Source organism: Gymnodraco acuticeps, unplaced genomic scaffold (assembly GCF_902827175.1).
Source record: "Gymnodraco acuticeps unplaced genomic scaffold, fGymAcu1.1, whole genome shotgun sequence".
Lineage (NCBI taxonomy): Eukaryota > Metazoa > Chordata > Actinopteri > Perciformes > Bathydraconidae > Gymnodraco > Gymnodraco acuticeps.
This window is the reverse complement of record NW_022991509.1, coordinates 164,840-225,992: the sequence shown is the minus strand read 5'-3', so window position 1 is coordinate 225,992 and position 61,153 is coordinate 164,840. Positions and strand designations below refer to the sequence as shown.

The following is a 61,153-nucleotide window of genomic DNA, read 5'->3' as shown; positions in this document are numbered from 1 at the left end:
AGACAGAGAGACAGACAGACAGAGAGACAGACAGAGAGAGACAGAGAGACAGAGACAGACAGAGAGACAGACAGACAGAGAGACAGAGAGACAGACAGACAGAGAGACAGACAGACAGAGAGAGACAGAGAGACAGACAGACAGAGAGACAGACAGAGAGGCAGACAGAGAGACAGACAGACAGACATAGAGACAGAGAGACAGAGAGACAGACAGACAGACAGACAGAGAGAGAGACAGACAGACTGTGTTACAGCAGCAGTGTGTTCAGGCATTAAATGATAAACATTCCTGTTTGTCATCTTGCAATCTACTAATTTATAGAAATAAACCGTATTTAATTTGTCTTAATTTATATAATTTAATTTAATATTCTGTTTTTGTACATATCATATTCTATTTACATTTATTGCACTACTTTTATTTTGTGATGTTGTATGTTATGAAATATGTTGCATAGTTGGAGGAGCTCATGTTGGAGGAGCTCATGTTGGAGGAGCTCATGCTGGAGGAGCTCAGGTTGGAGGAGCTCATGCTGGAGGAGCTCATGCTGGAGGAGCTCATGCTGGAGGAGCTCATGCTGGAGGAGCTCAGGTTGGAGGAGCTCATGCTGGAGGAGCTCATGTTGGAGGAGCTCATGTTGGAGGAGCTCATGCTGGAGGAGCTCATGTTGGAGGAGCTCATGCTGGAGGAGCTCATGTCTCAGGTCAGAAGAGCCATTTCCGCCCTGTCGCTGCTGAGCGTGGCGAAAACACCTTTGCCTTTGAATGATTGTTGTGTCTTACCGTCGCAGGTGAAGGTGAGCGGCTCTCTGAAGTGTCTGCTGTTCACCGTGACCCTGACGCTGACCCCCAGCGCCTGCTGTAGCTCCTCCCCCTCCACTGACCCCGCCCACACAAAGCCCCGATTCCTGATGCGCCCAGAGTGAGGGTCCGCCGAGCGCAGCCTGTATACACAGTACACAGAGTACACACTCAGTACACACTCAGTACTATTACACAGAGTACACAGAGTACATAGAGTACATAGAGTACAGAGTCATTACACAGAGTAATTACACAGAGTACAGTCAGTACACAGAGTACACACTCAGTACAGTCAGTACTATTACACAGAGTACACAAAGTACAGAGTCATTACACAGAGTACAGTCAGTATGCAGAGTACACAGTCAGTACATAGTCAGAGTGTGTGTGTGTGTGCGTGTCTCTGTGTGTGTGTGTGTGTGCGTGCGCATGTGTGCGCATGTGTGTGTGTGTCTGTGTGTGTCTGTGTGTGTGTGTCTGTGTGTGTGTGTGTTACTCACACGTCCAGCATGTGGCAGAAAGCAGCCACCTCCTCGTCTCTCTCCTCACTCACTTGGAAGAGTTCATATCCAAACCCATTGGTCCTGGAGCCCAGAGACACCTGTCAATCACACAGAGCCGGCCAATCAGAAAAGAGATCTCCACTAACCCACCAATCAGAGGAGAGGGGGACAACATGATGGATTGAAAAAAAGCTCAGAGTGCACATTACTTTGAACACAGAGGAGGATGATGAGATCAGAAAAACTGTTTGTTATTTATATTCAAATATTCAGTAGCTGCACTAGGATGGGTTGAATACAGCGGTTACCCTCGTGTGTGCGCTACACTGTGTCCATGACGATAATATAATACGATAATGTGTAGCTTGATGTAAACTAACTGTAAATATAATTACATATTTGGTAGTAAGATCAGGACGGAAGCTGGATGAATGTAATGTAAATAACATTATTATTCATAATAATAAAGTCATATAAATGTGTACCGGGTCTGCAGACACCCGGCGCTGCCCCCTGTTGCTCGGGGCGACGGGGACGTAGGTCCGGGGCGGGACTTGAGGGGGGAGCGTCTTACTCCGGGCCACGGGCTTCCCTGATTGGTCCCCGTTGGTCTTGCGGCCCCGCGACCCCTGTCGGCCCCCGTTGAGTCGGGACAGCGAGTCGTTGATGTTGTCGTAGTTCAGCCCCAATTTGGGAGGGTCCACTTTGGAAGGGCCCACTTTGGAAGGGCCCACTTTGGGAGGGTCCACTTCGGGGGTGAACAGGTTGACATCTCGGGGCCTGGGGGGGCCTCGGGGGGGCAGGAGGGGGAGAGGGGGGAGGGGGTTTCTTGGTGGGAGCGCAGGGGGGATGTCGTCTTTAGGAACAGGCTTCGTGCGGGGGCTGTCCCTCAGCTTGGGAACCCCCGGGCGGTCCAGGATGTACAGAGGGGCTCCCTGGGGGGTCTGGGAGCCTCCGGGCTGGGTGAGGGAGGAGTCGGATCCAGAGAGGCCCCTCAGCAGGCCTCCTCCTGGGGGGGGCCGCGGCGGGGCTGGGGTCTCGGAGCCACTCTGGTCCTGCTTGAGTCTGGAAAGAGCGTCGTACTCCATCTGAAGAGCCTCGGCCACAACCAGCTCCTTCGGGCTGAGGCCCAGAGCCTCCAGGCCCCACGCCGGGTCCCCGTCAGGGGGGGGGGGCCGCAGACATGGTGGGGCTACTGGGAGGGGGGGGCACACATGGAGCTGCAGGGGACACAAACACTGTTTTATTATGTGGAAAACAGAAACAGTCCTAAACCCTGACTCAGCACTTCCTCTCTTCCTTGTTTCTTTCTTTAACGAGTCGCTCACAACAAGAGACGTTTGTGAACGTCTTTGGAAACTGCAAGTGGATCATTTCATGGAACTAAAGTGACAATAGAGTAGGGCTGCTCAATTAATCGTATTTTAATCGCGATTACGATTATGGATGCAACGATTACGAAAACAACGTAGTCGAAATAAAACGATTCTTTTTTTATTATTATTACTTTTTTTTTTTATTACTTTTTTTTCCTCCAATAAATGGATGTTTTCAAAGTCAATTATTAATCGCAATTACAATTATTGACCCAAATAATCGAGATTATGATTTTTGCCATAATCGAGCAGCCCTACTTTAGAGTGGTGCAGGAATGAGTCCTAAAACCCTAACATGACTCAGCCTTTAGTCTTCCTGTCCCCTGGTCTGGAGGTCAATGGTTTTCTGGATGTGTTTTTGGTTGTTATCCTGAAATCAGGGGGGTATACTACGAAGCAGGATTTTCTCTTAGCGGCTAAATTCAGGGAAAACTCCAGCTTTCCGGTCCTACGAAGCTGGTTCTCTTTTTAGCGGGCTAGATCTCCATGGTAACTTATGCTTAGCGGCTAACCTGGTCGGAACCTGGTTAGGTTGCAGGCTAAGAGCTCAACTCAGTGAAAGCACTGCCTGCTGACCGATCAGAGCTCAGTGTGCGGAGTGTAAAGCGATCAAGTCATATTACAGGAGAAAGGAAATACAGAAAAGCTGCCGTCGCAGGAAAGACGGCCGGCAAAAATCACCGACTGTGTGAACGTGAACATGAATAGAATATCACCTCCATCTGTCACATAGGCCTACTGTATGCAGAAGTATTATTTTAAGCAACACATTAAGTTGAGGAAACACTGGAGTCAAATGTAATGAAAGTCAGATGGTGTCTTAGACGGGCAGTGATATCATAAAGCTGTTAATGTACGCATTCAAACACTTGTTCTGTTCCCAGCTGTATTCACCTTGCAGGTGCAGCTCTGTGGCTTTGATCCTGGATCAAGTGTTTGAGTCATGGATGTTTAAAGTTTAACTTCTTCATTTTTGTCTAATATTATAGTTCACTTTTCATTCAGGAAGTATGACGCTGCGCTGTCAGTACGCTTCTCCATGTCTGTGATTGGTCGAATGCTCCAGATACCACCCCTTTCATGTGAACGCGCACCTAACTAGATAGGAAACGGCTGGCTTGAGCGATCCACTTGATAACCAGCGTCGTAGTACCGTTTAGCGAGAGCGCGTATGTTTTGGATTAGGCCAACCGGCTAACTCAAACATATCCAGGTTAGGTTGAACCAGCTTCGTAGTATAGGCCCCAGGTCTGTGGTAAACACAAGCTGAAGAGATGTTTATGACGTCGACGTCAGTAAATACTTACACTACATTAAAGTGATTTGATATCCAGACTTCATGTGTGACTGATGTCTGAAGCAGGCCTGCAGGCGAGTGCGCAGGGGGAAGGGAACCCAGACACAATGAGCAGGAAGGAAGCGGTACGAGCGGGTTATAGATGACAGAAATATATTTATTATGCAACGCCTGTTTTTCAATTTACACTAAATTCAGTCTCTGTCTTCCTCTTTAATAAAAACAAACACATCGCTGCTTCCTTAGAGATCTGGGAGCAGTCAGACCCATATCTAAGACATGTTTTATTAAGGTTATCCTTTTTCCAGCCAGGAACGTCCCATAGATACAACATCTCTGTGTCAGATAATTAAATAACAATTATGCCGTTCATTATAGGAGAACGGGAGGCCAAAATGTCCGAAATATGATAAATAAGATAAGATGTTTGCATTGCAGCAGCATAAAAACAACACAACAAAACAAGGCATTGAACATAAGTAGAAATTAAAGAGTAGAAATAAACAATTTTAGAATTAAAACGTCTCAAAATAGAATTAAAGCAGCATTAAAAAGTAGGAAATATAAATAAAGGTTTGAAAATACAGTGAAGATAAAACAAACTCTCTTCCAGCCAGAGGTGCTTTGCGATACAGAAACACTCATCAAAGTATATAAAACAGAAGCTTCTCCGTCTCTGTTTAAGTGAGCCACTGAGAGGAAGCGTGTTGATCGCACTTTAAAAGACATCTCATGCAGAACGATGCTGTCTGATGGGCTGGTCCAGCGATCAGAGGGATGTACCAGGTCGATATCCACATCACCCTCTGTCTGAAACCAGAGCCCAGTCGGCTCCGATTGGTTAGCTGGTCGGCTCTGTTGTGATTGGTCAAGGTCAAAAGCCTAAAACGTACAATGTGTTGGAGCTGTTAGCCAATAGGAGCGCATGTGTTCCGTAGTGATGTCACTGTGTTCCGGAACATTGGCATTTTAGCCTCTATGGGGGATAGAAACTCCGTCTGGAAGGAGCAAAGGGATTGTTTTGTATTTGACTAATTATTTTGACGTAAGATTTTCTGAGACAATTCATGCTGCTGTCTGATGGTCTGGTTCATCTGTCTGACACACACACACACACACACACACACACACACACACACACACACACACACACACACACACACACACACACACACACACACACACACACACACACACACACACACACACACACACACACACACACACACACACACACACACACACACACACACACACACACACACACACACACACACACACACACACACACACACACACACACACACACACACACACACACACCACACACACACACACACACACACACACACACACACACACACACACACACACACACACACACACACACACACACACACACACACACACACACACACACACACATTTGAATACTTTATTTGGTTCCACAAATTATATTACATAGACAGGGAATCAAATATATCGGGGCTAAGCAGCACAGAACACTTAGGGGAACACATAGCACCTCCTTCTCCACACGGCTAAGCTGCAGCCTTAAGGCAGGGGTGGGGAACCTCCGGCCTCCGGGCCGTATACGGCTCGAGAGACAATTTGGTACGGCCCTCGAGGTAATTTATAAACACACGCAAAAAAGAAAAAATGTAAGAAATCTAGACCGCAAAAAAATTAAACAAGCGAGGGCCTGTTTTTCCTGGCAGGGTCAGGGTCCTTGAACACAACACGAGCCTAACGTGTCATCACGTGGTATATGTCTCGACTGACAGGGGTGCAGTTCTGACGGAGAGCACCAGAACGCCGCTCCAGCACTTCAGAAATTGCAGTACCCATAAGGAGCCGTACACATGACGCAGTTTCTGCGTGTCTGTGTCTTAGTTGAAATCCCAGTGGCGATCTGCTCATCTGTCACACTGATCATACAGTCAATAACTGTGTTGTTATTAGCATCTGGTTAGCTAGCTATGCTAACGAATATAAGAAGCTTTTTCTACAACCAGTGAGGTAAAGGCACATCTTTATATGATCATTAGGCTATAGTTATAAAAAAATAAGAGAATAAAGTAAACAGGTATAAAATACTATATGACAGTAAAATAAGTTGTTATTAATAAAGAAGAATAGAGTTTGAAAGGAGAGTGATTTGTCAAATATTCATAAAGAAATATAAATCTGCTTACAGTTCTGTTTCATCTGGGTGTTGAGAGATGTTTCCATAGATCTCCTCATGTTGCTCTCAAAGTGCACCAGATTGATGCTTTCAACTTCAACATTTAAAAAAAAATCTTCCCGGGGGAGCATGCCCCCCGGACCCCCCTAGAGGAGGTTAGTTCCCCCCCCCCACTTAAATCAAGTTCACATGGATAGGAAACTAAATACATTTGCACACATCTTGTTTCCATATCTTTCTGTTTTGGTGGTCATGCCACACCGTGCACGTGCATGCATGCGCGAGTCATGGTGAGATATCTGGATTAAGAGGTTGCTTTTTCTTTGCACAGAATGAAATGAATGGGCTGTGATTTTAGTTTTTTTAAGCAGAGGTCAATAATTTGTACGGCCCTCTGAGGATATTGTAAAAATTGAAATGGCCCTTGAGAGGAAAAAGGTTCCCAACCCCTGCCTTAAGGGAACACATAGCACCTCCTTCTCCACACGGCTAAGCTGCAGCTTTAAGGGAACACATAGCATCTCCTTCTCCACACGGCTAAGCTGCAGCCTTAAGAGAACACATAGCATCTCCTTCTCCACACGGCTAAGCTGCAGCCTTAAGGGAACACATAGCATCTCCTTCTCCACACGGCTAAGCTGCAGCCTTAAGGGAACACATAGCATCTCCTTCTCCACACGGCTAAGCTGCAGCCTTAAGGGAACACATAGCATCTCCTTCTCCACACGGCTAAGCTGCAGCTTTAAGGGAACACATAGCACCTCCTTCTCCACACGGCTAAGCTGCAGCCTTAAGGGAACACATAGCACCTCCCTCTCCACACGGCTAAGCTGCAGCTTTAAGGGAACACATAGCATCTCCTTCTCCACACGGCTAAGCTGCAGCCTTAAGGGAACACATAGCATCTCCTTCTCCACACGGCTAAGCTGCAGCTTTAAGGGAACACATAGCACCTCCTTCTCCACACGGCTAAGCTGCAGCTTTAAGGGAACACATAGCACCTCCTTCTCCACACGGCTAAGCTGCAGCCTTAAGGGAACACATAGCATCTCCTTCTCCACACGGCTAAGCTGCAGCTTTAAGGGAACACATAGCATCTCCTTCTCCACACGGCTAAGCAGCAGCCTTAAGGGAACACATAGCATCTCCTTCTCCACACGGCTAAGCTGCAGCTTTAAGGGAACACATAGCACCTCCTTCTCCACACGGCTAAGCTGCAGCCTTAAGGGAACACATAGCATCTCCTTCTCCACACGGCTAAGCTGCAGCTTTAAGGGAACACATAGCATCTCCTTCTCCACACGGCTAAGCAGCAGCCTTAAGGGAACACATAGCATCTCCTTCTCCACACGGCTAAGCAGCCAATAGCAGCTGAGACAGAGCAATATTTGGCTTTTCTCTTTGACATTCCAGCAACTCTCAGACCAATCACGGGTGCTTTTATATACATGGCTAAGACTTCCGAATATAAGTATGCTATATCTACACTTGTACCCAAAGCTGGTTATCACATCGAGCAGTGGTTGGTATTTGATATACTTGTCCTGGAAAGCCTGGTCCATGCACAGGTCAAAGGCACAGCCTACTTCTAATATTAGCACCTCCCTGTGGAGTCAACAGAAACCACATCAGGTGTATTTGGATGTCAGCAAAGACATCATTGGTGAAGCCAAACCGTTCTGGAGGCACTCTAGCGTGCTTGTACATTGCTGCGCTAGATGGTAAGATGTTTCGTACCGCATCAGACACAATGTCCACAGTACGGTCATGACGGCTATGTACCGGCGTCTGTATGCATTACATCCATCTGTTATGTGTGCAATGGATTCTAGGCGTTGTTGTGAATCCTGATGGTCTAAACAGAATGGAGTGTGAATGCGAGGGTACCAGGTGGACAGGTTGTACTCAGTGGGTAATACCTGCAGTCTTGCTTTGATGGTAAATGTCAGAACATCCTCACCAACAGCGGCGTTCTTAAACACTGAGTGTGAGACTGAGTGGTCAGCAAACCCCAAACAGGCCTGTAGTCTGAGTCCACACCAGTGCTGCCTGATCTCAGACTGCTTCGTGCTGAGCAGAACCCTCCTTGCAGAGTCTCTGTGCAGTTCCACAGTCTCTTCCTGAGGTGTTGTGATGTCGGCCTTCACAACCACACTGGGGTCTGTGATCAGTTCATCAGAGACTTCAGTCTGTGTGTTGAGTCTTGTCCATTTCAGCTGGACTCCAGTCCGATTGCAGAGGTCATTGAGATCTGGCCAGTCAGACCCCGAAGCCCTTGGCCTGAGAGTCCAGTTTCCCAGAGTCTTTCCTCCTGAAGCCGAGGAAGTTGTTCTGGTCTGCGCTGGCCAGGGGGTCTTCCTTCTGTGTAGATCCAGCAGGAGAGAGGCCCTGGCCATTTCTCTTACGGTGACATCATCATTGTTAAGCATGTGGAACAGGTGGGCTAGCCTGGTGGCTATGTAGGTCCACTCGACATTGGGGACTCCCAGCCCCCCCTCTCCACATGGGAGAAAGATGATGCCCCGTGTGGAGTGTGTGTTGAGGCCCACCCACTTTCTGACCAGCTGGACAGTTTTGTGGCCAAGGTATGGGTAGGTCTCTCAGTGCCTTGAGAGGGATGTGTACGTTGGCAAAGAGATGTTGAATTGTAGCCAAAGCCACCTCTCTCACAGCCTGGAACTTCATGAGGACGGGGAGGGGGGACAAGTCAATCAGGTGGAGACGATGGAGAAACTCTGCAGTGAGCTCCTCGACCTGCTCCCCCCACTCGCCAGCGATGTTAAACCTGTGGCCAAGGTATGGGTAGGTCTCATTACGGGAATACACCTTAATGGGTTGGCCCATTACAAGAAAGGAGGGGGGCTTGTCGTTCTTGGCCTTATACCAGCGGTTGCCTCCACTGCGGCGCTCATGGAGTACGGCACACTTAGCTTGCTTCACCTCCAGCCCTGACCATTGGAGGAACTCATCAGTGCGCGCCAGCATGTTAATGATGACATCCTCTTGTCGTGATGACACCTGCACGTCGTCAGCGTATCCCTGAACAGGATTTGGGGATTTGACATGCAGCGGAGCGCACTGGTAAATCCACTTCATCCATTGGTTGAGTGCTAGGATGAAGTTCACGGCACTCCAGGGACAGCCAGTTTTTATTCCCACCTTCAGTGCAATCGGCTCTGTGAGCTGCTGCCCACAGATAACCTGGAGAAATGAACCTTGGTACACATTGGATACAATATTCACCAAAGGCTGAGGCAGGTGTATTTCCTCTAATGCTTGTAGCATCACCTCATGGGAGAGTGTACCAAACACATCTCTAAAGTCCAAAAACACTGTGTAGAATTTAGATGATCCATGTTTGAAATCATCTATTCCGGTTTTTAAGCAAAACACATGTTCGTTCATTCCCTGTCTGTTGATATATGCTTTCTGATGGGGGGAGAGAATCCCTGTGTCCACCAGCCAGGGTAAGATGCGGGTGAGTAGGCACTTCATAAAGACTTTGTATATAGTGGGCAATAGTGAAATGTCACGCCAAGTGGAAGGATCATCTGGGACATTTTCCTTTTTTGGTATCCTGTGAATGAAGCAGGCACCTTCTCATTGATCAGGCAGGCATTGAAGATGTGTGTGAGTGTCTGTGTTGACGTGGGCCTGGTAGCTCTCAGCGTCTCATAGATGACCCCATCAGATCCACTAGACATCCACCGGGCAGTCGCTGTAAGGTCCACCGGGCAGTCGCTGTAAGGTCCACCGGGCAGTCGCTGTAAGGTCCACCGGGCAGTCGCTGTAAGGTCCACCGGGCAGTCGCTGTAAGGTCCACCGGGCAGTCGCTGTAAGGTCCACCGGGCAGTCGCTGTAAGGTCCACCGGGCAGTTGCTGTAAGGTCCACCGGGCAGTCGCTGTAAGGTCCACCGGCCAGTCGGCAGAAAGAGGGAATTTCTTCAGGATTCTGGCGACAGAAGCTGGAATCCGTAGGGACGCGAGTTTCGTTGCGTCGCGGAGAATATTCCATTAATGAAAAAAGCGCTGGTCAGGATTGTCACCAGCCTGCCCCACTTCTCTGCGCCTCCGAGAGTAACAGCAAAGTTAGATCTTACCTGGAGCAGTTTTGTGTCCAGTGTCCCCCTGCACGCTCTTTCATCTCTCTGGAAAGTAGTCCACTCACAATCCGACAATAATCGCACATATTGCTCGAAGTCTACACGAACATCTCCGGCCGGTGTTGGGCTTGGGTCGCAGACGTTCAGGCGTTGTTTGTAGACCCGCCCGCTGTTCAGGGCTTGTTTAAAGGCCAATCTCAGCGTGGTAACGAGACACATTGTGTACCAAAAGCGTCCAGTGCATCTTATATCCCCACTGCAATAACGATGGCAGTTACAACGGGTGTATGTGAGCTTAGATGTTAAAAAAGGTGAGCGAGTTCCTCTCACCACTCATGCGTGGCCGCCATGACACACACACACACACACACACACACACACACACACACACACACACACACACACACACACACACACACACACACACACACACACACACACACACAACACACACACACACACACACACACACACACACACACACACACACACACACACACACACACACACACACACACCACACACCACACACACACACACACACACACACACACACACACACACACACACACACACAACACACACACACACACACACACACACACACACACACACACACACACACACACACACACACACACACACACACACACACACACACCATTATATTTAAAACAGTGGAAACAAATTCCCAGTGAAATTCCACAATTTCTAGTTAGTTTAAAAATGATTTAAAGAGGCCCTTTCCTGTAGTGTGTTTCATTGCTGCTCCAACACATTGTAAGTGATAGACTAAGGGGCGGGACATCTCTCAGCAGTTGACCAATCACAACATATAGTGTCTCTACAAAGTAGAAACAAAGTAGAGACGCTACATACTTGGTTGTAATTCCTAGAGAAGCAATGCTGTGCAGTGACACCAACTGTAACAATGCGCAGCATGGTAGTGATCTATGTTTTACATATGATCTTATTATTGATGTGTTAAATGCCTCAAGTAGGGGTTTTTACAACAGTAAGAAAAAGGAGCATAGTATAAAACCTGGATGGAATGAACATGTGAGCTGCGCAACAATAGTTGCCATGGTTTCTGGAAAGAGGTCAAAGTCATAAACAGCTGTAAGACTCCCTTACCGTCTTCCATTGAAGGAGTGTGTGGGTCAGGCAGCATCGCAGAACTGTGGCGACAACACTATCAGGAGTTGTTCAACTGAGTTAAGAGTGATGCATTTGTGGTTGAAAAGGTTGACTCCACTGAAAACGTTACAGTTAGATCAGAGGAAGTCTACAACACTATAATGAATCTAGAAAAGAACAAAGCTTGTGGCCCGGATCTCATCTCAGCCGAACACTTCAAACATGCCAGTCTTAAGCTTGCTCCTCTTCTTGCTCTACTGGTTTCCTTAATCATGGTGTCTTACCAGATTCCATGTTATCTGTGCTACTTGTGCCAGTCACCAAGGATGAAGCTGGGAAGATTAATGGCATTGATAATTACAGACCCATTGCTTTAGCTAGCATTCTCTCCAAAGTGCTGGAGAACATTCTGTTGGATAGGCTGGAAAGGTATATTACCACAGCTGACAACCAGTTTGGTTTTAAAAGTAAACACGGCACAGATATGTGTATTTTTGCTTTAAAAGACATTATAGCACAAATATAGAAGCCATAATTCCACCTTGTTTCTGTGTTGTATTGATGCTTCCAGGCATTTGATCGACTGAATCACTTCAAATGATTTGACAACATGTGCCAGAGAGCGGAACCCAAGTACATAATAAGGATCTTAGCCTTCTGGTATGCACATCAGACTATGAGGTGAAGTGGGGCCATACTGTGTCTGAACATGTTGATGTTGGTAATGGGGTCAAGCAAGGTGGGATTTGATCTCCTGTGTTGTTTAATCTGTACCTGGATGATCTGTCGAGGAAACTGAACTTGTGTAAAACTGGCTGTGTCATCGGAGCTACTGTTGTCAACCACCTTATGTACGCAGATGATTTAATCTTCTCCCCATGCAGTGCTGGCTTACAACAGCTTCTGAGGACTTGCTCCCAGTCTGGCATTGATTTGAATATGAAGTATAACGCCAAGAAGAGTAGCATCATGATTGTGCGAAGTAAAGAGGATAAAAAGGCTGTATGTCCTCATTGTATTCTCAGTAGCAACATTCTTCTTGAGTGCAGTGAGATGAAGAACCTCGGTCATTATATCTCTGATGATCTCACAGATGACAAAGACATCCATAGACAGCACTGCAAACTGTATGCCCAGTGCTCTGTAGGTGTCAAGGTATCACTTTTTAAAGCTTTCTGTACACCAGTGATCACCAACTGGCGGCCCGCGGGCCACATCCGGCCCGCCAGACATTCTCATCCGGCCCGCACGACGGGGGTGACTGTGGCGTTGGCGGAGTGGTTACTGCGTTCGCCCCCCACCCATTTCTTTGTTTACAACGTCTCGTGAGTAAGGTGCAGTACCGGAGTCCAACAGAGAGGCAGCAGCTGCAGGACAGTAGACTGCGTACTGCGAAACCTTCCCTCCCTTGAAGAAGAAGTGATCCTTCGTTGTGAAGAGTCTGGTTAATGCGCTCCGCACCACAGCAGCAGCCCCGCTGCGACAGAGTCCAACAGAGAGGCAGGAGCTGCGGGACAGTAGACTGCGTACTGCGAAACCTTCCCTGCCTTGAAGAAGAAGTGATCCTTCGTTGTGAAGAGTCTGGTTAATGCGCTCCGCACCACAGCAGCAGCCCCGCTGCGACAGAGTCCAACAGAGAGGCAGGAGCTGCGGGACAGTAGCCTAGAAGCAGGGTTGGGTTGTAACGGAATACATGTAACGGCGTTACGTAATCAGAATACAAACATCAAGTAGGCTAACTGTATTCAGCTGGCGTTACATTTGAAAAACGAGTAATCTGATTACAGTTACTTTCGTAAACCTGAAGTGAATACATTTTGGAATACTTATTGGAATTATTGGTGGAAAAATTTCCTCACAAAATGTAATATTCATTACCGGCAGAACTGTGTGCACACTGCACGGCGCTGCTGCATGTCTGTGAGCGAGAGAGATGCAGCGTGTCTGTGAGGCCCCGCCCCCGCACGCAGGTGAGAGAGAGATCTCTTTTAAAATATATTGAAAGTAAAATGTGCAAGATAACCTTTATGTAGCATTTCTTTATTGTCGAAATGATGACATTTCATAACAGGATCAAATCAAAGTGAATGGCCTGCTGCTGCTGGATGCATGGGGCAAGTGACTGGAAACAGTTTTAAAAGGTATTACATCGTTTCAGATTATACATAATGATAATTCATTCTATGTAGGGGCGCCTTTCAAAGCACCAAGGACACCTTACAATTCATAACATATTCCAAGGAAAGGTTTTAAGACAGTACAAAGAATGCAGTCCGGGTGATGTGTTTGATGTGGGGTGCAGATGAGAGAGCTGTCCAGAATGACACCAAGATGTTGTGTTTGAGTTCTTGATAAGCCATTAAAACAGTAAAATACGTGTCTCCTGTTCACCAAAACATATCCATCTGTTATGGGGAAAGAAAGTATTCCAAAAGTATTCTAAAAGTAATCTGAATACATTTTTAAGACACGTAACTGTAACTGTATTCTGATTACTTTCAGAGCATGTATTCAGTATTCAGTAACTGATTACATTTACAAAGTAACCCTCCCAACCCTGCCTAGAAGTGATGCTTCGTTAGCGTGAAGAGTCTGCTAAGCTTTATGCGGTCCACAGTACCTGAGCATGCTCCACTAACCCCCCCCCCCCCCCACTTCAAAATTCTGGGCTATATAAAAATCGCTGGCGGGTCAGCGGGATAGTGTCTATTGGATACATTTTGGCCCTTGGACAAATGTAGTTGGTGATCCCTGCTGTACACCATTGTACACGGCTCACCTGTGGAGTAACTGCACGGCTCACCTGTGGAGTAACTGCACGGCTCACCTGTGGAGTAACTACACGGCTCACCTGTGGAGTAACTACAAGGCTCACCTGTGGAGTAACTACAAGGCTCATCTGTGGAGTAACTACAAGGCTCACCTGTGGAGTAACTACAAGGCTCACCTGTGGAGTAACTACACGGCTCACCTGTGGAGTAACTACAAGGCTCACCTGTGGAGTAACTACAAGGCTCACCTGTGGAGTAACTACACGGCTCACCTGTGGAGTAACTACAAGGCTCACCTGTGGAGTAACTACACGGCTCACCTGTGGAGTAACTACACGGCTCACCTGTGGAGTAACTACACGGCTCACCTGTGGAGTAACTACACGGCTCACCTGTGGAGTAACTACACGGCTCACCTGTGGAGTAACTACACGGCTCACCTGTGGAGTAACTACACGGCTCACCTGTGGAGTAACTACACGGCTCACCTGTGGAGTAACTACAAGGCTCACCTGTGGAGTAACTACAAGGCTCACCTGTAGAGTAACTACACGGCTCACCTGTGGAGTAACTACAAGGCTCACCTGTGGAGTAACTACAAGGCTCACCTGTAGAATAACTACACGGCTCACCTGTGGAGTAACTACAAGGCTCACCTGTGGAGTAACTACACGGCTCACCTGTGGAGTAACTACAAGGCTCACCTGTGGAGTAACTTCAAGGCTCACCTGTGGAATAACTACAAGGCTCACCTGTAGAATAACTACACGGCTCACCTGTGGAGTAACTACAAGGCTCACCTGTGGAGTAACTACACGGCTCACCTGTGGAGTAACTACAAGGCTCACCTGTGGAGTAACTACAAGGCTCACCTGTGGAGTAACTACAAGGCTCACCTGTGGAGTAACTTCAAGGCTCACCTGTGGAATAACTACACGGCTCACCTGTGGAGTAACTACAAGGCTCACCTGTGGAGTAACTACAAGGCTCACCTGTAGAATAACTACACGGCTCACCTGTGGAGTAACTACAAGGCTCACCTGTGGAGTAACTACAAGGCTCACCTGTAGAATAACTACACGGCTCACCTGTGGAGTAACTACAAGGCTCACCTGTGGAGTAACTACACGGCTCACCTGTGGAGTAACTACAAGGCTCACCTGTGGAGTAACTACAAGGCTCACCTGTGGAGTAACTACAAGGCTCACCTGTGGAGTAACTTCAAGGCTCACCTGTGGAATAACTACACGGCTCACCTGTGGAGTAACTACAAGGCTCACCTGTGGAGTAACTACACGGCTCACCTGTGGAGTAACTACACGGCTCACCTGTGGAGTAACTACACGGCTCACCTGTGGAGTAACTACACGGCTCACCTGTGGAGTAACTACAAGGCTCACCTGTAGAATAACTACACGGCTCACCTGTGGAGTAACTACAAGGCTCACCTGTGGAGTAACTACACTGCTAGAAGCATGCAAAAACTAAAAGTTGCATCCAGCGATGCTTTCCAGTTGCTGCTGAGGGTACCGAGACGCACAGTGCCAGCCAGCTGTTTGTTAACTTTGGGGGTACCTACCTGTCAAGCCCTTTTAAGAAAGTTAATGTAGAAATTCATGTGTCGCCTAGAACAGTGGTTCTCAAATGAAGGTACGCGGACCCCTAGGGGTACGTTGGAGTACTGCAGGGGGTACGTGAGATTTATTTTATGCTAATGTGAAAAAACAAACATAATTAATGCATTTAAACAAACTACTAATAGTAGATGAACTACTTTATTCAAAGGTCTACAGAAACTCTGGATAATAAAATGGGAACAATAAACGGCTCTCTTTTCCTCTCCCTCTCCTGACAGCCCGTCAGTCTTGTGCAGCTCGCTGAACCTGTAATGAGTGACCCGACAGTAAAGAATACATATATGTATAACTAGTTTAGCTAGTTCCAGAGTAGATGAACTAGCTAAGTGTGTTAGGTCTAACTCTTAGTGTATTTCACTCAACGGTCCGTCACAGCGGGGAGCTGTGATCATGCAGAGCTGCGTGTTCTCCGTCAGCAGCAGCTGATCTCTGATCTCTCTCTCCCGTCCGGTTAGACTTCACTCGCGTTTATGTCCAAATCTATGAGATCTAGCTAGTTTTAGTTAATTATATGGCTGCCTGCTTTTCAAAGGACCTAAACAATAAGCGTTGCTTGACAACGGCGTGTGGCCGCAAAGTATAGCGCAGCATTATGCATATGTTTATATGAGGGGTCAAAATCCCATGCTCATAAAATGCTCATATATTTTGTTCTCTTCATTCCCCACGCCCCTAAATAAATAAATATACACATTTTAGGAAAAGTAAGGAAGTTTGAGCAGTGTGGGTTTTATATGAACAGAGTTTCACATATTTCAAAACGCAGAGTGTAATAACTGCAGTTGCCTCCCTGTCAGAATGACAACGATCCTCAGTGAAGCTCGAGCCCATGTTTCACTACGTTGTACAACTTATTAAAAAGATCAGTTCAATGCAACTAATGCCGTCTCTGTGTTATTGCATGATGTTAAAATTTATAATAATTTAATTTATAATGTTGTTGTTTTAATAAATCAGACTGATGGTGCAGCGCTGTGCTGTAGCTCTTTATATAGGCATTTTGTCCTTAACAAATTGTTGTTGCGCTGATCAGGGGGAACATGATTGAAAAAAGTTTGAGAACCACTGCTCTAGAAGACTCTCACAATCATGTTATCTCGATTTTAATGAACCCTGTGAAGAGTTCTACCCGGTTCTCTTCCATGATTTGGAGACATTGGCGCAATAGCCTATACAGACGGTGAGCATGATGTGTGTTTTGTCTTTTTGTATGTGATATGGACCTTGAGTCTGAAATAAAGATTGGAAATAATACTGATATACACCTGAACATCAGCAGGAGAGGACTCTTTAAAGTAGAGACACTACACCTGAAAATCAGCAGGAGAGGACTCTTTAAAGTACAGACACTACATACTGATATACATCTGAACATCAGCAGGAGAGGACTCTTTAAAGTAGAGACACTACATACTGATATACACCTGAACATCAGCAGGAGAGGACTCTTTAAAGTAGAGACACTACATACTGATATACACCTGAACATCAGCAGGAGAGGACTCTTTAAAGTAGAGACACTACATACTGATATACACCTGAACATCAGCAGGAGAGGACTCTTTAAAGTAGAGACACTACATACTGATATACACCTGAACATCAGCAGGAGAGGACTCTTTAAAGTAGAGACACTACATACTGATATACACCTGAACATCAGCAGGAGAGGACTCTTTAAAGTAGAGACACTACATACTGATATACACCTGAACATCAGCAGGAGAGGACTCTTTAAAGTAGAGACACTACATACTGATATACACCTGAACATCAGCAGGAGAGGACTCTTTAAAGTAGAGACACTACATACTGATATACACCTGAACATCAGCAGGAGAGGACTCTTTAAAGTAGAGACACTACATACTGATATACACCTGAACATCAGCAGGAGAGGACTCTTTAAAGTAGAGACACTACATACTGATATACACCTGAACATCAGCAGGAGAGGACTCTTTAAAGTAGAGACACTACATACTGATATACACCTGAACATCAGCAGGAGAGGACTCTTTAAAGTAGAGACACTACATACTGATATACACCTGAACATCAGCAGGAGAGGACTCTTTAAAAGTAGAGACACTACATACTGATATACACCTGAACATCAGCAGGAGAGGACTCTTTAAAGTAGAGACACTACATACTGAGATACACCTGAACATCAGCAGGAGAGGACTCTTTAAAGTAGAGACACTACATACTGATATACACCTGAACATCAGCAGGAGAGGACTCTTTAAAGTAGAGACACTACATACTGATATACACCTGAACATCAGCAGGAGAGGACTCTTTAAAGTAGAGACACTACATACTGATATACACCTGAACATCAGCAGGAGAGGACTCTTTAAAGTAGAGACACTACATACTGATATACACCTGAACATCAGCAGGAGAGGACTCTTTAAAGTAGAGACACTACATACTGATATACACCTGAACATCAGCAGGAGAGGACTCTTTAAAGTAGAGACACTACATACTGATATACACCTGAACATCAGCAGGAGAGGACTCTTTAAAGTAGAGACACTACATACTGATATACACCTGAACATCAGCAGGAGAGGACTATTTAAAGTAGAGACACTACATACTGATATACACCTGAACATCAGCAGGAGAGGACTCTTTAAAGTAGATACACTACATACTGATATACACCTGAACATCAGCAGGAGAGGACTCTTTAAAGTAGAGACACTACAACCTGAAAATCAGCAGGAGAGGACTCTTTAAAGTACAGACACTACATACTGATATACATCCTGAACATCAGCAGGAGAGGACTCTTTAAAGTAGAGACACTACATACTGATATACACCTGAACATCAGCAGGAGAGGACTCTTTAAAGTAGAGACACTACATACTGATATACACCTGAACATCAGCAGGAGAGGACTATTTAAAGTAGAGACACTACATACTGATATACACCTGAACATCAGCAGGAGAGGACTCTTTAAAGTAGAGACACTACATACTGATATACACCTGAACATCAGCAGGAGATGACTCTTTAAAGTAGAGACACTACATACTGATATACACCTGAACATCAGCAGGAGAGTACTCTTTAAAGTAGAGACACTACATACTGATATACACCTGAACATCAGCAGGAGAGGACTCTTTAAAGTAGAGACACTACATACTGATATACACCTGAACATCAGCAGGAGAGGACTCTTTAAAGTAGAGACACTACATACTGATATACACCTGAACATCAGCAGGAGAGGACTCTTTAAAATAGAGACACTACATACTGATATACACCTGAACATCAGCAGGAGAGGACTCTTTAAAGTAGAGACACTACATACTGATATACACCTGAACATCAGCAGGAGAGGACTCTTTAAAGTAGAGACACTACATACTGATATACACCTGAACATCAGCAGGAGAGGACTCTTTAAAGTAGAGACACTACATACTGATATACACCTGAACATCAGCAGGAGAGGACTCTTTAAAGTAGAGACACTACATACTGATATACACCTGAACATCAGCAGGAGAGGACTCTTTAAAGTAGAGACACTACATACTGATAACCCAAGGAGAGACTTTTAAGTAGACACTACATACTGATATACACCTGAACATCAGCAGGAGAGGACTCTTTAAAGTAGAGACACTACATACTGATACACCTGAACATCAGCAGGAGAGGACTCTTTAAAGTAGAGACACTACATACTGATATACACCTGAACATCAGCAGGAGAGGACTCTTTAAAGTAGAGACACTACATACTGATATACACCTGAACATCAGCAGGAGAGGACTCTTTAAAGTAGAGACACTACATACTGATATACACCTGAACATCAGCAGGAGAGGACTCTTTAAAGTAGAGACACTACATACTGATATACACCTGAACATCAGCAGGAGAGGACTCTTTAAGTAGAGACACTACATACTGATATACACCTGAACATCAGCAGGAGAGGACTCTTTAAAGTAGATACACTACATACTGATATACACCTGAACATCAGCAGGAGAGGACTCTTTAAAGTAGAGACACTACATACTGATATACACCTGAACATCAGCTGGAGAGGACTCTTTAAAGTAGAGACACTACTGATATACACCTGAACATCAACAGGAGAGGACTCTTTAAAGTAGAGACACTACATACTGATATACACCTGAACATCAGCAGGAGAGGACTCTTTAAAGTAGAGACACTACATATTGATATACACCTGAACATCAGCTGGAGAGGACTCTTTAAAGTAGAGACACTACTGATATACACCTGAACATCAGCAGGAGAGGACTCTTTAAAGTAGAGACACTACACCTGAACATCAGCAGGAGAGGACTCTTTAAAGTACAGACACTACATACTGATATACACCTGAACATCAGCAGGAGAGGACTCTTTAAAGTACAGACACTACATACTGATATACATCTGAACATCAGCAGGAGAGGACTCTTTAAAGTACAGACACTACATACTGATATACACCTGAACATCAGCAGGAGAGGACTCTTTAAAGTAGAGACACTACATACTGATATACACCTGAACATCAGCAGGAGAGGACTCTTAAAGTAGAGACACTACATACTGATATACACCTGAACATCAGCAGGAGAGGACTCTTTAAAGTAGAGACACTACATACTGATATACACCTGAACATCAGCAGGAGAGGACTCTTTAAAGTAGAGACACTACATACTGATATACACCTGAACATCAGCAGGAGAGGACTCTTTAAAGTAGAGACACTACATACTGATATACACCTGAACATCAGCAGGAGAGGACTCTTTAAAGTAGAGACACTACATACTGATATACACCTGAACATCAGCAGGAGAGGACTCTTTAAAGTAGAGACACTACATACTGATATACACCTGAACATCAGCAGGAGAGGACTCTTTAAAGTAGAGACACTACATACTGATATACACCTGAACATCAGCAGGAGAGGACTCTTTAAAGTAGAGACACTACATACTGATATACACCTGAACATCAGCAGGAGAGGACTCTTTAAAGTAGAGACACTACATACTGATATACACCTGAACATCAGCAGGAGAGGACTCTTTAAAGTAGAGACACTACATACTGATATACACCTGAACATCAGCAGGAGAGGACTCTTTAAAGTAGAGACACTACATACTGATATACACCTGAACATCAGCAGGAGAGGACTCTTTAAAGTAGAGACACTACATACTGATATACACCTGAACATCAGCAGGAGAGGACTCTTTAAAGTAGAGACACTACATACTGATATACACCTGAACATCAGCAGGAGAGGACTCTTTAAAGTAGAGACACTACATACTGATATACACCTGAACATCAGCAGGAGAGGACTCTTTAAAGTAGAGACACTACACCTGAAAATCAGCAGGAGAGGACTCTTTAAAGTAGAGACACTACACCTGAAAATCAGCAGGAGAGGACTCTTTAAAGTACAGACACTACATACTGATATACATCTGAACATCAGCAGGAGAGGACTCTTTAAAGTAGAGACACTACATACTGATATACACCTGAACATCAGCAGGAGAGGACTCTTTAAAGTAGAGACACTACATACTGATATACACCTGAACATCAGCAGGAGAGGACTATTTAAAGTAGAGACACTACATACTGATATACACATGAACACCAGCAGGAAAGGACTCTTTAAAGTAGAGACACTACATATTGATATACACCTGAACATCAGCAGGAGAGGACTCTTTAAAGTAGAGACACTACATACTGATATACACCTGAACATCAGCAGGAAGAGGACTCTTTAAAGTAGAGACACTACATACTGATATACACCTGAACATCAGCAGGAGAGGACTCTTTAAAGTAGAGACACTACTGATATACACCTGAACATCAGCAGGAGAGGACTCTTTAAAGTAGAGACACTACACCTGAACATCAGCAGGAGAGGACTCTTTAAAGTACAGACACTACATACTGATATACACCTGAACATCAGCAGGAGAGGACTCTTTAAAGTAGAGACACTACATACTGATATACACCTGAACATCAGCAGGAGAGGACTCTTTAAAGTAGAGACACTACATACTGATATACACCTGAACATCAGCAGGAGAGGACTCTTTAAAGTAGAGACACTACATACTGATATACACCTGAACATCAGCAGGAGAGGACTCTTTAAAGTAGAGACACTACATACTGATATACACCTGAACATCAGCAGGAGAGGACTCTTTAAAGTAGAGACACTACATACTGATATACACCTGAACATCAGCAGGAGAGGACTCTTTAAAGTAGAGACACTACATACTGATATACACCTGAACATCAGCAGGAGAGGACTCTTTAAAGTAGAGACACTACATACTGATATACACCTGAACATCAGCAGGAGAGGACTCTTTAAAGTAGAGACACTACATACTGATATACACCTGAACATCAGCAGGAGAGGACTCTTTAAAGTAGAGACACTACATACTGATATACACCTGAACATCAGCAGGAGAGGACTCTTTAAAGTAGAGACACTACATACTGATATACACCTGAACATCAGCAGGAGAGGACTCTTTAAAGTAGAGACACTACATACTGATATACACCTGAACATCAGCAGGAGAGGACTCTTTAAAGTAGAGACACTACATACTGATATACACCTGAACATCAGCAGGAGAGGACTCTTTAAAGTAGAGACACTACATACTGATATACACCTGAACATCAGCAGGAGAGGACTCTTTAAAGTAGAGACACTACATACTGATATACACCTGAACATCAGCAGGAGAGGACTATTTAAAGTAGAGACACTACATACTGATATACACCTGAACATCAGCAGGAGAGGACTCTTTAAAGTAGATACACTACATACTGATATACACCTGAACATCAGCAGGAGAGGACTCTTTAAAGTAGAGACACTACATATTGATATACACCTGAACATCAGCTGGAGAGGACTCTTTAAAGTAGAGACACTACTGATATACACCTGAACATCAACAGGAGAGGACTCTTTAAAGTAGAGACACTACATACTGATATACACCTGAACATCAGCAGGAAAGGACTCTTTAAAGTAGAGACACTACATATTGATATACACCTGAACATCAGCTGGAGAGGACTCTTTAAAGTAGAGACACTACTGATATACACCTGAACATCAGCAGGAGAGGACTCTTTAAAGTAGAGACACTACACCTGAACATCAGCAGGAGAGGACTCTTTAAAGTACAGACACTACATACTGATATACACCTGAACATCAGCAGGAGAGGACTCTTTAAAGTAGAGACACTACATACTGATATACACCTGAACATCAGCAGGAGAGGACTCTTTAAAGTAGAGACACTACATACTGATATACACCTGAACATCAGCAGGAGAGGACTCTTTAAAGTAGAGACACTACATACTGATATACACCTGAACATCAGCAGGAGAGGACTCTTTAAAGTAGAGACACTACATACTGATATACACCTGAACATCAGCAGGAGAGGACTCTTTAAAGTAGAGACACTACATACTGATATACACCTGAACATCAGCAGGAGAGGACTCTTTAAAGTAGAGACACTACATACTGATATACACCTGAACATCAGCAGGAGAGGACTCTTTAAAGTAGAGACACTACATACTGATATACACCTGAACATCAGCAGGAGAGGACTCTTTAAAGTAGAGACACTACATACTGATATACACCTGAACATCAGCAGGAGAGGACTCTTTAAAGTAGAGACACTACATACTGATATACACCTGAACATCAGCAGGAGAGGACTCTTTAAAGTAGAGACACTACATACTGATATACACCTGAACATCAGCAGGAGAGGACTCTTTAAAGTAGAGACACTACATACTGATATACACCTGAACATCAGCAGGAGAGGACTCTTTAAAGTAGAGACACTACATACTGATATACACCTGAACATCAGCAGGAGAGGACTCTTTAAAGTAGAGACACTACATACTGATATACACCTGAACATCAGCAGGAGAGGACTCTTTAAAGTAGAGACACTACATACTGATATACACCTGAACATCAGCAGGAGAGGACTCTTTAAAGTAGAGACACTACATACTGATATACACCTGAACATCAGCAGGAGAGGACTCTTTAAAGTAGAGACACTACATACTGATATACACCTGAACATCAGCAGGAGAGGACTCTTTAAAGTAGAGACACTACATACTGATATACACCTGAACATCAGCAGGAGAGGACTCTTTAAAGTAGAGACACTACATACTGATATACACCTGAACATCAGCAGGAGAGGACTCTTTAAAGTAGAGACACTACATACTGATATACACCTGAACATCAGCAGGAGAGGACTCTTTAAAGTAGAGACACTACATACTGATATACACCTGAACATCAGCAGGAGAGGACTCTTTAAAGTAGAGACACTACATACTGATATACACCTGAACATCAGCAGGAGAGGACTCTTTAAAGTAGAGACACTACATACTGATATACACCTGAACATCAGCAGGAGAGGACTCTTTAAAGTAGAGACACTACATACTGATATACACCTGAACATCAGCAGGAGAGGACTCTTTAAAGTAGAGACACTACATACTGATATACACCTGAACATCAGCAGGAGAGGACTCTTTAAAGTAGAGACACTACATACTGATATACACCTGAACATCAGCAGGAGAGGACTCTTTAAAGTAGAGACACTACATACTGATATACACCTGAACATCAGCAGGAGAGGACTCTTTAAAGTAGAGACACTACATACTGATATACACCTGAACATCAGCAGGAGAGGACTCTTTAAAGTAGAGACACTACATACTGATATACACTGAACATCAGCAGGAGAGGACTCTTTAAAGTAGAGACACTACATACTGATATACACCTGAACATCAGCAGGAGAGGACTCTTTAAAGTAGAGACACTACATACTGATATACACCTGAACATCAGCAGGAGAGGACTCTTTAAAGTAGAGACACTACATACTGATATACACCTGAACATCAGCAGGAGAGGACTCTTTAAAGTAGAGACACTACATACTGATATACACCTGAACATCAGCAGGAGAGGACTCTTTAAAGTAGATACACTACATACTGATATACACCTGAACATCAGCAGGAGAGGACTCTTTAAAGTAGAGACACTACATACTGATATACACCTGAACATCAGCAGGAGAGGACTCTTTAAAGTAGAGACACTACATACTGATATACACCTGAACATCAAGCAGGAGAGGACTCTTTAAAGTAGAGACACTACATACTGATATACACCTGAACATCAGCAGGAGAGGACTCTTTAAAGTAGAGACACTACATACTGATATACACCTGAACATCAGCAGGAGAGGACTCTTTAAAGTAGAGACACTACATACTGATATACACCTGAACATCAGCAGGAGAGGACTCTTTAAAGTAGAGACACTACATACTGATATACACCTGAACATCAGCAGGAGAGGACTCTTTAAAGTAGAGACACTACATACTGATATACACCTGAACATCAGCAGGAGAGGACTCTTTAAAGTAGAGACACTACATACTGATATACACCTGAACATCAGCAGGAGAGGACTCTTTAAAGTAGAGACACTACATACTGATATACACCTGAACATCAGCAGGAGAGGACTCTTTAAAGTAGAGACACTACATACTGATATACACCTGAACATCAGCAGGAGAGGACTCTTTAAAGTAGAGACACTACATACTGATATACACCTGAACATCAGCAGGAGAGGACTCTTTAAAGTAGAGACACTACATACTGATATACACCTGAACATCAGCAGGAGAGGACTCTTTAAAGTAGAGACACTACATACTGATATACACCTGAACATCAGCAGGAGAGGACTCTTTAAAGTAGAGACACTACAGCAGGAGAGGACTCTTTAAAGTAGAGACACTACATACTGATATACACCTGAACATCAGCAGGAGAGGACTCTTTAAAGTAGAGACACTACATACTGATATACACCTGAACATCAGCAGGAGAGGACTCTTTAAAGTAGAGACACTACATACTGATATACACCTGAACATCAGCAGGAGAGGACTCTTTAAAGTAGAGACACTACATACTGATATACACCTGAACATCAGCAGGAGAGGACTCTTTAAAGTAGAGACACTACATACTGATATACACCTGAACATCAGCAGGAGAGGACTCTTTAAAGTAGAGACACTACATACTGATATACACCTGAACATCAGCAGGAGAGGACTCTTTAAAGTAGAGACACTACATACTGATATACACCTGAACATCAGCAGGAGAGGACTCTTTAAAGTAGAGACACTACATACTGATATACACCTGAACATCAGCAGGAGAGGACTCTTTAAAGTAGAGACACTACATACTGATATACACCTGAACATCAGCAGGAGAGGACTCTTTAAAGTAGAGACACTACATACTGATATACACCTGAACATCAGCAGGAGAGGACTCTTTAAAGTAGAGACACTACATACTGATATACACCTGAACATCAGCAGGAGAGGACTCTTTAAAGTAGAGACACTACATACTGATATACACCTGAACATCAGCAGGAGAGGACTCTTTAAAGTAGAGACACTACATACTGATATACACCTGAACATCAGCAGGAGAGGACTCTTTAAAGTAGAGACACTACATACTGATATACACCTGAACATCAGCAGGAGAGGACTCTTTAAAGTAGAGACACTACATACTGATATACACCTGAACATCAGCAGGAGAGGACTCTTTAAAGTAGAGACACTACATACTGATATACACCTGAACATCAGCAGGAGAGGACTCTTTAAAGTAGAGACACTACATACTGATATACACCTGAACATCAGCAGGAGAGGACTCTTTAAAGTAGAGACACTACATACTGATATACACCTGAACATCAGCAGGAGAGGACTCTTTAAAGTAGAGACACTACATACTGATATACACCTGAACATCAGCAGGAGAGGACTCTTTAAAGTAGAGACACTACATACTGATATACACCTGAACATCAGCAGGAGAGGACTCTTTAAAGTAGAGACACTACATACTGATATACACCTGAACATCAGCAGGAGAGGACTCTTTAAAGTAGAGACACTACATACTGATATACACCTGAACATCAGCAGGAGAGGACTCTTTAAAGTAGAGACACTACATACTGATATACACCTGAACATCAGCAGGAGAGGACTCTTTAAAGTAGAGACACTACATACTGATATACACCTGAACATCAGCAGGAGAGGACTCTTTAAAGTAGAGACACTACATACTGATATACACCTGAACATCAGCAGGAGAGGACTCTTTAAAGTAGAGACACTACATACTGATATACACCTGAACATCAGCAGGAGAGGACTCTTTAAAGTAGAGACACTACATACTGATATACACCTGAACATCAGCAGGAGAGGACTCTTTAAAGTAGAGACACTACATACTGATATACACCTGAACATCAGCAGGAGAGGACTCTTTAAAGTAGAGACACTACATACTGATATACACCTGAACATCAGCAGGAGAGGACTCTTTAAAGTAGAGACACTACATACTGATATACACCTGAACATCAGCAGGAGAGGACTCTTTAAAGTAGAGACACTACATACTGATATACACCTGAACATCAGCAGGAGAGGACTCTTTAAAGTAGAGACACTACATACTGATATACACCTGAACATCAGCAGGAGAGGACTCTTTAAAGTAGAGACACTACATACTGATATACACCTGAACATCAGCAGGAGAGGACTCTTTAAAGTAGAGACACTACATACTGATATACACCTGAACATCAGCAGGAGAGGACTCTTTAAAGTAGAGACACTACATACTGATATACACCTGAACATCAGCAGGAGAGGACTCTTTAAAGTAGAGACACTACATACTGATATACACCTGAACATCAGCAGGAGAGGACTCTTTAAAGTAGAGACACTACATACTGATATACACCTGAACATCAGCAGGAGAGGACTCTTTAAAGTAGAGACACTACATACTGATATACACCTGAACATCAGCAGGAGAGGACTCTTTAAAGTAGAGACACTACATACTGATATACACCTGAACATCAGCAGGAGAGGACTCTTTAAAGTAGAGACACTACATACTGATATACACCTGAACATCAGCAGGAGAGGACTCTTTAAAGTAGAGACACTACATACTGATATACACCTGAACATCAGCAGGAGAGGACTCTTTAAAGTAGAGACACTACATACTGATATACACCTGAACATCAGCAGGAGAGGACTCTTTAAAGTAGAGACACTACATACTGATATACACCTGAACATCAGCAGGAGAGGACTCTTTAAAGTAGAGACACTACATACTGATATACACCTGAACATCAGCAGGAGAGGACTCTTTAAAGTAGAGACACTACATACTGATATACACCTGAACATCAGCAGGAGAGGACTCTTTAAAGTAGAGACACTACATACTGATATACACCTGAACATCAGCAGGAGAGGACTCTTTAAAGTAGAGACACTACATACTGATATACACCTGAACATCAGCAGGAGAGGACTCTTTAAAGTAGAGACACTACATACTGATATACACCTGAACATCAGCAGGAGAGGACTCTTTAAAGTAGAGACACTACATACTGATATACACCTGAACATCAGCAGGAGAGGACTCTTTAAAGTAGAGACACTACATACTGATATACACCTGAACATCAGCAGGAGAGGACTCTTTAAAGTAGAGACACTACATACTGATATACACCTGAACATCAGCAGGAGAGGACTCTTTAAAGTAGAGACACTACATACTGATATACACCTGAACATCAGCAGGAGAGGACTCTTTAAAGTAGAGACACTACATACTGATATACACCTGAACATCAGCAGGAGAGGACTCTTTAAAGTAGAGACACTACATACTGATATACACCTGAACATCAGCAGGAGAGGACTCTTTAAAGTAGAGACACTACATACTGATATACACCTGAACATCAGCAGGAGAGGACTCTTTAAGTAGAGACACTACATACTGATATACACCTGAACATCAGCAGGAGAGGACTCTTTAAAGTAGAGACACTACATACTGATATACACCTGAACATCAGCAGGAGAGGACTCTTTAAAGTAGAGACACTACATACTGATATACACCTGAACATCAGCAGGAGAGGACTCTTTAAAGTAGAGACACTACATACTGATATACACCTGAACATCAGCAGGAGAGGACTCTTTAAAGTAGAGACACTACATACTGATATACACCTGAACATCAGCAGGAGAGGACTCTTTAAAGTAGAGACACTACATACTGATATACACCTGAACATCAGCAGGAGAGGACTCTTTAAAGTAGAGACACTACATACTGATATACACCTGAACATCAGCAGGAGAGGACTCTTTAAAGTAGAGACACTACATACTGATATACACCTGAACATCAGCAGGAGAGGACTCTTTAAAGTAGAGACACTACATACTGATATACACCTGAACATCAGCAGGAGAGGACTCTTTAAAGTAGAGACACTACATACTGATATACACCTGAACATCAGCAGGAGAGGACTCTTTAAAGTAGAGACACTACATACTGATATACACCTGAACATCAGCAGGAGAGGACTCTTTAAAGTAGAGGCACTACATACTGATATACACCTGAACATCAACAGGAGAGGACTCTTTAAAGTAGAAACACTACATACTGATATACACCTGAACATCAGCAGGAGAGGACTCTTTAAAGTAGAGACACTACATACTGATATACACCTGAACATCAGCAGGAGAGGACTCTTTAAAGTAGAGACACTACATACTGATACACCTGAACATCAGCAGGAGAGGACTCTTTAAAGTACAGACACTACATACTGATATACACCTGAACATCAGCAGGAGAGGACTCTTTAAAGTACAGACACTACATACTGATATACATCTGAACATCAGCAGGAGAGGACTCTTTAAAGTAGAGACACTACATACTGATATACACCTGAACATCAGCAGGAGAGGACTCTTTAAAGTAGAGACACTACATACTGATATACACCTGAACATCAGCAGGAGAGGACTCTTTAAAGTAGAGACACTACATACTGATATACACCTGAACATCAGCAGGAGAGGACTCTTTAAAGTAGAGACACTACATACTGATATACACCTGAACATCAGCAGGAGAGGACTCTTTAAAGTAGAGACACTACATACTGATATACACCTGAACATCAGCAGGAGAGACTCTTTAAAGTAGAGACACTACATACTGATATACACCTGAACATCAGCAGGAGAGGACTCTTTAAAGTAGAGACACTACATACTGATATACACCTGAACATCAGCAGGAGAGGACTCTTTAAAGTAGAGACACTACATACTGATATACACCTGAACATCAGCAGGAGAGGACTCTTTAAAGTAGAGACACTACATACTGATATACACCTGAACATCAGCAGGAGAGGACTCTTTAAAGTAGAGACACTACATACTGATATACACCTGAACATCAGCAGGAGAGGACTCTTTAAAGTAGAGACACTACATACTGATATACACCTGAACATCAGCAGGAGAGGACTCTTTAAAGTAGAGACACTACATACTGATATACACCTGAACAACAACAGGAGAGGACTCTTTAAAGTAGAGACACTACATACTGATATACACCTGAACATCAGCAGGAGAGGACTCTTTAAAGTAGAGACACTACATACTGATATACACCTGAACATCAGCAGGAGAGGACTCTTTAAAGTAGAGACACTACTGCTATACACCTGAACATCAGCAGGAGAGGATTCTTTAAAGTAGAGACACTACATGCTGATATACACCTAAACACCAGCTGGAGAGGACTCTTTAAAGTAGAGACACTACTGCTATACACCTGAACATCAGCAGGAGAGGATTCTTTAAAGTAGAGACACTACATGCTGATATACACCTAAACACCAGCTGGAGAGGACTCTTTAAAGTAGATACACTACATACTGATATACACCTGAACATCAGCAGGAGAGGACTCTTTAAAATAGAGACACAACTGATATACACCTGAACATCAGCAGGAGAGGACTCTTTAAAGTAGAGACACTACATACTGATATACACCTGAACATCAACAGGAGAGGACTCTTTAAAGTAGAGACACTACATACTGATATACACCTGAACATCAGCTGGAGAGGACTCTTTAAAGTAGAGACACTACATGCTGATATACACCTGAACATCAGCAGGAGAGGACTCTTTAAAGTAGAGACACTACATACTGATATACACCTGAACATCAGCAGGAGATGACTCTTTAAAGTAGAGACACTACATGCTGATATACACCTGAACACCAGCTGGAGAGGACTCTTTAAAGTAGAGACACTACATACTGATATACACCTGAACATCAGCAGGAGAGGACTCTTTAAAGTAGAGACACTACATATTGATATACACCTGAACATCAGCTGGAGAGGACTCTTTAAAGTAGAGACACTACTGATATACACCTGAACATCAACAGGAGAGGACTCTTTAAAGTAGAGACACTACATACTGATATACACCTGAACATAAGCAGCAGAGGACTCTTTAAAGTAGAGACACTACATATTTATATACACCTGAACATCAGCTGGAGAGGACTCTTTAAAGTAGAGACACTACTGATATACACCTGAACATCAGCAGGAGAGGACTCTTTAAAATAGAGACACTACATACTGATATACACCTGAACATCAGCAGGAGAGGACTCTTTAAAGTAGAGGCACTACATACTGATATACACCTGAACATCAACAGGAGAGGACCCTTTAAAGTAGAGACACTACATACTGATATACACCTGAACATCAGCAGGAGAGGACTCTTTAAAGTAGAGACACTACATACTGATATACACCTGAACATCAGCAGGAGAGGACTCTTTAAAGTAGAGACACTACATACTGATATACACCTGAACATCAGCAGGAGAGGACTCTTTAAAGTAGAGACACTACATACTGATATACACCTGAACATCAGCAGGAGAGGACTCTTTAAAGTAGAGACACTACATACTGATATTAACCTGAACATCAGCAGGAAAGGACTCTTTAATGTAGAGACACTACATACTGATATACACCTGAACATCAGCAGGAGAGGACTCTTTAAAGTAGAGACACTACATACTGATATACACCTGAACATCAGCAGGAGAGGACTCTTTAAAGTAGAGACACTACATACTGATATACACCTGAACATCAGCAGTAGAGGACTCTTTAAAGTAGAGACACTACATACTGATATACACCTGAACATCAGCAGGAGAGGACTCTTTAAAGCAGAGACACTACGTACTGATATACACCTGAACATCAGCAGGAGAGGACTCTTTAAAGTAGAGACACTACATACTGATATACACCTGAACATCAGCAGGAGAGGACTCTTTAAAGTAGAGACACTACATACTGATATACACCTGAACATCAGCAGGAGAGGACTCTTTAAAGCAGAGACACTACATACTGATATACACCTGAACATCAGCAAGAGAGAACTCTTTAAAGTAGAGACACTACATGCTGATATACACCTGAACATCAGCAGGAGAGGACTCTTTAAAGTAGAGACACTACATACTGATATACACCTGAACATCAGCAGGAGAGGACTCTTTAAAGTAGAGACACTACATACTGATATACACCTGAACATCAGCAGGAGAGGACTCTTTAAAGTAGAGACACTACATACTGATATACACCTGAACATCAGCAGGAGAGGACTCTTTAAAGTAGAGACACTACATACTGATATACACCTGAACATCAGCAGGAGAGGACTCTTTAAAGTAGAGACACTACATACTGATATACACCTGAACATCAGCAGGAGAGGACTCTTTAAAGTAGAGACACTACATACTGATATACACCTGAACATCAGCAGGAGAGGACTCTTTAAAGTAGAGACATTACATACTGATATACACCTGAACATCAGCAGGAGAGGACTCTTTAAAGTAGAGACACTACATACTGATATACACCTGAACATCAGCAGGAGAGGACTCTTTAAAGTAGAGACACTACATACTGATATACACCTGAACATCAGCAGGAGAGGACTCTTTAATTAACCTTGATAAATCACAACACCCCGCGTTTATCTGCATTATCTATGATAACCTGCAGGCCACAGCAGTTCCCATTCACACCACAACACCCCGGCCCACAGTGTTGTGGTGTCATAATGTGTGTGTAGTTTGGTGTGTGTGTGTGCAGCCCTGCAGCAGGTGTGTGGTGATCAGGAGAGCAACACATAAACACAGCTAACATTATCTCCAGGTGAACCTTACCTGAGTCTCACGGACGGTGGGGTTTTAAAGCGGTTTACTTTCTTCCAGAGATCACATCAACAACAACCCCTCGGATTCCCGGTGCAAACAGACGGGTCTCCGGACTCTGACAGCGGGGAGGGTCCTCGCATTTACCCGGGTTCAGAGCCTCTGTTTGCGGCAGGGATAAACACAAAGCCTCCGCGGTGTCTCCGGTGATCCTCTGCCGGGTTTAGAGCCTCTGTTTGCAGTTGTGCGTCAGACTCTCCACCGGGAAGATCCACACCGGAAACATGGGGGGTGTTTCAGGTTTTCACAATAAAACTGAAAAGGTCATTCTGAAAATCTTAATTTACCAACCGCCCAGATATAAAGATATTAAACGTGTTATTTTCTGTTTGGTTTATATTTAGGTTGCTTTTTAGTTTATTTATGTATAGTGTCGTGGACAGTCCCCATCGATGAACTGTCACATGGCTAATTTCCAGCTGTTGTCCTCGGCCAGATGGTAATAGACACCCTTAAAATCACAATATATCAACAGCATTAGTTATAAAAAAATATAAAATAAAATAAAAAGGATGAAAGACAAGTAGATAGAATCCGTGTATCTACCGTCCATTTGTTTTTCTTTATTAAACACGTAAACGGAAGAGCGTCTGAGAGGCCTTTTTGCTTTTTGCTTTTTACCTTACTAAATGGTCTAATGGTCATTTAGTAGAGGAACAACCCCCCAAAAAAGGCTTTAGTTATCGAGATACCCCTACCCGAGGTAGAACAAAACACAACCATGTTTTTTCCTTACTTTAATATCTGTAATATTTTAAACGGATTGTTGTATAAAAATATTTTACTGCAAAATAAAAAGAAATTGGTTGATATATGGAACCTTCCCATAACCGAAAATAGTGAAAATGTAGGCTCCTCTGAAGGGGGCCATGTCAACCTTATCACGTGTATATCTGGAAATAATGATCAGAATGTCACCAACTTTGGTTTATATGTTCAGGGTGAGGCAAAGCATACACTAAAGCACATTTTGTACCAATACCTTTGTCCATCTTTGTAAAATATACAATCAAACACTGATACAATTTAGGCGGAAATGAAATTTGAAAGGAAAAATCCAAAAGGTATGTTTATACTTTTCTGTCATTATTAAAGTTAGGAGACCAATCCCCAAAAAACCTTATTTATATGTACCAAAGAGTGTTATCTTATGATAAAAGTTGGTTATTTGACTATTAGGGGCTGGTAACCTCTTCTGTCACCAGCCCCTAACAGGTTGCTAGTGCAGCAAGGTCTTCAAACTGACAAATAGAATGGGCCCTATAGGTGTAAATGGATGAACGAAAGGACACAGACCATAGATTAAGGCAAAAAATAAGATTTAATATAATTATTTTTATATAATATATATAATAATAAACCCATCTTTATCATTCTTAATGCATTTATCTTTATATTTAGTTAATCTTTGAATTAACATGGCAATAGGCCTACTGTGAGCCAACAGGCTTACATTTAAACCAGGTATATCAGGGAAAGACATTTAGCCTATAGGATTTAGACTACTTTTTATCATTCCTAAAATTTGCCTTAACATTAACATTCATCAATGTTAAATATATACATAAACATATAAATCTTACAGAAAAGGAGAGATATCATAGAATGAGACAGAAATTACATTACACTAATGCAAGCACATTAAACAGTGTTTAACATTTAAAGTAGAGATTTCGGCTCAATGAATGGAAAAATCAAAAATGAATCATACATTCAAACTTTAATGAATCATCAATTATATACAGTTACAAAATGACTCAACATTTTTTCTAGTGTGCAACTATGCTGTCGTTCACACTTCCGTTAGCGCACTCAAGACAGTCACAGGAACAGAATTCAGTGCATGGCAATCCAGCTGCAAAACAAGGACATTTCTTCTGTTGACTGCATTTTTTTGTCCTTGCAGTAGAGATTTGTTAAATCTCGCACTTTGTGCGGTGCTGCCGCTTTTTCATACATCACTGGTTGCATGACTCCCTCCATCAACCTCCAACCTTTCCCCACAGGACTCCAAAGCACTGTTTTTTTTTTTCGGTGACTGTGGCACCAAACAGCAGTTTGGTACATGGCTCTTAGTACGTGTTGCCTAAATGAATCTTCAGTCGGGGGAATGTTGAGAGGCAGGCATGTCTGAGGTGGACGCCAGTACATACCTCAACTCATCCAGGCTTGTACACTGTTGCCCTTTCTGATTCTTCTTCTGGCCATACAAAATGAGTGCATAATGTCGGGCCATAGGTAATGAGTCCGTCAGGTTTCCTGTCAAACCAAAGTGACTTAGACCGTTCAGCTCATCCACATGCTTCTGCATTTTTGTGAAAGCAGTTGATTTTCCAATTTTGAAAAAGCTGCTCGTTGTATCACACCCTGTCAGTGCATGGCAAGCTGCGAGGCACTGGCATAAGGCTTTCCCTAGCTTTTCACAGATCATTTTGATGGGCACAAACCTCTCTTTGCCTGTTTTGCCTTTGTGCATCAGGACTAAAGCTGAGCCAAACATGCTGCAACTTGCATAATACAACAGTAACACAAGGACATCGGTATCATCGCATTTGATGATAACTCTTTTGTATGTCTTTGCCAGGTGGATGGCATGTAGCACTATTCTGGTGTCTGCCTCTTCTTGGTCGCTCATCAAATCCACTAAGCTCTCCACCCTGTCCTTTAGGATGGTTTTGGTTTCTTCTATATCTTCAAAACCTCCAGCCAAGATGATCGTCTGATCCTCTGTGAGTCTACATGGACCAGTACGGGTTATGTAATTGGAAACAAAAGCAGAAAGCAAAGCCTTGCTTCCACTGCGACTCAAGTACCTCCTGTAATTTGGCACTTTAGTGTGCCCTGAGATCACATGTGTTGGTCCTGCATCTCCAACTGCTCCACGTCTTTGTGTCTCTTGTTGCTTAATGGAGTTTGGGTGGTCATATCGGTCAAAAACCATGGCAACACAACAGATTTTTCCCTCTCCTGATAGAAATTAAAATATTCTTTTGAGAACACGTTACGCTAGGTCGTTGAATGTTTGGAAACCTGATTCATTCAGACTCTGAATTAATGCCATACCATCTATGATGTATGCAGATGGTCCTCTTACATCAGGTAAGTGGTATTCACTTGGCACAATTGACTCTAACTTTTTGGCTAGGTCAGCCTTCAAGGTTTTTCTCATTCTGCCATCATCATAGAACAAAGCAGGTGGTACAGTAGCTAACTCATGAGACAACACAGTTTCCATGGACACATCTCTTTGGCTTGAAACGGCTAAAAGTCTCCTGAAAATGACCTCTGAGTCCATGTGATTCTGTCCAGACTTCTTTTTGGATAGTGGTGCTTTCATATCTGCAAAAGTGACTGAGCATTTTCTTTTCTCTGGTTCCCAGAAACTCTTTGTTCTTGTGTCCTGTGCAAGGAAACAGGACAAACCTTTTGTCACCTTCACAGAGGCAACTTCACCAGTGACAATGTTAACAAGCTCTGCAGGAACACTATCAAGATCAAAGGGGTTTTGGTTTTATTCGACAATTTCCATGATTTTTCTTATGTCTGTCTCATCTCGATCAGTTCTAGAAGATCCATGCTCTTGGTGGGTTTGTGGGCCTTGGTCAGTTTTGCCACAAAGATCTTTCATTGCATCCACATACTCTGTTGTCACATGCCGTGTCATCAACCATCTTGTGAGAGCCCCTTTCTTTAATGTGAGGCCAATAACTCCACCTTCACTCTTGCCCTCACGGTTGATTGTTTGCTCCATTGCCTGGTCAGTTGCAACACAGTTGAAGCTCCGCTCGTCAGACCGCCGTGCAACAAATCCACCTTCTAGCAAGAACTTGTATGACTCTGTTTGCTGTTGCTGAAGTGTTCTCATTTCCTCAAGATAAATACACTGAACAAAAATATAAACGCAACGCTTTTGTTTTTGCTCCCATTCATCATGAGATGAACTCAAAGATCTAAAACATTTTCTATAAACACAAAATAACCATTTCTCTCCAATATTGTTCACAAATCTGAAAGAATCTGTGATAGTGAGCACTTCTCCATCCCACCTCACAGGTGTGGCATATCAAGATGCTGATTAGACAGCATGGTTATTGCACAGGTGTGCCTTAGGCTGGCCACAATAAAAGCCCACTCTGAAACGTGCAGTTTTGCTTTATTGGGGGGGTCTGGGGGGGTCCGAAAACCAGTCAGTATCTCGTGTGAGGGGTAGGGGTAGGGTTAGGGTAAGGGTAATGTTGTGAATCGAGTGGCCTGTGTTTGTCGTCCATAACATACGCCTGCCCATACCATAACCCCACCACCACCATGGGCCACTCGATTCACAACATTACCCTAACCCTACCCCTACCCCTCACACCTGGTTTTCGGACCCCCCCAGACCCCCCCAATAAAGCGAAACTGCACGTTTCAGAGTGGCCTTTTATTGTGGCCAGCCTAAGGCACACCTGTGCAATAATCATGCTGTCTAATCAGCATCTTGATATGCACACCTGTGAGGTGGGATGGATTATCTCGGCAAAGGAGAAGTGCTCACTATCACACATTTTTTCAGATTTGTGAACAATATTTGAGAGCAATGGTTATTTTGTGTTTATAGAAAATGTTTTAGATCTTTGAGTTCATCTCATGAACAATGGGAGCAAAAACAAAAGTGTTGCGTTTATATTTTTGTTCAGTGTAGGTACATACTTGGAATAGTTGTTTCTTCCAGCAGCCCTAAACCACGTTAAAACTTCCACCATACAGTTCAAGTGAAGTTGAAAGTCTGCATCTCTCTCTGCGCGCAGCATTCTCAACAGCAGGTCAACTCCTTGCATGAATGTGAACCAATAAGCAAAGTTGGGGGACTGCTTACTTCCTGCTCCTGAAAAACTGTGAACTGACTTCATTATTTCATCAATGTGTTGATCTTCTATTTCTTTGACAATGTGTTGTGCTGATGCCCTGTTTTTGGCATGGAATGAATGTTAATGTTAAGGCAAATTTTAGGAATGATAAAAAGTAGTCTAAATCCTATAGGCTAAATGTCTTTCCCTGATATACCTGGTTTAAATGTAAGCCTGTTGGCTCACAGTAGGCCTATCGCCATGTTAATTCAAAGATTAACTAAATATAAAGATAAATGCATTAAGAATGATAAAGATGGGTTTATTATTATATATATTATATAAAAAGAATTATATTAAATAAATATTATATGTTTTGCCTTAATCTATGGTCTGTGTCCTTTCGTTCATCCATTTACACCTATAGGGCCCATTCTATTTGTCAGTTTGAAGACCTTGCTGCACTAGCAACCTGTTAGGGGCTGGTGACAGAAGAGGTTACCAGCCCCTAATAGTCAAATAACCAACTTTTATCATAAGATAACACTCTTTGGTACATATAAATAAGGTTTTTTGGGGATTGGTCTCCTAACTTTAATAATGACAGAAAAGTATAAACATACCTTTTGGATTTTTCCTTTCAAATTTCATTTCCGCCTAAATTGTATCAGTGTTTGATTGTATATTTTACAAAGATGGACAAAGGTATTGGTACAAAATGTGCTTTAGTGTATGCTTTGCCTCACCCTGAACATATAAACCAAAGTTGGTGACATTCTGATCATTATTTCCAGATATACACGTGATAAGGTTGACATGGCCCCCTTCAGAGGAGCCTACATTTTCACTATTTTCGGTTATGGGAAGGTTCCATATATCAACCAATTTCTTTTTATTTTGCAGTAAAATATTTTTATACAACAATCCGTTTAAAATATTACAGATATTAAAGTAAGGAAAAAACATGGTTGTGCTTTGTTCTACCTCGGGTAGGGGTATCTCGATAACTAAAGCCTTTTTTGGGGGGTTGTTCCTCTACTTTGTGTTCCTCTACTTTGTTTTGAAATCATTCCGTGAGTTCAATCAATCAATCAATCAATGTTTATTTATATAGCCCAATATCACAAATGTTACATTTGTCTCAGTGGACTTTACAGTTTGTACAAAATATCAGTATGACAATACGACACCCTCTGTCCTTAGACCCTCACATCGTACAAGGAAAAACTTCCGGAGAAAACCCACAGTTTAAAGGGAAAAATGGGAGAAACCTCAGGGAGAGCAACAGAGGAGGGATCCCTCTCCCAGGACGGACAGACGTACAATAGATGCCGTGTGTAAATTGAAAAGATAATACATTTGCAACATAGGTAGTCCAAATGTTTGGAAATGCATGTGTGTATAATAGGAAGATGAATCCACGAGGATATCCATCCAGGACCTATGATCCAGGACCACAGCCACGACTCAAGATCCAGGGCTCGCAATCCAGGACAGAGGAGCGCAGGATCATCCATGACTCCGGATCCCGGCGTATATAGACACCAAAAAGAAAGACATTTGGGGAAGCTGGGTTAATCGGAACATGAGAGTACACAGGTATAGACAGAGAGAAGGAAGAAGTAAGATGTCCCCCGACAAACTAAGCCTATATCAGCAAAACTAGGGGCTGGATCTAATCAGCCCTAACTATAAGCTTTATCAAAAAGGAAGGTCTTAAGCGCACTCTTAAAAACGGATAGGGTGTCTGCCGCCCGAACACAAACTGGAAGCTGATTCCACAAATGTGGAGCTTGATAAGAAAAGGCTCTGGCTGCCATTGTACTTTTAGAGACTCTAGGAACAACCAACAACCCTGCATTCTTGGAACGCAATGCCCTAGTAGGACAGTAGGGTATAATGAGTTCTTTAAGGTAAGATGGCGCCTGCCCATTAAGGGCTTTGTAGGCGAGAAGAAGAATTTTAAATTCTATCCTGTGTTCTATAGGGAGCCAGTGTAAGGCAGCCAGAACAGGAGTAATGTGGTCCCTTTTCCTAACTCTGGTTAGTACACGAGCCGCAGCATTTTGAATCAGCTGAAGCGACTTGACTGACTTCTTGGTACACCCTGATAATAAAGAGTTACAATAATCCAGCCTTGAAGTAACAAATGCATGGACTAGTTTCTCTGCATCGTTTTGAGGCAAGATATGCCTGATTTTTGCAATGTTACGTAGATGGAAGTAGGCGGTCCTTGAAATTGATTTTATGTGGGCGTTAAAGGATAAATCCTGATCAAATATAACACCAAGATTCCTTACAGTCTCACTGGAGGCCAAATTAATGCCATCCATAGTTAGTATATCCTTAGATAATTTGTTTCGTAGATTCTTCGGGCCAAGTACAATAACTTCAGTTTTGGTCGTGTTTAACATCAAAAAGTTTAAGGTCATCCACGTTTTTAAGTCCTTAAGGCAGTCTTGAATTGTATTTAGATGATTAATTTCATCAGGCTTGATTGATAAATATAGTTGAGTATCATCCGCATAACAATGAAAGTTTACAGAATGATTCCTTATAATATTGCCTAACGGAAGCATATATAATGTGAACAAAATAGGTCCGAGCACTGAGCCCTGTGGCACTCCATGGCTAACTTTGGTTTGCGTGGAAGATTCATCATTGACACGTACAAACTGAGAGCGTTCAGATAGATAGGACCTAAACCAGTCTAAAGCAGTTCCCTGTATGCCAACTAAGTGCTCTAGTCTTTGCAATAAGATATCATGGTCGATAGTATCAAATGCAGCACTGAGATCGAGCAAAACAAGAATAGAGACACGTCCCTTGTCAGAGGCTATTAGAATGTCATTTGTGACTTTAACCAGAGCTGTCTCTGTGCTATGATGTGTTCTAAAGCCAGACTGAAAAGCTTCAAATAAATCATTGTTTTTTAAGTAATCACACAACTGTTTTGCGACCGCTTTCTCAAGAATTTTTGAGAGGAACGGAAGATTAGAAATAGGTCTATAGTTGGCTAAAACCTCTGGATCGAGGTTGTGCTTTTTAAGAAGCGGTTTTATCACTGCTACTTTGAATGATTGTGGAACATAGCCTGATAATAAAGACATATTCATAATATTTAATAAAGAAGTGCTAATTAATGGAAAAACTTCCTTCAACAGCTTAGTTGGAATTGGGTCTAACATGCACGTTGATGGTTTAGAAGAGAGAATCATTGAATTTAATTGTTCAAGGTTTATGGCTGAAAAGCATTCTAGTTTACTATCTAGTGTAATATTAGAACTTACGTTTCCGGGAGCTGTTGATAACACTATACTGGTCAAAGGCAAGAGGTCATTCATTTTGTTTCTAAGAGTAACAATTTTATCGTTAAAAAAGCACATCAAATCATTACTACTGAATGCTATGGGAATAGAAGGCTCAATCGAGCTGTGGCTCTCTGTCAGCCTGGCTACAGTGCTGAAAAGAAATCTTGCATTATTCTTATTCTCATCTATTAATGAAGAGTAGTAAGCTGCTCTCGCTTTACGCAATGCTTTCTTATATTCATTGAGAGTAATATGCCAAATTAAACGAGATTTTTCAAGTTTAGTAGAACGCCATATCCTTTCAAGTTGTCTCGACTTTTGCTTTATTTTGCGGGTTTCGGCATTATGCCATGGAGCTAGTCTATGTTGTTTTATTTTCTTCTTTTTCAAAGGAGCAACAGAGTCTAATTTTATTCGCAGCGCATCTGTAGCACTATCAACAACATGATCAATTTGGGGTGGTGTACATTTTGTATAAGTTTCCTCCCTTACATGCAGACATGCTATCGAGTTAAGTATTGGTGGAATCTCTTCCTTAAATTTGGCTATAGCACTAACAGATAGGTTTCTGCTGCAGGAGCTTTTGACTAATGCTTTGTAGTCTCGTAACAGTACTTCAAAAGTTACTAAGAAATGGTCGGATAAAGCAGGATTATGCGGTTCGACTAATAGTTGTTCAATTTCAATACCATAAGTCAGAACAAGGTCAAGAGTGTGATTATAGCAGTGGGTTGGTTTATTGACACTCTGACAGAAACCAACAGAATCTAATATAGAGTTAAATGCAACAGTAAGGCTATTTTTATCATCGTCAACATGAATATTAAAGTCACCTACGATAATTACTTTATCTGTTTTAAGAACCAAAGTTGATAAAAACTCAGAGAATTCAGATAAGAATTCTGAATAAGGACCTGGTGCACGGTACACTGTAACAAATAAGATTGGCTGCAAAGTTTTCCAGGTCGGATGCGTAAGACTAAAAACGAGACTTTCAAAGGAGGTATAATTTAATTTTGGTTTAGTATTGATAAGTAAACTTGAGTCAAAGATGGCTGCAACTCCACCTCCTCGGCCCGTGCCTCGGGCAATATGAGTATTGATATGGCTGGGTGGAGTGGCCTCATTTATGCTGACATATTCTTCATGTCTCAACCAAGTTTCAGTGAGACAGCATATATCAATATTATAATCTGATATTAAATCATTTACCAATATTGCTTTAGATGCTAGAGATCTTATGTTTAAGAGACCACATTTAATCTTCCTGTTTTGTTGCACTGTAGTAGTTGTTACATTTACTTTGATTAGGTTATTATGTATGACACCTCTATTAGGTTTTACCTTAACTTGTCCTTGGGCAGACACACACACCGCTAATATTGGGTATTTTATTGGGTTCGGGATTCCTATGGATGACTGCCTAGGAGAGAGCGCAGAGAAGCGTGTAAGACTGCGACTCCGCCTCCTGGTCTCAACTCCAGTTTGTCATGGATTAAGTCCACAAAGCCCTGAAATGTTTGCCGAAATGAGATCGGCACCTTCCAAAGTAGGATGAATGCCGTCTCTCTTAATCAGACCAGGTTTTCCCCAGAAGGCTGTCCAATTATTTACGAAGCCCACATTGTTTGCTGGGCACCACCAAGACAACCAGCGCTGAAATGATGACATGCGGCTATACATGTCATCATTGATCAGATTGGGGAGGGGACCAGAGAAGATTACGGTGTCCGACATTGTTTTAGCATAACTACACACCGACTCCACATTAAGTTTGGTGCATTCTGATCGGCGTATACGAACATCATTACCACCGACGTGAATAACAATCCTACTGTATTTACGTTTATTTTTAGCCAGCAGTTTAAGATGCGCCTCAACGTCGCCCGCTCTGGCCCCCGGAATGCATGTGACTGTGGAGGCTTCGGTCTCTAATTTCACGTGTCTCATAATAGAGCTACCAATAACCAGAGTTGGCTTCTCAGCGGGTGTCTCGCTGAGTGGGGAATATCTGTTAGATACGTGAACGGGTTGGTGGGGACCTGCGGGTTTCGCGTTATGCCCCTTCTGAACAGTCACCCAGTCTCCCTGCTGCTCGGGAGTTGCCGGGGGACGGCTAATAGGAGCTACCTTTTGCCGGTCCGCACCGGCTAACATGGGCTTTACTGTAGCTGAGTTTCTTTCTAAGATGCGGAGCCGGGCTTCTATGGCTATGATTCCCGCCTCCAACCTAACAACTATACTACATTTAACACATGTACCGGTACCAGTAAAGGAGGTAGGGAAGTAACCAAACATGAGACAGTTAGAGCAGGAAATAGCACCCGAGGGTGGGGAAAGAGCCATGGCTAGCTATCAAGCTAAAGTAGCTACCATTAGCAAACCCGAAAAGAGTGTAGGCAACTGTGGAGTTACAGTCGCTAAGAGAAGGAGAGTTGTGAGAGCTTAAGTTATAGTAACGTGTGATTACAACGTCAGGCAGTTGCCTGATCAAGAGTTTTAAAACGATCGATTAAGTTAAGATAATAAGCTATCAGCAACAGAACGGGCACACGGGATACCCGGAGATGACAACAACCGGAAGTTACAACATGCTTACCGCAATAGTGGTCCGTATATTATCATACTACATGGGCTGTATCATGGGCTGAGTTCAAAACAAAAGCAGTGATAATATTATAAACAAAGGGAAACAAGGTGAATTTAGCGATCACAACGGAAACGGCCAAGACACACATTGAGCCCAGAAAATGGATGTTACTAAGGGCTGCGGTTGCCATCTCTTTCTGCAATTGTTGGAGAATTGCTTTGGACCGCGTGCTCCCCTCCAGCTTCCTCTGCACCTCTTCGGAAGACCAGATTCCCAGCAAGTAGCTGGTCTCTTCAGTGGACCACTGCTGCTTGTTAAGTTTCTCCATCGTTGAACAAACTGGATAAAACTCGGGCTTTTTGTTGTTGTTCAGGAGTTGATCTGTCTCTGCCCCCGCCTCGACGTAAGCGTGACATATGTGGTGCTTTTGCTCTAGCCGGACAATTTGTTGGTGCTTGAAACGAACCGGATTCCGGAGCTAAGAGGCTGCTCCGCTGCGGTGTGAACAGGAAAACCCGGTGCTTTTCAAGCTCCAGCTCCGAACCGGCCCTGAAACACCGTTGGTGTGAATGAGGTAAAAGAGGAGCAGGGGGGAGAGGGGGGAGAAGGGGGAGACAGGTGAGGCTGGTTCAGGAGCACAGACACACTCACAACTATAAATGAACCAAAAACAAATAAATAAACAAGTTTCAATGTTTTTAAATATTGGATATGGTGTTATTGGTTATGGCCATGTTTTTATGATTTTATGATTATTTAAATGTATACAGTTCTGTTTCATATGGGTGTAGTCTCTTTATTTCCCCCTCAAAGTGCACCAGATTGATGCATTTAAGTGCAACATTTAAAAAAAAATCTTAGCGGGGAGCATGCCCCCGGACCCCCCTAGAGGATTTGAGGTCCACCTCCACTTAAAATATGTTCACATAGGTTCCTAAATAGATTTGCACATTTTTTAAAATAGTAACCCATGTCCATATGTTTATTTTTGGGTAGTAGATTTAGAGGGCGATCACTACGGGCAGCAACGCTGTGAAAGTTGACAAATAAATCCAGCAAAATGGCACAAAAAACTGGTAGTGGCCTGGCTGGGTGTGTAATTCCCGGCCTGACTTATTATTAATAATAATACAAATAATTTCAATTTATATAGCGCCTTTCACGAAACCCAAGGACGCTTTACAATGGGAAGTAACAAAACAAAAAGTAATAATAAAGAGACATAGGCTGAAGAAAACAAAAACAGGAACAGGTTGCTGAGTACTGTATATTAGTTGAGGCCAAAGGCCTGAGTGAACAGATGGTGTTTGAGGTGTTTTTTGAAGGTGTCCAGAGTGTCTGCATTCCTGATTGCAGAGGGGAGAGGATTCCAGAGGGTGGGGGCTGCGACACTGAAGGCTCTGTTGCCAAATGTTTTCAGCTTGGAGCGCTGGATGGAGAGCAGCCCTTTGTCAGAGGACCGCAGGTGACGAGAGGGGGTGTAGGGCTGAAGGAGGTCAGAGATGTATGGAGGGGCTAGGGAGTGGAGAGATTTGTAAGTTAGCAGGAGGAGTTTGTACTGGATGCGTGACTTGACCGGGAGCCAGTGAAGGTGGATGAGGGTAGGGGTGATGTGTTGCCAGGGCTTAGTGTGGGTGAGGAGCCTGGCTGCAGAGTTCTGGACGTACTGGAGCCTGTCCAGGGCTTTGCTGGTGACCCCGAACAGAACTCCATTGCAGTAGTCCAGACGAGAGGAGATGAAGGTATGAATTAATGTTTCTGCAATGGGGTCGGGAAGAGAGGGCCGGAGTCTGGAGATGTTTCGTAGGTGAAAGAAAGCGGTTTTGACAGTAGACCTGATGTGGGAGTTGAAGGTGAGGCTAGAGTCCAGAGTGACGCCCAGGCTGCGAACCTCAGGGGAAGGGTGGATGCAGGGGCGGTTCTAGGGGGGGCAGGGGGGCCAGTGCCCCCTAACACTGACCTCTGACCCCCCTGTGGCCCCCCTAACAATGAAAAGTTTTTTTTTTTTTTTTTTTAAATGTATATTTTCTGGTACTCGGCACCGCAACCGCAGGATTTTGTTGCTGTAATGTGAGATTGTGCAGACACCCTTATGTAAAGTAAAGATGTAACTGTTCATTGCCTTTATTTTTATATAAATATGGTGTTAGTGCAAACATTGCACTATAACTTAAGCTGAAGCTAACAGTAATAACTATAAGATCTATCTGAAATAAATAAGTGTACTGAAACAAATACCAATAACTGTATTGCATTGTTTTCTTATGCGCAATTACTTCATACTGTCTAGTTCTCTTTTTCGTCCTGCATTTATTGTGCCCCCCTCAGAAAATAACTGGCACCCCAGTGGGTGGATGGAGCCGCCATCGATGGTGAGGAGCAGATCTCCCAGTCCGGCCCTGATGGAGGGGACTCTGACATAGGATTACTCACAAAGTACACAGTAAAAGTACTTCATTTTATTTCTGGTAGAAGTCAAACTAGTACCGAGTTATGGAAGCAAACAAGAGACAGAAGTATTTGAATTTTATTAGACACCGAATTTATAGCATTGAAAATAATTACATTGAAAATCATGTATCTAAATGTTTTTGCTCCGAATTTACCTATGTGAAATAAAAATGTAAAAATTCAAGTGACATTTTTTTCGAATGTTCAAATTCAGATCCCAAAAATTCAAGTGAAAATAATTCGACGTCAAAAAACTCGGTGTATAAAATTCGATGTCCAAAATTGCGATGCAGTATCATCCGGGCTACTCAGACAGGATAAGCAATCAAGTCCTAATGCAGTCAAACCGACTTCTGGCCTATCAGAGCACGGCTTTGTCCGTCATGTGATCACAACAACCCGGGAGAAAAATGACGGAGAACAGCGGGGCTCGGGTAAGTAGTCAGTTTGTGCTCTTTATCTTACAAGCAGTGAGGGCTCCACAGCATTTGTATCTTACAGTAGCTAAATGAGTGAAGTAGCCTTGTGCCTTGCTGTTAGCAAGCTCCGTAGTTATCATTAATTGAAGTGAATCACAACGTTACCGTGTCCTTTGTGTGTGTGTGTGTGTGTGTGTGTGTGTGTGTGTGTGTGTGTGTGTGTGTGTGTGTGTGTGTGTGTGTGTGTGTGTGTGTGTGTGTGTGTGTGTGTGTGTGTGTGTGTGTGTGTGTGTGTGTGTGTGTGTGTGTGTGTGTGTGTGTGTGTGTGTGTGTGTGTGTGTGTGTGTGTGTGTGTGTGTGTGTGGTGTGGGGGGGGGGGGGGGGGGGGGGGGGGGTTGACGGTTTGCAAAGTAACGTAACGATCACTTCGGTTAGATAAGTCAAGTAGACCATGCTACACTATACGAAATACTCTCTTGCAAAAGCCCTGCATTTAAACATGTTAATGTTACTTTAGTAAAAGTATGCTAGTATAATTATTAAAGTGTTGTTAAAGTATTTAAAGTAGACACAAGTTATACTATTATATTATATCATTTGTTTTATTGTTATTACCGATGCACGAGTTGACTTAACTGTTGTAGTTGGAGCTCATTTTGAACAATGAGCTAACTAATTATTACTTTCATAATGGTGTAATGTGCCGACTATTTTCTACATTAATAGATGAAGGTCTGGTTTGTTCAAAGTCTCAAAATAGTAGGACATGCTGTCATAATTACCCAGAGTCCGAAGTGACACCTTTACAATGTTAAAGCTGTTAGATAAATGTAGTGACGTAAAAACTAAAGTATTCAAGATAGTGTAGTGAAAAAGAGATAATGTTTTTAAAAAATGTTGCCAAAACAAAATCTCTTGTTTTGGACTGACAGCAATGATTCAAGAAATAGTAAATAAATAAATACACACACATCAATGTGTTGTGGATGGAACACAACAAATTGTGCTCTTACCTGTGATGCCTCCTCCAAACATTATAACCAGACTGTATCATTCAAACTATAAGTAACAGTTCTAGCTACTTGACTTCAGACAAACAATTCAAAAGACAAAATCAACACAATTTATTGAAAGACCAATCTTTATTTTACGGTGCCTCTCCTTTTGTTTGTATTATTAAACCCTGTCAATCTAAAAAACTGAGCAACTCAACAGTTAACTTTAGATTTCTTATTGTCCAAAGCATCTATTACACTATTTGTTCCCCTCTCATATTCACAGGATGGATGATTAGAGACTTTGGGGGAAACCTCAGCTTTATGAACGTCCTGTCTGTTGGTTTGGCCGGAGAGGGCTGAGGGGTCTTTCCCTGCGAGGAAGACCAGGCCTGAGGGAGGAGGACCAGGCCTGAGGGAGGAGGACCAGACCTGATGGAGGAGGCAGGGGCGCCGTAAGGGGGTGAAAAGTTAGGACGATTCTAAGGGCCCGTGACTGACAGGGGCCCCAAACATTTTTAGAACATTAAGAAAAAATGTTTAAGTAACCTTTCATCAATCATCAATAATTAACATTAATAGAACGTTATATTGATGATGTACTCATTAAACTTATGATTCATTCCACTTTTTTTCTTCCAAAAGTGAATTATCCAAAGCATCGAACACCCCCCTCTATTTACATGTAATGGTTTGGTCTTGTCTCCAAACGCTGTGCGGCACCGCACTTTCTAGCAGCAGAGAGTGAGAGCATGTGAGGAGGGATGCTAGTACTTACGTGTGTGTGTACGATGTCTCAACGACTAACAAAGTCAGGCTTTCAAAAAGAAAAGAAAGGAGAGAAAGACAAGAGAGAGGGACTAAAGGGCGACAGTATGTCACCCAGTTTTTCAAAAGAAAAGGTGGGTGTGGTCCATGAGTGGTGGAAATTAGTCTGTTAGCTAAGCGTAGTCCATGGTAAATAATACTTGTAATGTTTTGCTGACATTAAGTACTGTTAATATCTTCACAGAAAATTCAGATGTTTTTAATTTCACTGCTCTTTTAGCTGACATTTAATAAATGCAGGTACATTTTTAGCAGCTATTCATACTAAATCAGTTGTCCCTCCCCCTGGTGCCAGGACCAACAGATCCATCTCTAGGCTCAGCAGCCCTGTCCCCCCATAATGCTTTGCAGTCTTGCCATGCTGTCCATTGAAAGCCAGTTGGCTAGAAAGCTGGACTTCAAGGACTTGATCAGTGACTTTGCCTGTAAGAAGGCTAGGCGCTGGGCTCTTGGTGAGTAAGGCTGAGCCAGGGCTCGTAATTACTGTTAAAGGGCAAGGCTATGGTAACGATATTGGATCACTACACACAAGATGCATGATGAGAAAAAGACTAAGAACAGGTAATAGGCTCCGATTTAGCACCATCAGGCCTTTTCACTTCCATTTCCGTTTTGTTGTCCGTTTACACTTTAATACCCGCTTATTTTGTAGTTGGTATATTTAATACAAAAATCTGATTGATTTATGAATGTTCCATTCAAAAATGTTATTAAAAAGGCATGTACACCATAAAAGATGACTATTGAGGTCTATTGTCAGGAATGTTAGTGTTATATCAAATAGTGAATTCTACTGCAGTAGAATGTTGCACATCTACACAGTGTTATATGTTCACCACTCAGTGTCAGTAAATATTGTGCAGTTAGTATTGGACTACAAGATAGATGCAAGCCTGTAGATAGAGTTATTTAAAGCATCAATGAGTGGGTTGGGTTCTGGAGGTGTGGTTACAGCATTGTGCTTGGTTGGCGTGGCCTGGGCCTGGTGGTGGGGCCCAATGTGATATCTTTTCATGGGGCCCAAAATCCCTGGCGGCGCCCCTGGGAGGAGGACCTGCACCAGCTGCACCTACAGAACTTAGCCCACGCTGGGCATAGCTGTTACCACCTGCACAGGCCTAGCCTGTCACTTTATTTGACAAAATGTGTTTACTTAATCAATTAACAGATTAACATTTAGTGTAACTTATGTATATTATTTCGTTTTTATTTTAAAAAAAAATGGTGATGGTTCATGCTTGATAACTTTTAGTTCACATTTCAATAAATTGTATTTGCACTCCTTTTGTCCGTTATTCTTACTGAAAATGTTAAGTTACACATTCACATCTGACTGAAGATTGGCCCCATTTATTTGGGTATTATATAATACCTGATATACTCTGAATACTCTGATAGTGTTACGTTATTATGAGAGTGCCCTGTTTGATTCTGAAATTGTATATATTTATATAAATATATACATAGGCTATATATATGTGTGTGTGTGTCCCCGCATCTGTAGCCTGTTATTGTCTCATTATACCGCACTGTGAATGAATTAAAAGTAAATATATAAGTCTTCATGAACACATCTGTCCATCAGACAGAGGGCTGCTGTGCCTCCTGTCATCATTAATGGACGTCTCTTTAAAATGACCGCTCAGAGGAGAGGAGTTCTCATTTCTCTAACCGCCTGTTGCTTCCCCTCCTCTCTCCTCGGTTCTATTTCGTATATGGCTTCGCCCTCTAAGGCTATCGCTATTGGGTTATCCCTCTGCGCCCCCGCGCAGCACTGAAACACTTGTAGTCCACGCCCACCCGCTAGGTGGGCCCCACCCTCGGGCCTCCTTCCGGTATAAGTAGGAAGGGGGCCCGGCAATCTGCTCCCTCTTTTCTTCAGCAACCAGCACAGTACTGAAGCACAGGAAAAGTCAAGTCATGAACAACAACTGTGTCCGTGATTGTCCCTCATGTAAGACGGGGTACATCATGAGCTATGACTTACACGCGATATGTGAATCCTGCCTGGGGCCAGAGCACGCGGACGCGGCTCTCAGCCAGCAGGTCGCTTGTTCGCATTGTGCCCGTCTCCCGTCAGCCGACAGGAAGCGAAGAGCGGACGCTCTAGCTGCTGTGGCTGAGGAGGACGATTGGCCCGTCCAGAACAGGGACGACGGCCTGTCGTTGGAGCCGGACGACTCCTACCCTGTCTCCCTCCATGGCTCGCCATGCGGCTCTCCCCTCCCCCCTCTCCCCTGGACGGGGGGGGTCGGTGCGAGGTACGGGTGTGGCGGCCGAGCACGCGGTCCCCTTCTCCGTGGCCACGGCTCTACCAGCGTTGGGTGGCATTATGCTGGAGCTGCCGGAGATAATCGGCAAAGCAGCAGCATGCAAAGGTCTCCCCGTTCCCCTAGGACGGGAGAGGGTGGCTCTGGACGACATGGCCGGAGTGTTTTCCCGGGTTCAGACGGGCAGGAGTGACCCGATCTGGCCGCGCTTCCCCGCCATTAGGAGGTACCAGGAGGGGGCAGCGGCGAAACCGAGGACCCTGAGGGCTCCGGTGGCCACCTTTGTTCCCTTCACTAGGGTGGAGGGATTCACAGAGGAGGGTTTTCCAACCACCCTCGCTCTGGAGCCGAGTTGACGGCGTTTGTTAGAGCCATTTTCTGTGTTGACAATGAGTGTATTATTTTCTTATTAATTTAGATCTTAATATATTCTTTCCATTTATGTATTAGTACCGAATTAAATATTGGGAGAAAACCCTTGATTTACTGCGAGCCACACCTGTGATATAAGGAAGGGGTGGGACTGAGCGTGAGGAGGAAATTGTCTCCAGCAATGAATGGGGAATCGGAACAGTCTTTGACCTCACGTTACACTGATCGTTTTGTTTATTTTGTTTGTTTAAATATATGGAAGTAAATAAATCGGCTGAGGAAGGCAAAGAAATCAGCGCCTATACAGAGCTTTATTTGGATGGTTTTTAACGTGTGAGTCAAGAAGCGGATCCCTGTTGACGTGGCACAGTTTTAGATATCCCACAAGAATGGACCACGACAGCGTTCTTTGGGGTTAGGCAGGCCAACTTGATCGCCGGACTGCGCCCTATGTTGGCCTCCCCCAAGGACCAGTATGTCGCCCGCCAGGCTGACCGGGCACACCAATGTGCGTTTTAGGCGTCTGCGGCGGCAAACAACATCGTGTCGCTGGCCAACTCGGTGGTTACGCTGGTGGAGCGGTCCACCACCGTGGCACCAGAGGAGGCGGAGGAGATCGGCAAGGCGGCCAGCACGGCACTCACGCTGTGCGCAGCCGTGGCTGTCTCCCAGGCGAGGATCGCAGCATGGATGACGCAGATCCAGCGCCACCTCTGGCTGCAACAGGCGGCTGTTACAGAGCCAGCCAGGAAGGTCTTGCTGGACGCTCCGATCAGCCCGGACGGGCTGTTCGGACCCCAGTTTCTAGCCATGGTCGAGTCTATAAAGGCGGCAGCGGAGCAGGCGGATGATATCCGCCAGCACGTCGGCTGGCTCCAGCCTACGGCGAAGCCTCAGCGGCACCAGCGGCAGCAGCAGCAGCAGCGGCCAACCCGGCCACAGCGACAGGCCTCCGCCCCCCCACCAGCAGAGAGGGGGGGTCAAAAGGAAGTGAGGTACTCCCGTTCGTCGTCTGCTCCACGAGAGCCGCCGAGGAAACAGAGCCAGCCTTGACGGTTTGGGAGGGAGTGTGAGGAAAATAAAAGAAGCTTATTTCCCAACATGTTGTCTGAGTCATCAGTTTCAAATGTGTTTCAGATATCCCCCACTCTGGGTGAACCAGCTGCCTATGACCTATCGGTTAATAGCCAGCAGGGTTCGTTACAAAAGCCTGCGCATTTTAATCTATCGATTAATAAGCTGCAGAGCGCGGTAACTACGCCAGATGCCTCCAATCTGTTGATTAGTAGGCAGCAGGGTTCGCTGCAGAGGCCTGGTGGTTATGACTTTTCGGTTATTAAACCACAGACCTCGCGGCATTCCTCTGTCCGAGATACGCCACCTACACACGGTCACAATAAGCCCATGAGCGCCGTGGTAACGCCTCATGATGAGAGTCGGAGTGAAATGCAGCGTGTGGAGGCCTCCTCACAGCCCTTTCGCTCTAGGCCCACCTTGGGTTACCTCACGGGCAGCGGCGGCGAGGACTCTGGCGTGGCTCGTCGTCATGACGACCACAACACATCTCGAGCATGTGCGCCCGCTCTCAGAGTGTTTCTCGGAGTGGCAGCGCGTGTGTCTGATGACAGATGGAGGAGCAGGCTGATCAGCATTCATCATCAGCCTGTGGTTATGGTTCCACATTATGCGGCATTGAGATGGGTTATATCCCACGGCCCGTACACAAGGTAGCCTATGTACAGTCAGACCTAGCAACCGGTTTCTACCCAGTTGCTGTGTGTCCAGCATTACCGTTAAAAGGGATAGTGTTTTTAATGGGAAATGACATTGCGGGTAGTAAGGTGACCCCTGCCCTCAGGGATGACTCAGATGTTTTTTTGCCTGATCCTGCGAGTGTGCCGGTGCTCCCAGACAAGGTTGTGCCCGAGGGAAAGCCAGTAATTGTGGCTTCCCCTCCTCATGAGGATGTCGCGAGCACGGCGCAACCCGTCGGCTCGGACAAGCCTTTCGACTTTCCGACTCTCTCAGTAATCCGAGAGTGTCTGCTGATTTATCGGATACTCATCTTAGTTTTGGTGCTAGTTCTACAGCACGTTGAGATCTGGGTAGGACTCAGCCTGTGGCCAATCATAGTCGTGTTCCTCTGTTATGATCCCTACGTAGCCTGTCTTAGCATACACAAGCATGATCAGCGTCTCATGCGCTGGGCTCTGATCGTGCGGGACTACAAAACAAGACATCCGTCTTAAACAGAGCTCAGAGAACGCGTTGGCTGATGTATTGTCCAGGTTAGTATGCGATGTTCGGGTGTGATATCAGGTTGGTTTAGTGATGTTAGTGTGTGTTATTAGGTAGATTTGTTAGTGTGTTTGGTTCACAAGCTGTGGGTTTGTGTCTTAAGGGGGGGGGATGTTACGGCTGTTGTTTCTGCCTGCTCGGTAACCTGTTTGGGATTGTCTGCAGCTGTGTGTGATTATGTAAATGAGCTGTGTGGTTGCCCCAACATCATTGGCTGTCATCTCCTGGTCCACTTCCGAGGACACTGATTGGAGCACGCCGGGCCCGACGTTCTCCAATCCCTGTGCAAGCCCAGCGCATACCTGCTGGAGCAACCCAGTCTCACGGCATTTCGTGTTCACCAACACGATTTTTAATCTATTGATTCGTGTTCACCAACACGATTTGCCCCTTTAAAAGCAATGTATTTCTACTGCCTGCAGCACGTCTTTTTCTCCGGTCGGGTCGAGGAAGACCGGAAGCTGTGTGGTTCATAAAAAGATGTTCTTACTCAATATCAAGCCACAATTATTGCTTTTATTTGAAATCGTATAATTTCGGACTTTTGTTGCCGCCTGTGAGGAAAATAAATGGCTCAGAGCCTCAGGATACTGAAATCTGTATTTTTAAATATTCTTTTCCTTCTAATTCGTTATTCTTTTCAAAATAACACACTGTTATTTACTCACCAATAACACACAATCATCCTTGCTTTTATTTATTGGTTTAATTCCATAATCTCTGGCTTTTTTGGCGTCCGTCAGGAACTGAATTTCAAAATAAAAATAACCGGAAACAGACGTAGGCATTTCGAGCGATTACCCAAGATCCTCAGCTATGGTTTTAAGCTCGTTTATTGGATGTTTTAGCCGCAATGCATGCTGGGATTTGGTGTTTATATGATATGAAATCCGGAAAACATTTTAAAAGAATAAAATAATACTTAATTCCGAGTGCTCTTGCTTTTCTCTTTGAAAGTCATCACATAACGGCATTGTAATACACGATTCGGCTGCATTGTATATTACAGATCTGCCGTAGTTCTTTATTTATAGAGCCCTGATGAGAAGACCTTTGGAAAAACTGAGAAAATGCCGCCGAAACGGAATACTTGACGTGGATCATAAATATATTCAACAATTAAACAACATCTTCAATTTCTCTTCACACAATACGTCTCCTTGCAGTATCAACACTAATTCGGCTGACTTTTACATTTGATCTAATTCACAGATAGGTTATATTTACACCATAACGGTGCACAGCTGATATAAAAGGACTGTAGTTTTTAAAGATATTACTGATTTTCTTTGAATGTAAGAATGTAAATACTGAGTCTGAAATAGTATAGCAATATGCTGTAAAATTATGTGAAAGCACGAATAAAACTACACATCTTCAGATGTTGTACGAAAACATAAGTGTCCTACATTTATAATACAAAGTTATTATGGCTGTGTGTACCTTGTGTGCACCTCCTAGTGGTTAAAGCACGTTATTGAATTATTGTTATATTTGATTAAAAAAATATTAAGAGTACATACTTTCATAGGGGGAAAGTATAAATATAGAATATAAAAAATCAAGAAGATACTATAAAGTGATCTCTACAATAAAACAGTTTAGTGCAGAATGCACAAAGATATTAATAGGAGGAGGTGCAAAACAGAACAACTAATTAACCTTTATTTAAACATTAAATAACAGATTAAGGTCTTCTTTTAAATAAGAAAAAAACTTTGGGGGTATCTATCTACAGATAAATATTAAGAGTACATACTTTCATATGGGGAAAGTAGAAGGTCAATGATAGAAATATAGAATATAAAAAATCAAGAAGATACTATATGTGATCTCTACAATAAAACAGTTTAGTGCAGAATGTACAAAGATATTAATATGAGGAGGTGCAAAACAGACAAACTAATTAACTTTTTTTTAAACATTAAATAATACTTTAGATTAAGGTCTTCTTTTAAATAAGAAAAAAGCTTTGGGGGTATCTATCTACAGATAAATATTAAGCCTGACAAAGTACTTAACGTCTAATATATTGCTTTCCTGCAATGTTAACTATGTTGAAGCACTTATTTTTAACTGATATTATACATATGGATTATACTCTTATGTAGATAGAATAAGAAATGTGCAGAATATGACAGTTTAATGGTGGAGGGACACACATATTGATAGATGTCTTGTAATGCACTGTTGAGGAACCTGTGACCCAAGTGTTTCATTCATTGCATAACTACACCGTAGTTGTGTATATGATATGTCAATAAACCTTTGAAAATCTTGAAAGGGATGTGCAAAATAGCCATAATATACAGTCTTTAATGAACTATTAGTAGAGAATAACGAGTAATGAATATACTTTATTACTCGTTTCCATTCATGTCAATTGCAGATACATGTTTAGTCTTCTCAAGCACCAACTATCAAATATCTCTCCTGATTGTTGGCACTTGACAATCACCTTCCCTGAATTTTACTCAGGTGTAACTAAAGTCTGATTTAAGGGTTGTTTATATTTCACATAATTAATCAGAATCTGCAAAGTAACTCAAATAAATGCAGTGGAGTAAAAATACCAGGTTAACCTCTGAATTGTAGTGGAGTAGAATTACAAAGTAACAATGAGCTGTCATGTGGGTATTAATGCTGCACATTATGGACACAAGCGATTTTCACCCATTTATTAATGATATGTTTTACATTTGATAACACCAATGTGTTTAATACTGGCAACTTCTAATTGTGGGAAAAACGAAAACGTTCAGTAGAGACGTCCCATAGAACATTTTGCGAAACACAATAGCCAGCATCCAGCATGTGTAGTTCTGGGGGGGGCGTTCGATTCCAGTTTTGGATAGTCTGGCGTGGTTTCGTTCCATTTCACACAGCTGTTTGACGCTCTGCGTAACCTTACGGGACTGTAGTCCTAAACGATAGCTGGGGATTATGGGTAGTGTAGTGTCTTCGGCCATCCTAAACTGAGAAATGTTGACAATCGCAATGATGCTCGAAATGTCCCTTACAGGCCTAGGTCTGTTTCCGGTTATTTTTATTTTGAAATTCAGTTCCTGACGGATGCCAAAAAAGCCCGAGATTATGGAATCAAACCAATAAATAAAAGCAAGGATAATTGTGTGTTATTGGTGAGTAAATAACAGTGTGTTATTTTGAAAAGAATAACGAATTAGAACGAAAAAATATTTAAAAATACAGATTTCAGTATCCTGAGGCTCTGAGACATTTATTTTCCTCACAGACGGCAACAAAAGTCCGAAATTATACGATTTCAAATAAAAGCAATAACTGTGGCTTGATATTGAGTAAGAACATGTTTTTATGAACCACACAGCTTCAGGTCTTCCTCGACCCGACCGGAGAAAAAGACGTGCTGCAGGCAGTAGAAATACATTGCTTTTAAAGGGGCAAATCGTGTTGGTGAACACGAATCAATAGATTCAAAATCGTGTTGGTGAACACGAAATGCCGTGAGACTGGGTTGCCTGGAGAGGACTACAAAGCTGGGGACAATCATCACTCTGGAGGCTCTGCTATTTGCTCTACATTCTGGGAGTTAACTTGTGTGAACCGTGTTAGTGTGATTAGATGTGCTTAGATTAGTTTAGTATTGTTTGACTGTTGTCCTAGCTGTGTTTTCTTACAGCCTTCCTTTGCTAGTTGTACCACTTTTACAGTGAGGTTTTGTTTCCTTCTTTATTTAGTGTGTGAGTATTTAGTTTCCCTGTATGCGTTTAGACTCACTTTTTAGAGTCCTCCCTTTAGTTTGGTTTCCCCTTTAAACTTGCGTCCTTGGGGCCTCTATTGTTTGTTATTTAAACCAGTGTTTGTGGCAATTTGTGTGTTTCAGGCTGCTTGCCCGCCATTTTGTTCACCGGTTGTGCAATAAAACAGCTTATAACTTTTACCAATCCCATTCTGGTTGTGTTGCTTCCCGTTGATTCCCCTAGCGCAGAAGGGAACGTAATACTGGTAAAGTGAATAAATAAATTAAGTAGGTAGTACTGTAACTTACATTTTTGTAGAAATAACCAATAATGTCATTGGAAATGAAATTAGACACTTAGATGTCGTTTTCTTAATAAAGTTTAGGAGGAGCCCATAGGGGTAATTGACAGCAATTAACTTACACCTCTTCCTTAAATCAAGCATACAAATGGGAGAACTAGTGAATTACATGATGTTGTTGATGCTATCCAAATCTTATTTTCTTTAATCTAGGTTGGAGTCATACAGAGCCTGCAGCATTCTCCGAAACCCCACAGCCTCCTGCGGAAAACTCGCCAACCACATCAAGTAATTGCAGAAGTCTATTGTACCACTCTTTTTTATTGTTTTCTGACTATATTCGTTATATGAGGATTTTTATAAACAGCCAGGAGCTGACCATTCAAAATGACTTTTGTTGAACTGCCTAATGAGACTAATAACGCCTAAGAACTTAATGTCATTACTTTTATTAGCACTTATGAGGACATTCCTATTGGTGGGGTTAGAGACCAATGTGTCCTTTTTCTGTGGTAACATTATGTTTGCATGGTGCATTGAGTGGTTGTACTTGATGCAATATAAACTTGTGTTATTTTTGTAAGCTTCAAAGTCATTGTCACTTTTAACAGCAACTTGTATGTTTTACAAATTGTAACCTTTTCTTTTTCAGAAGTCGTCATTGCCACCGCAGACACCCCCACGAGTCCTCTGGTAAGTAGCACAGCATAGTTCATCGCGATTTCCAGTCAAATAGGAGGTTCTGTACATTGAAGAAGGTGGCGTACATCCATTCTACTCTTTCTACTTCTATGTAGGAAACCTATCCGAGGAGATGTACACCCTGACACTCATCCCTGTCCCAGCTGCAAGCACCTATTCACTCCCTTCACCATCGGCTGCATCCCAGCCAGGGAAGAGGAAGAAGGGTTAGTGTTTTGTTTGTGTGATTCATTACATTTTAAATAATGAGTGTTGAGTGTTATTTGCCCTCTGGCATCATGGTTTATAATAATAACACTTGTCATTTAAATGCACCTTTCAAGGAACCCAAGGTCATTTGACATATACAACAGAAATACAACACAATTCACAGATATCTTAGGGAAACCGTCTTTCCATAAATAGGGTGTGATTTGTCATAAAGTCACAGCTGGACGCTAACAAAAAATATTATGAAAGTTATTTAAGTTACATAATACATTTTGACATACTCCTTATTTGAAGTCAGTATATCAGGAACATGAAGGGCAAAAATCATCTATAGCCCACAGAGGTTGTGATGCTATCTATGCCCCAGTCTCTACCGTCACTTACATTTAACTTTCTTACATCTGTCACAGGTTTGCCCACAGAGCGCTCCTCCTCTCCAAGACTTGCTACCTCTGTAGCAATGGGTGTAGCAGTACCACAGGTGAAGGGATGAAGAAGAGGAATAAGGGTATGTTTTGTTTTGTGGTACATCCTACTGAACATATATATAGCTGTATTCTCCCATTCACACGCAAGTCCTTTTGCACACACTTCAGACAAGATATCAGATCCAGGTTTCCATAATCCCTCTCCTTTTAATAACCATAAAAAACCATAAAGGTTTGCTCGATGACTTGTCTTTATTTATAAGGTGGTTAGAAATTATGTTTCATGAAATAGAACAAAAAGGAAGTTGGACACAAATAGGCCACATTGCAGATTAGCTAATGTTCTCTTCCTATATGATAATAATAATAATAATAATTCCTTACATTTATTATAGCGCTTTACAAATACACATTACACATATCATACATGCAATGGTCACCACTAATGAAATTAATGAAAGTCATTAATCAAATATTTGTCTGGAGGATGTCCTTTTCTTCATTTGTTAATAACTTCTTATTTGCACCCTTTCAGGCTGCAGAAAATGCTCAAGGCAGCAGATATTCCACTACAACGGAATTAAAGACAGAAGGGTAGAGAAGGTAAGATGTTGAAACTGACAGAGCATGAAGCAGCAATGCATTTACCCGTGGTCGCTGGCTAACACTTGTTTTTGTGTGTGTGTGTGTGTGGTGTGTGTGTGTGTGTGTGGTGTGTGTGTGTGTGTGTGTGTGTGTGTGTGTGTGTGTGTGTGTGTGTGTGTGTGTGTGTGTGTGTTTGTGTGTGTGTGTGTGTGTGTGTGTGTGTGTGTGTGTGTGTGTGTGTGTGTGTGTGTGTGTGTGTGTGTGTGTGTGTGTGTGTGTGTGTGTGTGTGTGTGTGTGTGTGTGTGTGTGTGTGTGTGTGTGTGTGTGGCAGAGAAGAGGTAATGGTCTGCTGGCTGCCTTGCCATGGTGAGAACACAGCTCTTTGGTTAGCTTTTTTTAGACTGTGTGTTATGGATCCGCACCAGTCTGGTTTCAAGGCAGGTCACTCCACAGAAACTGCTCTCCTTGCGGTCACGGAGGAACTGCACACTGCTAAAGCAGCCTTCCTCTCCTCTGTCATCATCCTGTTGGACCTGTCTGCTGCATTCGACACGGTGAATCATCAGATCCTCCTTCGCACTCTCCAAGAACTTGGAGTTTCAGGCTCTGTACTTTCCCTCCTCACCTCATACCTGAAAGACCGTACCTACAGGGTGACTTGGAGAGGGTCTGAGTCCGACCCTTGTCAATTAACTACGGGGGTCCCTCAGGGCTCTGTTCTTGGTCCCCTCCTCTTCTCCTTGTACACAAACTCGCTCGGATCAGTCATTAGCCCGCATGGTTTTTCTTACCACTGCTACGCTGACGACACCCAATTAATTCTGTCCTTTCCCCGCTCAGAGACCCAGGTCGTCGCACGCATCTCTGCTTGTCTAGCTGACATCTCTCAGTGGATGTCTGCTCACCACCTCAAGCTCAACCTTGACAAGACTGAGCTGCTCTTCCTCCCGGGAAAAGATTGTCCAACTCTTGACCTAACAATCAACATCGGCACCTCAGTTGTTTCCCCGACTCAGACTGCAAGGAATCTGGGTGTGACCCTAGATAACAACCTGTCCTTCACTGCAAACATCGCTGCTACAACCCGCTGCTGCAGATACACGCTTTACAACATCAGGAAGATACGTCCCCAGCTGACTCAGAAAGCGACTCAGGTTCTGGTCCAGGCTCTCGTCATCTCACGCCTAGACTACTGCAACTCCCTCCTGGCTGGTCTACCTGCATGTGCCATCCGACCTCTGCAGCTCACCCAGAATGCAGCGGCTCGTCTGGTCTTCAACCTTCCTAAATTCTCCCACACCACTCCGCTCCTCCGCTCCCTTCACTGGCTTCCGGTAACTGCTAGAATCCACTTCAAGACACTGGTACTTGCTTACCGTGCTGCGAATGGATCTGGCCCTTCCTACATCCAGGACATGGTTAAACCGTACACCCCAGCGCGTGCACTACGCTCTGCATCAGCCAAACGACTCGTTGCGCCCTCGCTGCGAGGGGGACCCAAGTT

The 61,153-nt window shown here is 43.2% G+C and overlaps 1 protein-coding gene across 1 annotated transcript; it reads right to left on the bottom strand.

The window, feature by feature from the left end:
• Positions 1 to 687: 687 nt before the first annotated feature.
• On the bottom strand, positions 688 to 33,546 carry LOC117533216 (phosphatidylinositol 4-phosphate 3-kinase C2 domain-containing subunit beta-like). Its single transcript, XM_034196836.1, has 4 exons — positions 33,296 to 33,546; positions 1,795 to 2,529; positions 1,307 to 1,407; positions 688 to 946 (listed from the first exon to the last, which is right to left on the bottom strand). The coding sequence occupies exons 2-4, from the start codon at positions 2,395 to 2,397 to the stop codon at positions 703 to 705; spliced, it is 948 nt and encodes a 315-aa protein (XP_034052727.1). The 5' UTR covers positions 2,398 to 2,529; positions 33,296 to 33,546; the 3' UTR covers positions 688 to 702.
• Between the last annotated feature and the right edge of the window lie 27,607 nt (positions 33,547 to 61,153).

Excerpts from the sequence above, each read along its gene's own strand:
- LOC117533216 (XM_034196836.1), bottom strand. The coding sequence starts at position 2,397 with ATGGAGTACGACGCTCTTTCCAGACTCAAGCAGGACCAGAGTGGCTCC. Across the intron at positions 1,408-1,794 it reads GCCGGGTGTCTGCAGACCCG|GTGTCTCTGGGCTCCAGGAC; the intron begins GTACACATTTAT and ends TGTGATTGACAG. Across the intron at positions 947-1,306 it reads TTCTGCCACATGCTGGACGT|GCTGCGCTCGGCGGACCCTC; the intron begins GTGAGTAACACA and ends CTGTGTATACAG.